Source organism: Micropterus salmoides, unplaced genomic scaffold (genome assembly GCF_014851395.1).
Source record: "Micropterus salmoides isolate LMB-PRFRI ecotype aquatic unplaced genomic scaffold, ASM1485139v1 Ms_hic_scaffold_1, whole genome shotgun sequence".
Lineage (NCBI taxonomy): Eukaryota > Metazoa > Chordata > Actinopteri > Centrarchiformes > Centrarchidae > Micropterus > Micropterus salmoides.
In genome coordinates, this window is record NW_024040040.1 from 64,231,085 (window position 1) to 64,303,173 (window position 72,089).

General features: G+C 43.4%; 1 protein-coding gene and 1 long non-coding RNA gene across 5 annotated transcripts; one reads left to right on the forward strand and one right to left on the reverse strand.

The window, feature by feature from the left end:
* Nucleotides 1–11,457: 11,457 nt before the first annotated feature.
* LOC119898670 (butyrophilin-like protein 2) lies at nucleotides 11,458–40,956 on the reverse strand. 4 transcript variants are annotated; one of them, XM_038712875.1, is made up of 5 exons: nucleotides 21,850–22,175; nucleotides 19,729–20,067; nucleotides 13,374–13,469; nucleotides 12,926–13,030; nucleotides 11,458–12,464 (listed from the first exon to the last, which is right to left on the reverse strand). In XM_038712875.1, exons 2-5 carry the CDS (start codon nucleotides 20,051–20,053, stop codon nucleotides 12,397–12,399), a joined length of 594 nt encoding a protein of 197 aa, XP_038568803.1. In that variant the 5' UTR covers nucleotides 20,054–20,067; nucleotides 21,850–22,175; the 3' UTR covers nucleotides 11,458–12,396. The 4 variants fall into 4 exon arrangements, with proteins under 4 accessions (XP_038568803.1, XP_038568785.1, XP_038568777.1 ...); XM_038712857.1 differs by lacking the exons at nucleotides 11,458–12,464; nucleotides 12,926–13,030; nucleotides 13,374–13,469 and adding exons at nucleotides 18,253–18,935; nucleotides 19,054–19,167; nucleotides 19,547–19,642 and having other exon boundaries at nucleotides 21,975–22,154; XM_038712849.1 differs by lacking the exons at nucleotides 11,458–12,464; nucleotides 12,926–13,030; nucleotides 13,374–13,469 and adding exons at nucleotides 18,253–18,935; nucleotides 19,054–19,167; nucleotides 19,547–19,642 and having other exon boundaries at nucleotides 21,850–22,153.
* LOC119899225 lies at nucleotides 30,959–31,837 on the forward strand. Its single transcript, XR_005443754.1, has 3 exons — nucleotides 30,959–31,145; nucleotides 31,231–31,508; nucleotides 31,600–31,837. It is a non-coding gene; the product is annotated as an uncharacterized LOC119899225 (long non-coding RNA).
* Nucleotides 40,957–72,089: the final 31,133 nt, after the last annotated feature.

Sequence of the window (72,089 nt, forward strand, 5' to 3'; positions counted from 1 at the left end):
GAAACAGATGTGTTCATGTTCAGAATTGCTGCACAACCACGAGCATACACCAGACACGGCATCTTTTCCGTGGTTGGCTCTGTATACGACCCTTTAGGATTCCTAGCTCCGTTTATTCTGCCAGCCAAACTGATAATTTTCATCCCATCCAAGAAAAACCTTGGATGGGATGAAAACATACCCCAAACTGTTTCTCAGCAGTGGACAGGATGGCTAGCAGATCTGAACAAGATGAGAGAGTTTAAAGTGGACCATTGCATGAAGCCAACAAGCTTTGGTCAAATCAGAAATGCACAGTTACCCCACTTTTCAGACGCCAGCGAGAGTGGATATGGTACGGTTTAATATCTTAGACTGGAAAACAACGACAAGGAGGTGCACATTGCTTTCATGATAGGGAAAGCAAGCGTATCACCATTAAAGCAAGTAACGATTACCAGATTGGAGCTCACAGCTGCAGTTCTAGCCGTCAAAGTTGACATAATGCTTCGGAAGGAATTACAGCTTCAACTGGAAAAATCCATCTTCTGGACTGATAGCACAACAGTACTGAAATATATTGAAACCAAACGTCCCGAACATTTGTAGCAAACAGGATCTCCTTTGTAAGGGATGCTACTGATGTGTCACAATGGAGATATGTTAGCACAAAGGAAAATCCAGCAGATGAAGCCTCTAGGGGGCTAGCAGCAAACCGCTTCTTAAGCTGCAACAGATGGATCAAGGGACCAGAGTTTCTCTGTCAACCAGACAGAGAATAGCAGAAACCTCATTTGGAAACTGCAATCTCTGCCAATGATCCAGAAGTCAAGCAAGACATCACAAGCAACCTCATTGTTAAAGGTCCATTGAAACCTACCAGCTCTCTGATAAGCTACATCACTTCAGGGCGAAGTCTGACAGCTGAAGCTTGGCTATTTAAGGTAAAAACAACTATCTTACTGCTGACTAGAAAAAGAAAGGAGATTCAGACTGCTGCGAGTAGCTTTAAAGATGAGTCCAGCCAACTAAAGGAGATCTTAGTCTTTAAAGCAACACTCCAAAGACAGTGTTTACATCCTGAGGGTCTGGTGCAAGGCAGAACGTGCAGTCATCTCTTTCAGCCAAAGACAAAGCTTCGAAGAAGAACTATCTACGCTAGAAGCTGGTAAAAATGGTGTTAAAGGGTTAAAAGAAGCAGTCATCTGTATGAACTGGACCCGGTGTTGGATGATGGACTTCTGAGAGTAGGTGGTCGCCTGAGTAGACTAGCGATGCCCGAAGAGGCCAAGCACCCAGTTATTCTCTCGAAAGACCTGCACATATCCACACTATTGCTACGACATATCCATGAAAGCGGAGGAAGAAATCATATGCTTTCTTGACTCCGTCAAAATACTGGATTATCAAAGCTAACTCGGCGGCAAGAGGGATCATAACAGACTGTGTTGTGTGCAAACGACAGCGGCGAAGAGTTGGAGAACAGAAAATGGCAGACTTATCCCTGAAAAGGATTCTACCAGACAAGCCTCCATTTACAGATGTAGGAGTAGACTACTTCAGTCCTACAGAGATCAAGAGAGGACGAAGTCTTGTTAAGGATATGGCGTAATCTTCACCTGCATGGCAAGCAGGGCAGTACATTTTCAAGTTGCATATACTCTTGACACAGACTCATGCATCCATGCATTACGAAGATTTATTTGTCGACGAGGTCAAGTGTTGTCTTTAAGATCAGACAATGGCACAAATTTTATTGGAGCTGAAAGAGAATTGAGAGAAGCACTCAATGCCTTGAATCGGGACAAAATCCAGACTGCTATGCTTCAGAAGGGAATAAAGTGGTACTTTAACCCACCAGCAGGATCTCATCACGGAGGTGCATGGGAACGTTTGATCCGTGCTGCACTCTGTTCTTAGCCAACAAGTTCTGGATGAAGGATTGCAAACTTTAATTTGTGAAGTTGAAGCAATTTTAAATGATCGACCCATTACAAAGCTTTCTGAAGACCTAATGGACCTAGAAGCACTCACCCCAAACCACCTTCTTCTTTTGAAAACCAAGCCAATACTACCGCCTGGACAAGTGCAATACATGGCAGATCTCTTCTGGAAAAGGTGGACACAGGAGTACTTACCTTTAATCCAAGAACGACAGCGGTGGTCAAAGGTGACGTAGTTGTGGTGGTTGACTCCACTGCACCACGAGGCTCCTGGTTAATGCGCAGAATACTGGAGACGAAAGCAGATGCACAAGGCCTTGTGCGTACCATTCGACTTCAGACAAAAAACAATGTACTAGAAAGACCAATAACAAAGATATGTCTGATTAAAGAGACTGAGATTTAGATACAACAAGGACTGGTGGTACATACCAGATCCCAACAGGTGGCATGTTCTGGAACCTCTGGCCCTAAAAATGACTATTTTGAAAAAAGAAGACCCCAGAATCACTAAAGAAGATTAATTGCCAACACATTCCTTTTTTTTCCTCTCCGGGAACCATCACCTTATTGTGGTGGAGAGGTTTGTGTGCCCCGGTGAACCTGGAGGCTGTGTTGTCGGGAGCCTAATGCTCCTGGTAGGGTCTCTCAAGGCAAAGTGGTTCCAGGTGAGGGGCCAGACTGACTCTCCATTCTTTGGACCCACCATCCATCGGAAGATCCGCAGGGGTCGGGTGTGCTGCCACATGGGTGGCATTGAAGGTCAGGGACCTCGACGGACCAGACCCGGGCGGCAGAGGCTGGCTCTGGGGATGTGGAACGTCACCTCTCTGTGGGGGAAGGAGCCGGAACTTGTGCGGGAGATGGAGCGCTACCAATTAGATCTGGTGGGGCTGACCTCCACGCACAGTCTCGGTTCTGGAACCGTACTCCTTGATAGGGGATGGACACTATTCTTCTCTGGAGTTGCTCAAGGTGTGAGGCGCAAGGCGGGTGTGGGGATACTCACAAGTCCCCGGCTGAGCACTGCTACGTTGGAGTTTACTCCGGTGAACGAGAGGGTCGCCTCCCTACGCCTTCGGGTACTGGGGGGGAAAACTCTGACTGTTGTTTGTGCATATGCACCAAATAGCAGTTTAGAGTATTCGGCCTTCTTGGAGACCCTGAATGGAGTTCTGTATGGGGCTCCAGTAGGAGACTCCATAGTTCTGCTGGGAGACTTCAAAGCGCATGTGGGCAATGATGGAGATACCTGGAAAGGCGTGATTGGGAGGAACAGCCCCCGTGATCTGAACCCGAGTGGGTGTTTGTTGTTAGACTTCTGTGCTAGTCATGGATTGTCTATAAAGAACACCATGTTCGAGCATAAGGATGCTCATAAGTGTACATGGTATCAGAGCACCCTAGGCCGAAGATCAATGATCGATTTTGTAATTGTTTCATCTGATTTGAGGCCGCATGTTTCGGACATTCGGGTGAAGAGAGGGGCAAAGCTGTCAACTGATCACCATCTGGTGGTGAGTTGGGTCAGGGGGTGGGGGAAGACTCTGGACAGACCGGGTAAGCCCAAACGGGTAGTGCGGGTGAACTGAGAACGTCTGGAGGAGGCCCCTGTCCGTGAGATCTTCAACTCAAACCTCCGGCGGAGCTTTTCTGGCATCCCTGTGGAGGTTGCGGACATTGAACAGGAGTGGGCGATGTTCAAAACCTCTATTGGTGAAGCTGCAGCAGAAAGCTGTGGTCTCAAGGTCTTAGGTGCCTCAAAGAGGCGGTAACCCTCGAACACCGTGGTGGACACCGGTGGTCAGGGAAGCCGTCCGACTGAAGAAGGAGGCCTTCCGGGATTTGTTGTCTCGGAGGACTCTGGAGGCGGTTGCAAGGTACCGACGGGCCCGAAGGACTGCAGCCTCTGCTGTGGCAGATGGAAAGCAGCGGGTGTGGGAGAAGTTCGGAGAAGACATGGAGAAGGACTTTCGGTCGCACCAAAGTGTTTCTGGAGAACTGTCCGCCATCTCAGGAGGGGGAAGCGGGGAACCGTCCAAGCTGTGTACAGTAAGGATGGGACCCTGTTGACCTCAACTGGGGAGGTAATTGGGCGGTGGAAGGAACACTTTGAGGAACTCCTAAATCCGACTGACACGCCCTCTTTAGTAGAGGCAGAGCTCGAGGCTGATGGGGGATTCTCGTCAATTTCCCTGGTGGAAGTCACTGAGGTAGTCAAACAACTCCACAGTGGCAAAGCCCCAGGGATTGATGAGATCCGCCCAGAAATGCTAAAAGCTTTGCTTTGCCTGTTCAAAAAGGGGGGCCAGAGAGTGTGTGCCAATTACAGGGATATCACACTTATCAGCCTCCCCGGTAAAGTCTACTCCAGGGTACTGGAACGGAGGGTTCGGCCGATTGTCGAACCTCAGATTGAAGAGGAACAATGCGGTTTTCGTCCTGGAACAACTGACCAGCTCTTTACTCTCACAAGGATCCTGGAGTGGGCTTGGGAGTATGCCCATCCAGTCTACATGTGCTTTGTAGATCTGGAGAAGGCGTATGACCGGGTCCCCCGGGAGATACTGTGAGAGGTGCTGCGGGAGTATGGGGTGAGGGGGGCCCTTCTCAGGGCTATCCAATCCCTGTACATCCAAAGCAAGAGCTGTGTCCGAGTACTCGGCAGTAAGTCGGACTCTTTCCAGGTGAGGGTTGGCCTTCGCCAGGGCTGCGCTTTGTCACCTATCATGTTTGTGATATTCACGGACAGGATATCGAGGCGTAGTCGTGGCTGCAGTTCGGGTTGCTTGGGATCTCGTCACTGCTTTTTGTGGATGATGTGGTCCTGATGGCATCATCGGTCCATGACCTTCAGCTCTCACTGGATCGGTTCGCAGCCGAGTGCGAAGCGGTTGGGATCCCCCTCGGGATCCCCAGTCAGAGCTGGTTAATGTGGCTCGGGAAAGAGAAGTTTGGGGTTCCCTGCTGGAGCTGCTCCCCCCGCGACCCGATCCCGGATAAGCAGATGAAGATGGATGGATGGACATTCCTTTTTTTTGTTACTTAAAAAAAACAAAAAAAACAGGTGTAATGTATATAGCTCCTTTAATTATTTTTTGGTAATTGATGTATAAGACAATTAGGGGCCAGTGTGTAGGAGCCATTTATGTTTATTATTGCCATGATATTTATATTTGTGTTTTGGACACTGGGTGGCAGTACTTAGATGCACATGGTTGTATATAGAGGGTATAGGTGACAGGAAGTGGCAGGCACAGGTAGGGGGAGCACAAACACTTCTCAACAGACCACAGAGCCAGAATACATGCAAACAACTGGAAACAAGATAAGAAATCAACCGGTATGTTCATCTGTTTGTACTATTTACTATTGCAATAAACCTCAACTGCAATAATCTGTCTAGAACATCATCCCGTGTGTTCTACCTGTGCATGATGGCAAAGAGACTGGAAAACAAAGCTAAAGGTAAAGCGAGGAAAAATTGCCAATACACCTGGAGAAACACAAACATTTTGTTCAGTGGTGCAAAAAGTGCTAAAACAAAATGCGCTGCCTCCCCTCAGCCCTTTCCTCTTAAATATACCTAAATATTCAGTTTACTAAATCAGAACACACAGAAAACCAGTAAGAACCCACATTTCTGAAGCTGAAAATGTTGGCATTTAAATTAACTTGTTTTCAGCTCTTGACTAGAGAGAGTTTATTTCTTTATTCCTTGACTCGTGTGTAAATGTTTGATACAGATCAAAGTTAAAAGAATACTAAATTAAATCCGCTGCCAAAGCAAAGTGCAGATGAGGAGAAAACAAGTCCATGCCTGGTGCGGCCTATCTGACCAAAAGCTGACTGATTTTGTGAGAAGACGTGGTCTCAGGTTTTTCTGAGCTTATCCTCGACCTTTAGCATAAACCTTTTAAAAGTCGTTTAAAGTGTAAACAGAGCTAAACAAAGCCAGATTAGTCTCATGTCATTATTATATAATAAGTACTAATGTAGATGAAGCAGTGTCCAAACAGTAATGGCGTATTAACGTTGACCAGTTTTAATTTTCCTTTTTTTTTTTTTTTACCGGAGTCGATGTTTAAACTTACCGGAAGCAAACGGTGAAACTATCAGCGCCAGTAAACAATAAGTTTCCAGAGTCACGTCCATTATTAAACTAACGTGGAGAGTAAAAGCAGATAAAGTTCCTGCGGTCCTTAAACACGGACTGGATTAATGAAAATGATTTTCCTGCAGGTTAAATTCCCTGCGACATGGCGCTACTGTAAGCCAATCAGAAGGGAGGAAGAGGGCGACTACAAATTTAATTTATATTCTTCCCTTAAAAATACAATATATTAGGCTAATTATTTAATTATGGGCGACATATATGTATTATTAGAGAGCGCATTTTGACTTGGTGGATTCACTATCACACCCCTATCAGAATGGTGCAGTCGGACAAAAACTCTTAGGCTACTGTTGGAAAATACTGAAAATAAACTCCCATTATTGCTCTAATTTTACTTGTTTTATTCTACCTTTATACAAAACAGGAATAGATAATAATAGATTTTGCTTCGTATAATGTTATAGTATGTGCTATGTAAATACTACAGTTTATTACATCCACCTAGCTCATCTAGTAACTGGTAGAGTTACATGAGCAGAAAACCTGCTGAAACACAGGAACTATTAGTCCAGGTGTTTATAGGCCTAACTAAATTCAAATGAATTAATTTATCATTGAGGTGAAAAGGTGACACATTTAAAGAGGTTACTTCCCCACAAAAAAAGACTCGAAAGAGGAGAGAAGTCTAATGTGCTGCTGACTCAGCAGGGATTTTATTATATTAGAGAAGTTGATCTAAAGGAGAAATTTCAAATCTCGCTCAGGGCTCCAACTCGGTCAGGACAGGCCCTGATGTGGCTTGGTATCAATATCAATTCAGTTGTGATGTCCTACAGTCAATATTAAATATTCAGAAGTGGTCTGTCAGTATTTTGTTGTTCCTCCAATTCAGCAGCTGTTTGCTGCAAAACGTAAGCACTCAATGCAAAATGTTTTAAGACTCTCAGCATTGAAACTGAAATGCAACGAAATGATAAAGTCAGCTGAGTTGTAAAAATTTGATATAAAAAAATATTGCTAGTATTTTTATCACCACAGCTTATAACAGCCCATCACTACTGAACATATAGTTCCACCTACATATAATAATATGTAAAATAATCACATGAACCCTCCTTTGGAACAACCTGATATAAAACTGCTCCACATTTAATCTAATAAAATAATAAACAGACACTCAGAAATGAAGTTCGATATTTACCTGGTCTGAAACTCGGGGAGCTCTGCACATGCTGAAGGTTGACAGTTTCTTGCAGAGGATGTCTCTCGCGCTCCTCCCCCTTCATCTAAACCCCGCGCTGCTCGGGGCTCCGGAGGATCTCATTGGCTGAGAGGGGCCGCGGGAGTTTTTTGGTGCGCTAACACACATATTTTGTGTTTACCACACAGCTCTGTCCACATTCCCTGACATTGACGCCACTAGAGGCGTTTCAGCTAGTCAGCAACAAACCGGTTTTCACTGCAAAAGCACCAAAAATGGAAACTAAAACACAGGATGGAAAATATAAATAAGCAAAAAAAAACTGACATCCCACTGTGACAGTGTTATATATTTTCAACAGGCATTTTTTCAACCCAAGACCAATCGATAGGCTACAGGTTTTCAGTGGAGAGCAGGGATGGCTGATGGATGATATATAATGCCAACATCAATACATAATTTCCATTTATTTGACTACACTTTTAGCTCAGTTTAATACATTTCTCTTTTAATTGTACTGTTTTTATCATGTTTTTTTTATATCAGTTGTTTTTAAATTTATTTTTCTGAAGTAATTTTGTATTTGTATCTTTGTGTCTGTAAAGCACTTTGAATGGCTGCAGTGGAAGGTGATACATAATCTTGCCTTGCGAACATTTACAAAACATTACATTTACTAATTTATCTGACGCTTTGATCCAAAACAACTTACAATAGCTACATACAGTGAGGAAAATAAGTATTTGAACACCCTGCTATTTTGCAAGTTCTCCCACTTAGAAATCATGGAGGGGTCTGAAATTGTCATCGTAGGTGCATGACCACTGTGAGAGACATAATCTAAAAAATAAAATCCAGAAATCACAATGTATGATTTTCTAACTATTTATTTGTATGATACAGCTGCAAATAAGTATTTGAACACCTGAGAAAATCAATGTTAATATTTGGTACAGTAGCCTTTGTTTGCAATTACAGAGGTCAAACGTTTCCTGTAGTTTTTCAGCAGGTTTGCACACACTGCAGGAGGGATTTTGGCCCACTCCTCCACACAGATCTTCTCTAGATCAGTCAGGTTTCTGGGCTGTCACTGAGAAACACGGAGTTTGAGCTCCCTCCAAAGATTCTCTATTGGGTTTAGGTCTGGAGACCGGCTAGGCCACGCCAGAACCTTGATATGCTTCTTACAGAGCCACTCCTTGGTTATCCTGGCTGTGTGCTTCGGGTCATTGTCATGTTGGAAGATCCAGCCTCGACCCATCTTCAATGCTCTAACTGAGGGAAGGAGGTTGTTCCCCAAAATCTCGCAATACATGGCCCCGGTCATCCTCTCCTTAATACAGTGCAGTCGCCCTGTCCCATGTGCAGAAAAACACCCCCAAAGCCTGATGCTACCACCCCCATGCTTCACAGTAGGGATGGTGTTCTTGGGATGGTACTCATCATTCTTCTTCCTCCAAACACGGTTAGTGGAATTATGACCAAAAAGTTCTATTCTGGTCTCATCTGACCACATGACTTTCTCCCATGACTCCTCTGGATCATCCAAATGGTCATTGGCAAACTGAAGACGGGCCTTGACATGTGCTGGTTTAAGCAGGGGAACCTTCCGTGCCATGCGTGATTTCAAACCATGACGTCTTAGTGTATTACCAACAGTAACCTTGGAAACGGTGGTCCCAGCTCTTTTCAGGTCATTGACCAGCTCCTCCCGTGTAGTTCTGGGCTGATTTCTCACTTTTCTTAGGATCATTGAGACCCCACGAGGTGAGATCTTGCATGGAGCCCCAGTCCGAGGGAGATTGACAGTCATGTTTAGCTTCTTCCATTTTCTAATGATTGCTCCAAAAGTGGACCTTTTTTCACCAAGCTGCTAGGCAATTTCCCCGTAGCCCTTTCCAGCCTTGTGGAGGTGGACAATTTTGTCTCTAGTGTCTTTGGACAGCTCTTTGGTCTTGGCCATGTTAGTAGTCGGATTCTTACTGATTGTATGGGGTGGACAGGTGTCTTTATGCAGCTAACGACCTCAAACAGGTGCATCTAATTTAGGATAATAAATGGAGTGGAGGTGGACATTTTGAAGGCAGACTAACAGGTCTTTGAGAGTCAGAATTCTAGCTGATAGACAGGTGTTCAAATACTTATTTGCAGCTGTATCATACAAATAGTTAAAAAATCATACATTGTGATTTCTGGATTTTTTTTTTAGATTATGTCTCTCACAGTGGACATGCACCTACGATGACAATTTCAGACCCCTCCATGATTTCTAAGTGGGAGAACTTGCAAAATAGCAGGGTGTTCAAATACTTATTTTCCTCACTGTATGTCAAAGGTCGCTTACCTCTGGAGCATTTAGTGGCTAAGTGTCTTGCTCAGTGGGAATTGAACCTGGGTCTCTCATACAAAAGGGTCTTATCCACTGCCCCATCGCCACTCTACAAGTCACCTGCAACAGTTTCCCCTATTAATAAAGGAATAACTTATTTTATCTTATACATGTTATCTAAGCCAGTAATGTGTTGTTTCAGATGGAAGTTTTATAAATCAATAAAATAGAGACACACATTGGCTTCTGTTGGATTTCAGAGCACTTTGTTCAGATGCATTATTCTCTACAGTATATAACTATATATATATTTAACACAGCCAGTATTGCTGTTAGATTATATCTGCTGTCATTTAGGAGAGATGTGTTAACTTTTAGTAAAGATGATGGTGATTTAGGACATTTAGGGCCCCAGCTAACTTTTTCACCATCTTTCCAAAACTCACAAGTGGGGGCGCTCTCTTCGTTCACCAGCAGCTCACTGACAAGACTGCTGCAGATGTGTCCGCAGACACTTTCTGTTTGTCAGCCTTTTGAGCACAGGTAAGGCCTATTATCTCAAAAATGCCAGATGTCGGCCTGATTAATCAGCCGAACGATTAATTGCTTTATCACTACCCAAAACATTGAGACACTGCTCATCAATAATGTATTGATGTAATACATTACATTGATGTAATTACTCCAGACTTCTTGTGCATCATTTAAAAATTTTAGCTTAACATTTGGATCTTGAATGGAATTTGTGGGTTGGAACAACATTACTTTGTAAATATATTATATGCTATCTATTATTATATGTATGTATTTTGTCTTTTTCTCTTTGCATTTTTATTGTCTATAAGTGTTTATATGTTTTTATAGTTATTACCCGTAATTGGCATCTACAGGTTTGCCCCAAACAACAATTCTCTGTACTTATACTTTAGAAAAAGAGATATCTATCTATATATCTAAATATGGACCTGCAGATATAACAAACACATTCACATGTATTAACAGTCATTAAATACATTTAAAGCAGCACACACAGGCTGAAAATACGTGATTTAAATTGAGTTTTTTTGCTTAAATATTTTTAAATTAGCTTAAACGATCTATGTAAGTATTCATGTCTTGTTGACTTGCTCCTCTGTGTTTTAGATTCACCTTCTGGGCTGCATTTTACACAGTTGTTGTGACACAACAATAACTTCTCTAAACATTTACACAGTGTTACCTCACATTCCCACATTTAACACTATCTTTTAAAATGACTTGTCTAAAGAAAATAATATTTAATCATCATCCCCAAATCGATGATCCTCCTCATAAACTGTATTCTGTGTCCTCGGTATGTGTCTAGTTAGTACCACATACCGATAGAGGAGCAGACTACATCTAGAGAGCAGCAGCGTTTAGACTCCACTTTGGAGAGCTCATGAGGACTATTTTAAAGAAGGTAGAGGGCCTGGGTTTAGATGCAGCTTTGTTTTTAACAGACTGTTTTTAAATGTTTGTATGACTTGCCACATCCCTATAAAGGAATACAGCATCACTGTTTGGGCCCTTGGAGGAGTCTTTAATCTATGTGGGCCCCTGCCTGACCCTCAGGACGACAGCGAACCTGGTCTCATCTGCAGGTTTCGCTCAGCTGGAACCTTTAAACTAAAGCACATAGTGGATGCTGCAGGACAGAGGCTTCACGACACGAAGGCAGTGACTTCAGTACAGTGGTTGTTTAAAGCCAGCAGGTATTTTAATTAAATTACAAGGAAGTTTAATTGTCCTGTTTCCCTTTTATATATATATATATATATATATATATGTATATATATATATATATATATATATATATATATATATATATATACATATACACACATACACACATACACTACATACAAGTGATTACACAATATAACAGTTCTCACTTTAAATAAAAGGTCTACATTAAAAATCACACTGAAGGCACAAAAAACATCATCACTGACATCCTCTTCACAAATCTCTGATAAAAATCAGTGCAAGTCTAATATAAAATTATAAAAACATCTTCATACAGAAGTTAATCTGCACTGATTGAGCAGTGTTATAAATGAGCAGGAGACTTTATGGATTTTGTTGTTTGGGTAATCAACAGAGAGATTTACAGCAGTCAGATCAGTTTCTCAGAACCAGCCTGAGATTTAAATCTTCGTACTTTTCATGATTTTAAAGTGATTGAAAGCTCTCATTATGTTGCTGATGTGACCAAGAGCACAACGTTATTAGGAATATTAGAACAGAATAAGAATAATCTAGTAAATAAATATACCCTGTTGCGTCTTTGGCACTGCTCTGGAGCGAGAGGGCTTATACACTCAGCTGGCAGTTTATTACAGCTAAACCTAATACACTCTAATACAACAGTCCTCCTTCATCAAGTTTATAATGTTTAGTTTTTGGCCCAATTGATTAAAAGGCCCATGAGGGACAGTGACAATTGCCACGTGGATCATGATCAGATGCTGTCATCCATTCATTCATACTATGTTGAAAGAGTTGCTGTGCTTTTCTTGATCACTTTTTGTGATCTGTTGTTATTGATACTGTGTCAGCTGCTTTTTGTTGATTTGATATTCAGAGACTGTGGTGGTTTGAGTCTGATTTTGCCTTCAATTGTGTGGCATCCGTTGTGTGTCTGTGTGTATACTAATGTGCTTTTTGGAGCGGGGGGGACACAAGAAATTATTTGCACCAGGACAAATCAGAATAATATTACGCTGCTGTCGTCCTCTCAGACGAGCCGTTTCCTGCAGACCCCTCCAGGTCCTCGTCTGCTGCTCGGTTGTTCAGCATTTCTCCTTCAGATCTGTTCAGACACCGTCTCTGGTTTTTGCTCTTTCCATCCTCCGAGCCTTTTCATGCACTTCTCTGAGAGACAGAAAAGTAGTTTGTGACAATAGTTAAAAGAAGAAGGTGTTTGTTGTTTTTTTACCTGCTGAGGAAATAGGTAAAGAACAAATTCATGTCTCACATTTCAGCCTGAGTAAATGGTTTTAATCTGCATTTGTTTGTAGCCTATTTGCTCTGGTTTTCTTAAAAGCAAAAAGCCACTGAGATGACGGTTACATTTAGTGGTGTTTCATTTACACTAACCTTTTGTCAAACATTGATACTCCCGTAATGGAGTAAACTTACTGTTTTTATGAATGGAGTCTGGTGGCTTTGACAAGAGCGATTTAGTGATTTAGTTTCTAGTTAAACAAAGAGGATCTCCGTTTCTCTGAAGGGATCCTTTCCATAGTGTTGACACTTGTAATAAACAAGCTGTCACTGGCAAAAACAAGCACTTTAAATTCGCCCTAGATTTTAAATGTTGTTTTGTAACTTACGGATTGTTCCGTGCATCTTCAGAAGCAGAACAACGATAACGAGGCAGAGAATGATGAAGACAGAGGAAATGATCCCAGCACGGCCAGCGTTCCTGTTTCCACCACCTGAAAATATATCAGAGAGGATGCTGAGTTTAGAAGAAGGGCAGGTTCAAGGTCGTGCATGTGGCATAACATTATCACAGCAGTGGTTTCATTTTCTCAGGGGCCGAAATGTCCTTCACCTTGATACACTGAAAATTTATTTTATTTGTGGTGCTCACAGTATTAACAAAATTGATTAAAAAAAAATCACATAAAATCAAAACTGTCCAAAACTTGATGTGTTAACTGTGTAAAAATGCTCACATTAAATGTTCAGACCTGCTGCACATTTCCACACAGCAGATCATCTTGCACTCAGAGAGAATAAAGTTGGACAAAGAAAGAAATATTCCAAGACATTTACCACGACCGTCTGGCTCGGTCTCTTCTTCCTCTGGAGGTCCAGTTGTGCTGGAATAATCTCTCTTTGTCTCGTTCTGCTGGTCTTTTCCCACCGTTTCTAATGAGAGAGGTCTAATTTAGGAACAACGTTATATACACTTTGAATTAAATGAACCTGAACAGTATTAAACTCAGCATGCTCACCAACAATGAGGTCAACAACACAGCTGGTCTCAGCTTTGGGACAAAGCCTTTGTAAAGTCCTCTGTCAGACAGCTTCACTGAGGAGATGTGCAGAGTCAGGACTCCTCTGATCAGGTCTTCATGGAGGAGAGTCGTCCTGCCTCGGTATTGATCCGTCTGTGGATCAGGATCGTCCTGTTGATGTCGATAGACGTGGACGATATCCTTGTTGTCAAGTCTCGTCCAGTCCACGGTGAAAGCAGACAGGCTGACCGGAGGATCCAGACGACACTGAAGAGTCACATCATCACCTTCTGCTGCCTTTATCAGCTGAGTCTGGTACATGGCAGGAGGCTCTCCTGAGGAAACAAACATTCTATTTAGACAGTTTGAAAGCCTCTGAAGAACAGCCATCTTTGCAGCATTTAAAATGATCGGGGGTTTAAACTCAGTGATCTCTGCCTCATCAGAACAGCACAGTTTGAGCTTGTGTGTCCACGCTGTTGTGTTATGTTATATTATTTAATTCCAAAGTCGACCTGGACAGGTCACCAGTCCATCGCAGTGTGGCAGGCAGGGCCACACATAAACAAACAACCACTCATGCTCACACCTAAGGACAATTTTAGGGTCACCAATTAATCTAGTCCTTGGATGGTGGGAGTACCTGGAGCACCCACGGGGAGAACATGCAAACTCCACACAGAAAGGGGCAACCGGGGGTTTGAACCCACAAGCTTCTTGCTGTGAGGTGACAGTGCTAACCACTGCACCACCATGCCGCACTATAGAGAATAATATAATATAATAATAGGCTATAACATACAATGTAGTGCGTGTTTGAGACTAATGTTCAGATTTACAGTAGCCTACAGTAACGTGTAAATAACCGGACCATCTTGGACAAACTTTTCTTTTCATTCATTCATATAATAGTTCAAAACTGCTTCTTGTCAAATAAGCCAATAAATACATCTCATATAGCCTATTCATTCAAAATATAAATAAAAATAAATATCAGCCACAAATATAAAATACTAAAAGAAAAGAAAAGAATATCAAATCAGTAAGAAAAGAACAATAAACAGTGACAGTTACTGCAGTAAACAGTAAAATACGACCAGGTTGAATATTACCTTTGACATTTCACTGAGCTGTTTTATCATTATATAACATATCTGATCCATTCCTGGTGCTGACAGCCTGGTTTTCTGAAGAGCGTGTTTTAGTTATGTCTTTACAAATGGTTTGTTTAGTAGGTCATTAGGCTTTTCTTCTTGCTGTAATAACTCTTCACCTTACTGTAGCTTCCCTCCCTCCTTTTCCCTTTTCACTAATATTATTTGATCTATGAATTGCAACAATTTTTTTATCCAGCATCTCTGCTTTCTCCTCATCTCTCACTGCTATTGTTTCTCCATCATTGAAGACAGGGTACCCATATCTCTTTTTATCCCATTCATTCTTTTTATCATCCTGAAACTGTCTCCCGTCCCACTGAGCAACATTTTCTCCAGTATTCTTTCTTTGCACTTTTTATGATTCTTCTGACATTTGCTTGTAACTTTTTATATTCAACAAGATTCTGAAAACAGTGATTCCTTTTGAACACTTTAAAAGCTTTATTACTAAATTTAATCGCTATTTTACATTCTTTTGTCCACCATACTATCTTATTTTTACGCTTTCCTGCCTTCTTCTTTATTGACTTCTCTGCAGTCTCTAGAACAACTTTACAAAATGAAAGATTTAAATGATCAACATCTTTATTTCTGTCAATTTATTCCATTTCTTGATCACTAATATTCCTAAATTTATCCCATTCAGCACTACTGAATGACCATTTCTGAAATCCTACTGTTTCATATTCCTCCAGACTCAATTCTACTAGTATTACAATAGGATAGTGGTCACTTCCTACTGTCTTCTATTTTTTTCAATTCAAAAACTTCAACATACAGACAGACAGTATAAGTACAGAGCGGTGAACTTGCCAGGGAAATAAAAACACAGCAAGGAAAATTTAGGGAATACATAAAAAGAAATAAATACAAACAAAATTAAAGGAGCAGGAAGCTATAAATCTACAAATACATTGTGTAAAGTACACAAATTCACCGTTTTAATACCTTTCTTGTTTTGGGATGAGTTTATTATTCCTATATTTAGATATAGTCTTCTAACTACTTCCCATGTGCAAATGCCAATGAATCTGTTAAATACAACATCCGGTTCCAGCCTCAAAATAAAAGCACTGCTGGACCTCCTCATCTGGTTACCCCAACTAACTTCACATATTAGACTGACATTGTATAGCCTAGAGAATAATATAATATAATATTACAATACTACATACACTGTAGTGCGTCAAGTGTTTCAGACCAATGTTCAGATCTGCTGTGCAGTCACATGTAATAACTGGACTCAAGTAAGAGACAAAGTAGTGGTGATGGAGCAGTGGATAAGGCGCATGCGTTTGGTGTGAGCGTTCAATTCCCCACTGTGACACATCCCCCATTGTGTCCCTGAGCAAGACACTTACCTCCTAGATGCTCTGACATGTAGCAATTGTAAGTCGCTTTGGATAAAAGCGTCAGCTAAATGTAAATGCAATGTAGTTCCGTGTCTTGACAAACTCAGACTGAAACTGTGTAAAACTCGCTCATGTTTAACTTTTTCATTCATGCAATATTTCAGAATGGGATCTCGGCAAATAAACTGACAGATAGGCCTATATCTCATCCAAGATTAAAAATCTGTCATAAACCTAAAACATGGAGCCAACAGAACGCATAATAATATTAAATCAGTAAAGAGAGATCATAAACTTACCCGTGACAGTTACCGCAAAGAGTAAAATAATTAGCAGCTTCAGTATTCCTTCCATTTGGAAGTTTTTACACAGTAAATGCACCAGCTTTCTCTGCAACACCGACCGACTAACCCGCGGCACAGCCCACTTGACAGGAACCACTTCGAAAACGACAGTCAAGCCAGCCTTCGCGCTGTCTGCGATGCGTGTTTTTTCTAGGCATCTAGGCACGATGTTACCGTAATGCCTAGAAAAAACACGCATCGCAAGACAGCGCGAGGGCTGGCTTGACTGTCGTTTTCGAAGTGGAGCCTGGCTTGATTTCGGCGTAGGTCTGTATATTCACTCTCTCTGCGTCTGATCATTGGTCAACAGTTGCAGCAGTCTGATGGCGTAACAGCGTGACTACAAAATAAAAGTCGGCCACACCTGTGAACTGAGAGGTTTTACCATAGGGTTTTACTTGTGACAGTAATGCCGCATTCAGACCAATTAATGAAGTGCGTCTAGAGAGCAGCAGCGTTCAGACTCACTGTGGAGACCTCATGAGGACCAGGGGAGAGCCGCGACGATTGAAACACTTTTCACTATACGTCATTTTGAAATATAACTTTACAAACACAAATCATTTGTTGTTGTCATCAACAACTCTACCCTACTGACTAATCTGTCATGTGATCATGACGATGGCACAAGAAACACAACTCGTCATTGAAAAAAATTGATCGCTTGAGTGAATTTACTTTCCATGATTGAAAACAGCTTCTTTCGTATTACTCCGTGAAAGTGTGACGTATCCACCTGATTTGTCCCGGTTCTGTTAAGCACTGTGGACTGTATGTGCTGATGAGGTAGTTTGGCATATCAGACTTGTATGGGCTCCGAGAAAATCGCTGTGTTTCATTCGTCCTCCTCTATTTTGAGCTTTAACCATATATTCTATATATTAAATGCTGAACTGCAGAAAAACGTATGGTTAATACACAGAAGCTCCCTGCTGTAAATTGACCCTGTCACTTCTGCTACACAACAATAATTTTCACCAACGTCCACCGTTACAGTGAGAATAGGTTGTAGTCGGTTTTGTCCAATAGATGGCGCCATTGGATAAATGATTGTTGGGATTACAAGCAAAGTTGCAGAGAGGCAGTTTGAAGATGTAGCCTACTCAGATCCAAAGTATCAATATCATAATGTAAAAATACTTTAGTTTAAATGCTAAAATAATCCATCAAGAATAAATAAGAAACGTGATAAAGAAAGTGAAGAAAACTGATAAATTACTTGAGAGGGGGGAGCTGTGAAAACATGCAACTGTTTTCACACCCGTTTAAAGCTGGTATCTAAATTCTTACCAACCAGTCAACACATGTGTTTTCATGCTACATCTTTTTTAGTTTGATTTACAGAGGAACCTTTTGAAACACAAAGACAATGACATCGTTTTTATTTTTAGCCCAACTTCTCAGCAAACATAACTTTCATAATTAATACTCTAGGTAAATAGGCTTATTAAATACATAAAATGACATGGCTTAAAGATTACCCTCCTTTTATATTTTTCAAACTTCACTTAACTTTGTGCAATATTTCAAAACAACTTCTGCAGATAAATTCATCTCGTAAAAGAAATGAGGCGTCAGTCAGAAACATATATGAGCGCCTTACAGAATATTAAATCAGTGGCCTAATAAAAAGGACTTAGTAAACAAAAAAGTCAGTAAAACAGTAAAATAATGAGGAGCTTTTACTGATCCAGATGACCCACAAGAGGCTGTGACACACAAGAAATTAAATTTGTATCAAGGTGGAGGCAGAAATCTCAAACAAAACCATCTGAATGATTCGATGTCCTCGAACAAACTGAGAAAATGTTTGGTAATGAGAAAAACAACAGTAGGCTAATGTTGGTGAAAGTAAAAATAGCAATTTAATATCAGTGGACAGTGATAAGAGAAACAGAGCAAGTGCTTTACAGTACAGAGGATACAATAAAATGTAAAGTTCAACATGAGAGAAAAAGATTGTAAAAATACAATAAAAACACATTCAAATACTTAATTTGACCAAAATGACACAAACCAATCAAACTAATGTCAGTTCTCAGAGTTTCCCTGGAAGTTTGTTTCAGAGAACAGGACCAAAGCTAAAACGGAGAGTTGGAATAGTTTAAGGCGTCAGATCACAAGAGCCTGGACCAGAACCTGAGCTGAGTCCTGGGTGAGGAACAGACGTATCCTCCTGATTGTGTGGAGGAGGAAGCTGCAGGAGCAGGTTGGCCCTGCGATGTTGGCAGAGAAGCACAGATGGTCGTCCAGTGTCACATCCAGGTTCCTTGTAGCCCGAGCCGGGGACCCACAGAGTTCTCAACGGGCCCCATGAGGAGGTTTAATGGCTGTTTCCTCAGTAAAAACTTTGGTAAAACTGGTGAGGTCAGTGTGCTTTTTGATCGTTGAGGTGATGAACGGCAGCCATCGTCCTCTCAGACCATGTTTCTCAAACAGCTTCCTGCAGGCCCCTCCAGGTCCTCGTCCGCTGCTTGGGTGTTCACCTTTTTCATTTCAGATCCGTTTGGCGTCGTTAAAATGTCTGTGCACATAAAGCAACATATGTTAAACATTTAAAACCATAGAAAATAAATCAGTATCACTGGTAATCTTCTTTTTTCAGAGTCCTCCTGGACTTCACATGTTGTTTTCTAACTTACGGATCGTTCCGTTCATCCTCAGAAGCAGAACAACAACAACAACAACAACAACGCAGAGAATAACAAAGACAGAGGAAATGATCCCAGCCCGGCCAGCGTTCCTGTTTCCACCACCTGAAAAGATTTAAGAGAAGATGCTGAGTTTAGAAGAAGGGCAGGTTCAAGGTCGTGCTCTGCTCTAACATTGATGCATCAGAATTAACAAGCTAATAATGTCAGACAGACATCAGTCACAGGGGACATTTTACAGCACAACCAGTACTTTTGATACTTTAAGTACATTTTGCTGATGATACTTTTGTGCTTAAACACAGGACTTTTAATTGTAATAGGGTAATTTTCACTGTCATACATTTGCACTTCCACCACTCTGAGTGACGTTTAGAAATGCTCACATTAAATGTTCAGACCTGCTGCACATTTCCACACAGCAGATCATCTTGCACTCAGAGGATAAAGTTGAACAAAGGAAGAAATATTCAAAGACATTTACCACGACCGTCTGGCTCGGTCTCGTCTTCCTCTGGAGGTCCAGTTGTGCTGGAATAATCTCTCTTTGTCTCGTTCTGCTGGTCTTTTCCCACCGTTTCTAATAATAGAGGTCTAATTTAGGAACAACGTTATATACACTTTGAATTAAATGAATCTGAACAGTATTAAACTCAGCATGCTCACCAACAATGAGGTCAACAACACAGCTGGTCTCCAGCTTTGGGACAAAGCCTTTGTAAAGTCCTCTGTCAGACAGCTTCACTGAGGAGATGTGCAGAGTCAGGACTCCTCTGATCAGGTCTTCATGGAGGAGAGTCGTCCTGCCTCTGTATTGATCCGTCTGTGGACCAGGATCGTCCTGTTGATGTCGATAGACGTGGACGATATCCTTGTTCTCAAGTCTCGTCCAGTCCACAGTGAAAGCAGACAGGCTGACCGGAGGATCCAGACGACACTGAAGAGTCACATCATCACCTTCTGCTGCCTTTATCAGCTGAGCCTGGTACATGGCAGGAGGCTCTCCTGAGGAAACAAACATTATATTTAGACAGTTTGAAAGCCTCTGAAGAACAGCCTGGTGTCTGCAAAAGCCACAAACCTACTTGCCCTCATAGTTTAAATGAAGTGGGGATGCCACCAAAGCATTGGTGTAGTTTAGTTTTTCTAGTGAGTATATTGTGATTTTTCCCTCCCAGCCTCATACTCGTCCCAGAGCGACGTCCCATAAGCATCACTACACTCACTAATACATACAGTATGCATGTACATAGAGAGCATTCTGAAGGACTGCTTAGGCTGTGTGTTATCAACACTGCAAAGACTTTAACAGCCGATGAAGGTTACAGGTGGGAAAGGGCGTCACTTTGAGTTGAACAGTGGTGGGGACATTAAAGGGCTCAGATTACAGTTGTGACAAAACACTTAGCATAGAGACGTGACAATCCAGAATATTGGGGTCAAGAGAACAAGACTAGAATATATTTTAATGCTATTTAAAGACATATTCAGTGATGAAAATACATAAAGATTATGAGTATTAAACACTTAATTTCCTGCATTTTGGAGACATTTCTCTGCACCAAATTATGGTGGAAATGTATTCATTTATTCAAAGCGAACACCAAATTCAGGTAGCAGGTGACAATATAATTTAATATAATGCAGTAATCAGTAAATTGTTTTGTTTTTTTAGCTAAAGTAGTTTTTTGGCATAATGCAGATCTGATTTCTCTATATTTACATTGCATTGCATGTTTTCTTATGCCAAAAAAACTTTCTCATAACACTTACATTTGTTATTTAACATTTCTTGTTGCAAGCTATTTTTCAGAACATTTTTAACAAATGCCTCAAATCTCAGTTCTGTGTTTCGCAACACAGACGGGGTGAATTTATGAATGAACGTGTGAAAGTTCTGTCACAAAACGATGTTGTTACGTATCATCCCGCTATTTTAAGCGGGTCTACGGAAATCTTTGACCGTTCTTATAGGCTGCGTATCACGTACACTACACCACTGCATCAATGACCAACCCACAAACTGCTCAACCCACTCCCGGTAGCTGGCCTCCAGGGTGTATGAGAACATTTCCACCTGCTGCTACCAAGTGATCACATAAGCACATATAAACACAGCTGATTTAATGAATATCACGCGTTAATCACATTTGCGACTCATGATGAAATGCTGCATAAAAAACATGACGTTAAAACACACGAGTCCAACTACTCCAATAAGGTTTATTATTTATGTCCGCAAAAATATTTGTAACATGTAACATGTTACAAAAGCCTCTACATGCAGAACTTGCTGAAGAGGTATTGGATTTAATAACAACATGCAGGTTTCCAGGGGTTTCATACCGAACCTTTGCTCAATAGTAAAACCACTGCTGACAGCAGAAACATATTAGTGGAGCTCCCACATATACGGCCTCACCCTGTAACATAATCTAACTAAGACCTTTCCCACAACCGAATAACTTTCCTCCTTCTCTCCTTGTCGGAATCTTTTCAGTCTTCTTCAACACTCTGAAACTCTGCTTCCACTGACAGTGATACACCACCTAACGTTATCGCTCCTTTTAAATTTCTGACCCGAATGGGAAGCAGTTCATAAAGCTATAATCTCCATATTCTTTATTCCTCAGTGCTTTATCTCTATCTTGACCGACTGCACATCTACAAACCAACTTATCACAAGATATTTTAAAACCGTTCAATCTTGTGTAGCTAGTAGGATAATCTCAAAAACAGATAAATAGCCTAATTATTTCAAGTTTTGCATATTTTCAGGTTACTTACCACTGCAGACAGTGAACCTCGGGTGTATCCTTCCGCACTTTCACCATATAGGCTATCTCCTGAATCACATTAACTTTAGGCTCGAACTATTGGTCTAAATTATTGAGTAGCCAACAACATCCTACCAATTTTCCAATCCCTGGTTCTGGTTTGTGTTGACAAACGATGTGTAGAGCTTCAATCCCAACTAACACAACACGGTCCACGCAAGCACTTCCTCGTCTTTGTCGAGCTCGGTCGCCGTTCTGTAGCTGGATCCTCCGCCTCCACTCAGGCCTGAACTCCCGATGACTGAAATCAAAGTTGTCGCCATGGTCGACTTCTTACAATATACAATGTTTAAAGACCAGTCTGTGAACGCGCTCCCGGCTGGATTGACGTCACATAAAAGAGGCGGTGTTAGCAGCAGATGACCAATCACAGACACGAACAAGTCCACTGTCAGAGGAGCGTCATATTTTATGAACGAGGATTAAACTGTAACACTACAGAAATACGACAGTAGCACGCCTGCAGCTGACACATGCAGGGAGACAGAAATGAACAGTAGTCTATAATATTGCGTTGACTTTTATGAGCTGTGGCCTAGCCTGTGAAAATATCAGCCTTATTCTTTCAACTCTGCTGTGTCGGCGTTTCCACATTAAAAGGGTCGTTCCACCTCACTTTAAAAATGAGATTAATTTATTTAACACACTCAAAAGTGTTTCAAACATTGTTCTAAATTAACTTCATAAAGCAATGAAACGAAGCTCCATTCATGCCATGAAATGTGCTCAAATAGCGGCTGAAAGACTGAATCTCAACATTTATGCTGCTGAAAACTCAGGTGGGGAGGAACATGACTACAGTCTCTGTGGTAGGCCTTTGAAAGCTATACTAGCCTAAATAGATAGCCCACGTTCATATTAAAATTTAGTATTTCAATATCCCTACCAAACTGCTCATAATATTCAGCCTCACATAAGAAAAATAAAACCTAGGCCTATTTATTTTAACGGCTGCGTCAGGGTATGTGAAACGAACTGGGAGCAAATATTAAACACATTTCAAAGCAGTCAATAGGCTCAGCCTACTGTAAAAACCTGTAGGCAATATAGCCTAAGGCTTTCAATCAGTCTCTGTAGGATGATATCGGTATAGCCAAGAGTTTCTCCAAATCACCGCTGCAAACATAAAGCAGCTTGTTGGCTGAAAGAGTCTGTGGGATTTTCCGACAGATGGTGATGTCATTTTCCAAGAGAGCTGATTAGTCAGTAGGCGGCCTTTTCATAGAGTTGATCTCTTATCTGGAACATAACCTCCGGAGCAGGTTAGCCCTTCAGCATAAGTTACCATGGTGATCTACGCCAGTAAGAAGTCAACCACCGTCGTGATGCTGAAAACCCAGGATTAACCCGGAGTTACCTGGATAAGCTCAAATCCTACTTCGTGGTACAGACCCCAGACCTGTTAAATTTTAAAAAGTTACAACAAACTTAATGTACTGTTCCTTCATACGTAAAACTGCAGGTTTTTAGGGCAGACAATTGCAGAATGTTAATTAAACCATTGTTTTTTGAAATCATTATTGCGAACATGCAAGTGAAAGTAGGCTGTATAAAAAACAACAATAAAAAAAAACAATGTTAAAAAACATAGGAGAATAAAACAACAGATGACAGATAACACATTGTTCATATCCTAATTGGGTGACGAAGACGTAACCAAACGACCATTGGCTATGGTCCTGAGCCATTTGGAGGAAAAAGGACCGGAACATACCCGTAGGATATTAACAACATATTTTGATACAATCGGGACTGTCAGCTTTGAATCAGTGAGTCAAAGCAACTTCCCGGTCTACTGCTGTGCGGCAGTAGGCTATTTGGTGACTGGAAACTTCAGATCTTTACAGAGAAGCTTCTTCAGTCCACTGCAGTGTTTTTGTTTGTTCTGTAATGTTATCTCTGTATTCACTAATTTTTTAATTAAATATTTTTGTTAATTTTCATTGGACCGAGCCTCTCCTTGATCAAAATCCGTTAGGCTATTTGCAACAGATCCAACTTTATCTGCATGAGCTGCTCCTCTCAGTAGACTATAACTTCAGAGGGAAAAAGTCTACCGCTCAAATAAGCCTAAATAGTAGCCTATATTTAAAAAGCAATGTGGTGCATTAAGTGTTTGAGACCAATGATCAGAAACAGGCTCAAGACAGTCGGACTGAACATAAAATGTCTGGGCTGTAGAGCAACTACAATCATAGATTCCGGTTTTCACAAACGCATTAGACTGAAGCTCACTTCACATCGTTGCAATGCAATGATGCATGCAATATTTCAGGATGAATTCTCGGCAAATAAGCCGATAAACACATCTCATACAAGATTATAGGCCTAATTCTGACATCAGCTCTAAACATGGAGCCTACAGTAAACATAAATAATATTAAATCAGTAAGGAGAGAACAAGAACGTACCTGTGACAGTTACTGCAAACAGTAAAATACTTAGGCCCAGCGATCCAGGAACTTCCATTAGGCTTTATGTTGAGGCGTCTGTTCTCACAGTTACAGTCTATGCTTTCTTTTTCTTCTTTCTATGCCCTTTTATCCTCCCCCCTGGGAGGAGTAGGCTACGATGAGGCCGTGGGACACACTGTGGGAAAACGTGTAAACTCACTTTGCTTGAGTTATTGCGCAATACAAGCAAGAACGCATCGCCTCAAACTGTCAGCAACGTGTTGCTGGTGGCAAGTCTTTCTTCCGAGTGCACAAGTCCGCTCAGGTGTGGCTGCTCAGGTGTGGCGCCAACTGAGCAAGTTCATTCTTCAGAGGACTAGCTACTGTCACCTGTGAATTGTCACATGCAGGAATGTTAAAAAAAAAAACATGCGCATTATGATGTTAAGTGTCAGATAAGTCGGCTTGCTGCAGTTAAATATCTAAGAAAGAGACGTCCTCTGTCCCTGAAGAAACCTCTAGGACGCAAGTTAATTAGTATGATGACCTTGTGGTGAACCTATAAACCAGTTAAATTTAAACAATTGTTGCTTTGTGTTGTTGGCCACAAATAATGACAGAGAAAAGAAAAACAACAAGTAGCCATTAGTACAAAAAGTCATGGCAATTTGGTAACATCACAGTCTACATGCTATAATAGTAGGCTAATGAGACTCCACTATGTGTACACACACGAGCACAATTTTGGCTGTATAGGCTGTTTGTGTCCCCTTCAAAAATTGCTCTTGAAAAATATTATGTTTATTTTACCCCTCTCTCGTTGGATGAAATTCACGCGCATGGCCGAAAATCAGATTATTTACTGCTTAATTAACATTTGATCAGCTCTCCCTATTTATACAGTTTGATATAACGTGCGTAAGGTCGAATTCAGCCGACAAAACGTAGCAACACGCTGAACGCCCTGTTTGTACGAGAGCGCACTGCAATGCATTTCCTTTTCACTATGGCATAACTCCTTTTAAGTGAAACGTCTGATAATAGTTGATACCGCTGTGTTTACATACTAGTCGCAGCTGATTGGGTACCCCCTCTCAATTTGTTCAGATTAGAGTTTCAGCTTCTGGTTGAGCACACATGAAAACATAAAATAAAGTTGTCTCCACTCACCAGAAATGAAAACAAAGTAAAATATTTCAATCTAATCAACGTAACATGGTTATGCTAATACAACAGCACATTAGCATACTGGAAACTGGGAGGGAGTGGTGAAAAAGGTGGAGGGGAGGTTAACTAAATGGAGATGTTGCTGCCATAAAATATAGACTATTTTAAATAAAGACTAGACTTTGGATGTCTCCCTTTTTCAATTGCAGGGTCACTGAGTCTGTACTTGGTAAGAAGCTGCCTCTGCTTGGTATCTCTGACAGTCATTTCATAATCTCTGTTTATGGCCAGATAACAATCTTGTGTTGGTTTTTTGTCTCTTCCTCCCAATGTTCCAAAATAAGTGGAAGTAAAATAATTTGTAATTTGTAAAGCAAGGTTTGAGAAAGGTGTGGCATGTTGCAGAATGTTTCTCCCACGCTCTCTCTGTCTCTCTCTCTCTCGCGCGCACACACACACACACACACACTCTCAAATCAATTGTCACGTTTAAGTTTAAACATGTTACCAAAGCAGAAAGTAATATCACTCTCTTTCTCTCCAGCTCCACACACACTACATTTCCCTGAAGCTGTATTAAATGGCATTGAAAGTAACTCAAGCGTAGAGTAAAGCATTAAAATTCAGAGACAGCAATATTGTAATATTACTGATACACTCTCAAATGACTAACTATAATGTATTACATTTTGGATGTAACTTGTCAAACACTGCCGGGGTCTTTACAAGTGTTCCTTCCATGATCACGTCAATCAGTCGTAAAAGCAGAGTGTCGGTGATCACAAATAGATTGAGGGGAGGTTAACCAAGTGGAGATGTTGTTGCCAAAAATATTTGAGTTTTAACCATCAATAGTGACCTCTATCTTCTGGCATAAGTCATGTTGGCTTCTGTCATGTTTGGAAGCCCCCACCGGATTGTGACAAAAAGTACCGTCTATTCTGTTGATTTGTTTTTGGGACGACCTGCACTGGGTACCACAGACCTACAGAAAGAGTCTGTCTACAGAGCAGCAGCGGTTAGACTCATGAGGACTGTTTTAAAGTTTCACCCACGATTCTGGAGCATTAAATGCTGAACTTCAGACAAACATTCAAGGTTAATTCACAACAGTCCCCTGCTGTACATTTACATTAGTGTCCCTGTTGCACCACTAGGTGGTGCTCTTTACCAAGGCTATGTTTCAAGAGAAGAGCAGGCGATGTGAATTGTATAGCTACAAAAGGTCATATTGCTGCAGCCGACTAGTGTTCTGAAATATTATTGGTGTTTGTTTATCATTTGTAAAGGTTTAGTCCTTTGATTGTTGTTAACTGAGTATTGACTCACCTACTTTGTTCTGTTATGAATAGGAAACACATGCAGGCCACATAATGGGGAATATTCTGTGTCCTAAACTGTATTATTTATTTCTGTAGTATTTCTGCAGAACAAACAGAAATTCACCAATCTGATCTAAAGTCTGTTTAAGTGTCCCGTGTTCTGCTGTGAACACTTGGGTCCTGTCAACTGCATTCTGACAGATGTACCAGAGTGAATGATCAACACAAGAGTCAGCCAGTGTAGTGCTCCATTTTAAAGGGGGGAAAGTCTGCCGCTCAAACGCTTCTTAGCTTGTGCTAACAACAACTTCCTACGATGGAAAACTCGGGCAAAGTGGAGCTCCTTAGGCAGGAAGATAAGGACGTGGTAGCTATTAACGAAAAATGTAACATAAGAGAGATTCACTGCTACGCTTGTCAAGCCTAAAATGATGAAGAATGCGCTTCTTCTCAGAACACGCCAGTGAAACGACCAACTAAAAAGACTAAAGGTAACCAAAAAGAAAACACACTCCTGCAAGGCGTTGACGTTAAACGAGAAGCCAACACTCACTGAGCTACAAAACACCATAATTACAGCCGTCTTTGGGAAGATAAACGAAAGAGCTGACCAAACTGATAAGGCTGTCCACTAGGCTACAATATAGTTCAGACAGACGGTCTTAAAAAGTCGCTGGACTTTTGCCATAAGGAAATAGTGGATTTGAAAAAAACAGAACATTGCTCTCAGAGACAAATGTGAGCAACTCCAGAAAAAAAGTCACAGAGATGGAACTTAAAGTCAATGAAGTCGATCGTTACAGCCGACGTTATAACTACCGCCTTCACGGCGTTCCTGAAAAAGAAGAAGATAACATCACGAGTCCAAGACATCTGTCGGGCCGTGCTACCTGTCTCCGAGTCCGAGAAGATAGTAACTGCAATAGATGTGGTCCATAGAATCGGCAGACCCAAAGATGGAGGATCCAACCAGTCGGTGCGACCAGTAATTATCAGGTTCCTGTCACCAGAGATGTGTTGTGGAGAGGATCTAAGAACAACAACTACCTGAAGAACAACCGACTCCACTTCAAGGAGGACCTGACTTCAGATGACAGAAACACTCGCGGTCGTTTATGGCCAGCTGTGGAGGCAGCAAGAAAGAGAGGAGAAAAGGCATTCTTCGTGGGAAATAAGGCATTCATAAACGGGAAGGAAATTAAAATGGACTGAAAGAAAACCACTCAAAGATACTAAGCAAAGTGGATAAATATTAATGTGCTCTGGGTAAGGTGTATCATTATAAAATTTATGCCTCCAATAACTTAATAATAATAATAATAATAATAACTTTAATAAGAACTACTGAAAATTTAATAAAACACTATTAGAAAATAAGGATTTTAAAAATGAAGCCCAAAAATAATTGACAAATATTGGAGCGAAGCAAATTTATTGAACGAGTTAGGAAAATGCTGGGAATAAATGAAATACATTCATTCAGTCATTTGGGAAACGGTTTGCTAAAGCAAATAAAGAAAGATCTCCGGATAATTACAAATATGATAAGATTATTAGAGAAAGTACATTTATCAGCAGTTACCCACCCAAAACCCTACGCAGAGTCGCAGTCTAACACACTTCTCTGCCCTTCTTTTTCAGTAGTTACCCACCCACATCCATTGGCTTCTCTCAGAGTGTTCATGAACCGACTCACTGTTTTAACCACACCCTCGACCTTTTTCTGGTATTGAAATTTAATAGTGTTCTCACAGAATCCCTCTTTATCTGACCGCTGTTTGATAACTTTTGAGTTTGTATTGCTGAACTAAACACCATTGGGCAAAATTTTTTATACAAGATGTCTGTCTGATAGTGCCATAGCTAAATTTAAGGATGCGATTCCATCAGCTCTAAATACATTATCTAGTCACAAAGTAACAGAGGACTCCTATGCAAATTTCAGTCCCTCCCAAATCGATCATCTTGTTGATAGTGCTGCAGGCTCGCTGCGAATGACACTCGACTCTGTAGCCCCTCTAAAAAAGAAAATACTAAAACAAAGACGGTTAGCTCCATGGTATAATACTGAAACTCGCAAATTAAAGCAAATATCACGGAAACTTGAGAGGAATTGGCGTTCCACCAAAGTGGAAAATTCTCGTTTAATTTGGCAAGATAGTCTTAAAACTTATAGGAAGGCCCTCCGTAATGCCAGAGCAGCGTACTACTCGTCATTAATAGAGGAAAATAGGAACAACCCCAGGTTTCTTTTCAGCACTGTAGCCAGGCTGACAGAGAGTCACAGCTCTATTGAGCCAAGTATTCCCATAGCTCTCAGTAGTTACGACTTCATGAGCTTCTTTAATGATAAAATTCTAGCTATTAGAGACAAAATTCACCAAGACCTGCCCTCAACTGGCACCGACTTATCTCTTAACTCAGGAACCTTAGAAACAGCTGTAGAACCAGATACATGTTTAGACTGTTTTGCTTCCCTCAATCTTTACCAACTAACTTCAATAATTTCTTCATCTAAACCATCAACCTGCCTCTTAGATCCCATCCCGACTAGGCTGCTTAAAGATGTTTTACCCTTAGTCAGCACCTCTATACTAGATATGATCAATCTATCTCTATCAACAGGCTATGTACCACAGTACTTTAAAGTAGCTGTAATTAAACCTCTTCTGAAAAAGCCCAAACTTGATCTGGATGTTTTAGCCAACTATAGACCTATATCTAACCTTCCATTTCTCTCTAAGGTCCTGGAGAAAGCAGTTGCTAAACAGCTGTGTGACTTTCTACAGAGCAATAGTTTATTTGAGGATTTTCAGTCAGGATTTAGAGCTCATCATAGCACAGAGACAGCACTGGTGAAAATTACTAATGACCTCCTTATTGCATCAGACAAAGGACTTGTCTCTGTACTGGTTTTATCGATCAAACCAGATGAAACTCATCAGTTAGCTAAACTTCAAATGTGCCTTCAGGATGTTAAAACCTGGATGACCTGTAATTTTCTCATGTTAAACTCAGATAAAACTGAAGTTATTGCTCTGGGGCCTAAGCACCTCCGTGACGCATTATCTAAAGATATAGTTTCCCTGGATGGCATCGCCTTGGCCTCCAGCACCACTGTGACGAATCTTGGAGTTATCTTTGATCAGGACATGTCATTTAAGTCTCACATTAAGCAAATTTCAAGGACCGCCTTTTTTCACCTACGTAATATTGTGAAAATCAGGAACATCCTGTCTAAAAATGATGCAGAAAAACTAGTCCATGCATTTGTTACTTCTAGGCTGGATTATTGCAATTCCTTATTATCAGGCTGCTCGAAAAAGTCCGTTCGACTCTTCAGCTGATCCAGAATGATGCAGCACGTGTTCTGACAGGAACCAGGAAAAGAGATCACATTTCTCCTGTTTTAGCTTCTTTGCATTGGCTTCCAGTAAAATCCAGAATAGAATTTAAAATCATTCTTCTTACCTACAAAGCTCTTAATGGTCAGGCACCATCTTATCTTAAAGAGCTCATAGTACCTTACTACCCCACCAGAGCACTGCGCTCCCAGAATGCAGGGTTACTTGTGGTTCCTAGAGTCTCCAAAAGTAGACTAGGAGCCAGAGCGTTCAGCTAACAAGCTCCTCTCCTGTGGAACCAGGTTCCAGTTTGGGTTCAGGAGGCAGACACCATCTCCACATTTACAGTTTTTTCTGAATGCTTAAGCGCTAATCGTGATTCTTGTAGCACAATTTCTAAAACTATTAATACGTATAGCAAAACCACTCACTGAGTTTGCAAAACTAAAAGCACAAACACTGCTTTGCACTCAGTTTGCAATTTTGTAACACACACTTTGCAAAACTGTAGGCACAACTCACTGCTTACACTCAATTAACAAATTTCCAACACACTCCTAGCAAAATTATACTCATGTATGGCTATTATTAACACTATTTTGCCAACTGTCTGGCACACTTTCACATGTGAAAACTGTTTTAGATAATTAGTTCACTTTGCAATCAGCCTAAGCACTATAAATAAGCCACAGGTAAGCTGTCTGTGTGGAGTACAATGGAACGAGTAGTAAGAGTGAGAAGAGTGAGAATCAGAGGACGTGGAGGTGAAGAAGTTGGAGGAAGAGGACGTGGAGGTGAAGAAGCGAGAGGGTTAGAGGAAGTTAGAGGAAGAGGACGAGGAGGGGAAAGAGGAAGGGTAAGAAGAGTAAGAAATAGAATAACTGATGACATCAGAGCTACAATAGTGGACCATGTCATCAACCATGGGATGACCCTGAGGGAAGCTGGCCAACGAGTTCAGCCTAATTTGAGCCGCTACACTGTGGCAAGCATCATTAGGACATTTCGAAATGAGAATCGGTAAGTACTTTGTAGCACTGCCATACTCTAATGAGAAACACAACAGTACCATACATGCAAAAATACTGAAATTGTTACTTTACAGAATTGCTAGATGTCCACATGTTGGGGGCAGAGGAAGAATGTTCACTCCAGAGCAAGAGACCCATATAGTGAACATGGTGATTGCCAATAATGCAATAAGACTGCACGAAATACAGCAGCACATAATTGATAATGACACCATCTTTCAACTATACACAGTGTAAGCATTTCTGCACTAAGTCGTGTACTTGCGCGCCACAGAATAAGAATGAAGCAAATTTAGTTCCTTTCGAGAGAAACACAGAACGTGTAAAGCAGCTGCGATATGACTATGTGCAGGTAAGCTATAGTGTCATTGGTTCTGAATTTGGAAGTGCATACTGTAGTGCTACGCATGGGCCTGATATGTCATCATATGGGACAATGTTAGTTTCCATAGGGCTGCTTTGGTCCGCAACTGGTTTACAGACCACCCATTCTTCATGGCACTCAACCTCCCTCCATACTCTCCATTCTTAAATCCCATCGAGGAGTTCTTCTCTGCCTGGCGCTGGAAAGTGTACGACCGTCATCCTCATCAACAGGTAGCCCTTTTACAGGCAATGGAGGAGGCATGTGGAGATACTGACCAGGCATCATGTCAGGCCTGGATACGGCATTCAAGGAGATATTTTCCCCAGTGCCTTGGACTGGAGGATATCACATGCGATGTGGACGAAATTTTGTGGCCGGACCCAGAAAGACGACATGATGTAGGCTGATTGTTTTTTTTTGTTTTGTTTTTGTGAAATTACTATTTTGTGTTCTGACTTTGTCTTGGTTTTGATGAGTGTGAATAAACACCAATACTTGAAGTTTGGATCCTTGTATGTTTACATGACACTATGACAAAAGTATGACCTCAAATTGACATCTGTACACAGAGAAACCAAAAGCCAGATGTTTTGTATTCATACCATCAGTGTGTAGTTGGCACATTGTGTGCTTAGTAGATGATGGCTTGTGTTTACTGTTTGATACGAAAACACCATTTTTACGAAGGTGTGAAGTTAATCAAGCTGTGTTCGCTTTTGCAAGAGAACTACAATGTTTTGATAATTGGGTGAAAGGTTTTCTATTTGTGTGTAGAGTTTTGCAAAAATAGCCAATAGTTACAAAAAATGTGCTTAAGCAATCAGAAAAAACTGCAAGAGTAGGCTTAAGACTTTCCTCTTTGATAAAGCTTATAGTTAGGGCTGGCTCAGGTGAGTCCTGAACCATCCCTTAGTTATGCTGCTATAGGCCTAGACTGCCGGGGGATTTCCCATGATGCACTGAGCTCCCCTCTCCTCTACTTCCTCTCCCTCTGTATGCAACCTTATCCCATTATTGCATGTTACTAACACAACTTCTCCCCTTTCTGGTAGTCTTGTGCTTTCTCTCCTCTCTCCTATCACTTCCTGCAGGTTTTCTGGCTCTGGAGCTGTGGAGTCTGGATCTGTGGTTGCGGGTCACCTGCTGCCCCTGTGTTCCTGCTCGACACCCTCTGCTGCAAATATTGTTACTAGTCTTATTGTTATTATTGTTATTATAATCATTAACATTATGATTGTTACATTAACACTACCATAAATATCTGTACCATTTTTCATTTAGTTTATAGCAACATCACCTTTACTGTCTGTACCTCTGTGTGTATATTGTGTAGGCTGCCTCCCTCCCCTCTCTCTCTCTCTCTCTTGCTCTCAATTCAATTCAATTCAAATTAGCTTTATTGGCATGAATGTAATAACAACATTGCCAAAGCATCATATATACACAACAAGCACTCTCTCCCTCTCTCTCTCTCTCTCTCTCCTTCACCCCAACCGGTCGAGGCAGATGGCCGCCCACCCTGAGCCATGGTTCTGCTCGAGGTTTCTGCCTCTGAAAAGGACGTTTTCCTTGCCTCTGTCTCCTAGTGCTGCTCTTGGTGGGAACTGTTGGGCTTCTGTAAATAGCATCATAGAGTACGGTCTAGACCTGCTCTTTTATGAAAAGTGCTGTGAGATAACTGTTGTGCTGATTTGGTGCTATATAAATAGAATAGAATTGAATTGAATTGAACTGAATTGAAGAACTGCAAGAACTGTCATCTCTACAACTTGAATTGAACACAAAATATGAAGAAAAGGCCAGAGGTGCCTTTGTCAGATCCAGAAGAAAGTCGCTAGAACAAGTTGAAAAATGCACAAAATACTTTTTTACAATGATCACTTTGTAAATTTGAATCAATAACATAGAATGTGAAGATGAAAGAACAATTTTGCACTATGTAGCCAATTTCTATCAGACGTTATATGCTACCGATTCTGAAAATGAAGGCAATATAGATATGTTTCTTAAAGACATAGAAAAAAGCATTAAGGGTATTGATGGCAGTTTTAAATCAGTCTGTGACCAGAAAATTAGTTTAACAGAGATACAAAAATGTATTGACTCTCTTAAAGAAAATAAATCTTCTTGTAATGATGGGTTGATAAATTTTATAAATTCTTTATTAAGAGCGTAGCCCCATTTTTAGTGTCTGTATTTGAAGAAGCCATAGATAAAGGAGAGCTACCACCTACCCTGTGTCAAGGTCTTATGAAATTGATCTCCAAACCAAAAAAAGAAAATAAATATTGAGAATTGAAGGCCAATTCCTCTATTAAATAATGATGCCAGAATATTTGCTTTGATCTTTGCAAAAAGATTAAAATCAGGATTGGATAATCTAATTGATGAAGAACAATCTGGATTCATGCCTGGAAGGAATATATGCAACAACATACAGTTAATTCTGGACATGATTGATTATAATGAATATATAGTGGACAATAGTTTTATTTTGTTTGTTGACTTTTATAAAGCATTTGACACAATAAGCCATCAATTTATGTTTAAAGTCAGTGAATGCTTTGGATTTGGAAACCAATTTTTAAGTGCTGCCAAAACACTTTATAAAGGGTGCAACAGCTCAGTTAAGTTAGCACATGGCACGACCCCTAGATTTGCTATTGGTCGTGGGATAAGACCTAGGTGTAGTTATAGATAGGTATGAGAAACTCCGTAGTAATCAAAACTTCAACCCTGTAATTGAACAAATAAAGAGAAGGTTCAACATGTTGATCAGAGATCTTTCATTGAACGGTAGAGTTCTAAAGCTGAGGGAATATCCAGATCTGTCTGTCTCCTTATCATTGGAAATGCCTAGTGTAATATACAAAAAATTAGATACAATCTTATTTAATTTCATATGGAGGAATAAATGTCATTATTTAAAGAAAGATATCTTATGTAACACAAAAAGACATGGAGGGCTGGAGGTCTTAAGTTTTAAAACTTTAAACAATACATTCAAAATTAAATGGCTAATGAAGTTAATTACAGAATAAGATAATATTTGGAACACCTTCCCTAAAAATATATTTCATTTAATGGGTGGAATTGAATTTGTATTAAAATGTGACTATAAAATTGATACATTTCCTGTAAAGTTATCAAATTTTCATAAACAAGCTCTGCTGGCTTGGAAGTTAATTTACAAGCATAATTTTTCACCAACTAATTACTACATTTGGAACAACAAGAATATTCAACATAAATATAAATCACTATATTATGAAACATGGGTTGCCAATGGTGTTGTATTAGTTAAACAGCTTGTCAATGCTAATGGGCAGTTACTAACTTATGAGGAATTCCTTCTGAATTCAGTTTACCAGTTATGCCAAAAGAATTTGCAGTGGTTTTTGATGCTGTGCCAAGGAGTGTGCTGTAACTTCTTAGAGGTTCGGCTATTGAGGTCTCAATGATCCAACCAATTAATAGTAGTATATTCCTTGGAGAAATTTACATTACTAAACATAAATGTTCAAATAAATATATCAGGAACTGCATACAATGTATAATTCTTCTGGACTTCACTTTATGGAGAAATTAATTGGCAGAAAATGTGGCTTATTGTAGACAAATTCTGTCTTAGCAACAGTAAAAGAGGTTTCCTTTAAGATATTACATCGTATATATCTGGTAAAAAAAGATGTTTGAGAGATTTAGATTGAGTATTCTTGCACTTTCTGTCAATTCCATGAAGAATCAATTTGTCTATGTATATACTGTAGAATGTTTTGGTGGGATGTTGAACTTTATATGAAAAGGAAAACTGGACAAACGTTTCAACTTCAGGAAAATGACATTCTCCATATGTTTTGAAAGAAACGAGAAGGAAAAAGAAGTAATTTATTTGTACAGTTGGTAATAGTATTGGGGAAATCCACATCCACAAGAAAAAATTGTCTGACTCCAAACCACACTTTGGACACTTTCTCTAAGAACTGCATCAGTATAGCACCACAATTAAAAACGTTAAGAACAAGAAGGCAATCCAAACTAACTGTGTGTTTGACAAAGTTCTTTTGGACAGATGATATATTACTTTGACTTTTATTTATGTTTTATTACGCTATGTCCTTCCTGTGTTATTATTTATGTATGTTCTCTTCTTATACAGCAGCCTCCGACTGTTTTGTGTTTTAAATTTCAATAAAAAAGGTTTTTGGGACAACCTGCACTGGGTACCACAGACCTACAGAGAGAGGGAGGAGGCTTAGTGCGTCTAGAGAGCAGCAGCGTTCAGACTCCACTGTGGAGACCTCATGAGGACTATTTAAAGATTTCACCCACGATTCTATATATTAAATGCTGAACTGCAGACAAACGTACATATTAATTACACAGAAGCCCCCTGCTGTAAATTGACCCTGTCACTTCTGCTACACAACAATTATTTACACAAACGTCCACCATCATAGTGAGAATTGGTTGTAGTCGGTTTTGTCCAATAGATGGCGCCATTTGTTCAATGATTGTTGGGATTACAAGCAAAGTTGGAGAGGCAGTTTGAAGATGTAGCCTACTCCGTACAGGATCGCAGGGGGGCTGGAGCCAATCCCAGCTGCCATTGGGCGAAAGGCAGCCTTTAAGGAGTTTCTGTTTAAGAAAGCTAATATGGAATTTCTTACCAACCATTCAACACATGCCTGTTTTGTGATTGTGAGGAGGAAACTATTGCACATAGTTTGATTTACAGAGGAAACAAAGACATCGTACTAACAAAGATTTACTTTTTTTTATCCCAACTTCTCAGCAAACATAACTTTCATAATTAAGTTGATCAATACCCTATAGGCCTATTAAAACCATAAAAATATATGACTTAAAGATTACCCTCCTTTTATATTCTTCACACTTCACTTAATTCACGTAACCCCTCCAGGTCCTCCTCTGCTGCTTGGGTGTTCACCTTTTTCATTTCAGATCCGTTTGGCGTCGTTAAAATGTCTGTGCACATAAAGCAACATATGTTAAACATTTAAAACCATAGAAAATAAATCAGTATCACTGGTATCTTCCTTTTTCAGAGTCCTCCTGGACTTCACATGTTGTTTTCTAACTTACGGATCGTTCCGTTCATCCTCAGAAGCACAACAACAACAACAACGCAGAGAATAACAAAGACAGAGGAAATGATCCCAGCCCACAGTTCTTTCCATCTTTTAGTGACTGCTGTTTAATCTCATAGTTGTTTTCAAAAGTTTTGGTAGCCAACGCTACTGTACTTTAGCCTAGCAGCTAGCAATGGCTTCTCCTTCTCCCTCTCCTACTTTCTCCTGCTTGGCGTGTCAGATGTTCAGTTACTCCTCTGCCTCCTTTAGCAGTAGTGGTACGTGTAACAAGTGTAGTTTATTTGTAGACATGGAGGCGAGGCTCAGTGATTTAGAAGTCCAGCTCCGCACCTTGGTATATAAGTTTTTAGCTACTGTAGCTAGTCAGTCCCCGGTAGTCGGTGCGGAACAGCCTGAGATAGCCTGTGGTTACACCAATCGGAGGTCACTAAGATTAATGTTGAGTCGCTGTGTACATATGCAAAAACAATGTCGGACACCGTAGTTTTCTCTGGACCCCTGCCAAATCTGACCAGTGATGACATGTATGTCGTTATTCTGCCGCAAGAAGGTGGGTTCTCTCTGGGTGCTCCGGCTTCCTCCCACCATCCAAAGACATGCAGGCTACGTTAATTGGTGTCTCTAAAAATTGTCCTTAGGTGTGAGTGGTTGTTCATCTATGTGTGGCCCTGCGATGGACTGGCGACCTGTCCAGGGTGTACCCAGCCTTTCGCCCGATGTCAGCTGGGATTTGCTCTAGGATGTTGAGAGTGACAGCTTCAGTACTGTGTTTATTTTTTTTTAGATTCCATTGGCTTCTCTCAGAGTGTTCATGAACTGACTCACTGTTTTAACCACACCCTCGACCTGTTTCTGGTATTGAAATTTAATAGTGTTCTCACAGAATTCCTCTTTATCTGACCGCTGTTTGATAACTTTTGAGTTTGTATTGCTGAACTAAACACCATTGGGCAAATTTTTTTTATGCAAGATGTCTGTCTGATAGTGCTGTAGCTAAATTTAAGGATGCGATTCCATCAGCTCTAAATTCATTATCAAGTTCCACCAAACTGGAAAATTCTCGTTTAATTTGGCAAGATAGTCTTAAAACTTATAGGAAGGCCCTCCGTAATGCCAGAGCAGCGTACTACTCGTCATTAATAGAGGAATAGGAACAACCCCAGGTTTCTTTTCAGCACTGTCAGCCAGGCTGACAGAGAGTCACAGCTCTATTGAGCCAAGTATTCCCATAGCTCTCAATAGTTACGACCACGGGGGCCGCCAGGAATTTTGGGCCCCATGACAAAAAAATCTAATTGGACCCCCTCTGCGCGGCTGTTGTCACCAAATCTCTATTACTTAACAGTTCCATCAAAAGCTTTACATAACTCTAATTAAAGGCTTGCAAGTGACTGGCTTCTTGTAGTTCAGTATTAATACTAGCACAAGAGGATTCAGTTCACTATTTGCTTCTCAACTAAATTGCCCTTCATGATGGGAATAATAAAGTCTGTATGAATACATCACTAACGGCCATAATTCAGTCTAAATGAACGTATCAAACTGAATTATTTTAATATAGTCTGTAACTTACATGCAGGCTGAGGTAAGCTGCTGTCCAGCATCCAGTGCAGACAGGAAGGTGTTTTTATTTTATTTATTTCATAATGATAATTATGTGAGAAAATAATTTGTGTTTGAATTCTGTCATTAATAAATTTCATTTTCTTTTTTGTTATGGTAAAAAGAGAGACAGAGAAATCCCCACAGACTCCCTGAATGATGCTAACTGGCCTGTCATGAACACAGTGTTGCTCACTTTCTTCACTGGGACAGGGAGGCTACAGAGACTCATCTGTTGTTAGTCTGCTAAAAGGGGCAGGGACAATGATTTAATATGAATATCTTGCTAATCGTTTTGTTGTCTTTCCTTTTTTGAATACCAGACTTTGGTTTACTAGGCAACATTGTGATCACTGTATTTCTGGCTCATCTACTGACTGCATCCAAACACCGTCACTGATGTGTGTGCTATGGCAGGCTAGGTTGCTTAAAGATGTTTTACCCTTAGTCAGCACCTCTATACTAGATATGATCAATCTATTTTTATCAACAGGCTATGTACTACAGTACTTTAAAGTAGCTGTAATAAACCTCTTCTGAAAAAGCCCAACCTTGATCCAGATGTTTTAGCCAACTAGACCTATATCTAACCTTCCATTTCTCTCTAAGCTCCTGGAGAAAGCAGTTGCTAAACAGCTGTGTGACTTTCTACAGAGCAACAGTTTATTTGAGGATTTTCAGTCAGGATTTAGAGCTCGACTCTACTCAGCCCTGCTCCGTTTTCCATTGCAGATAGTACCCAGAGATAGTACGTAGCTTGTCGTCATAGCGACGCCACACACAACTACCGCGGCGTAATGTTCAACACACACACCAGAGATCCACACAGCTTTCTCTTTTTTAAGTTAAAACATTTCAACATTCCTCAGAATGTAAAGACAGATAAGCGGTATGAAAACCTTCCAGCTGTGTTTTCCTCTGCAGTTGTTGCTGCAGCGGTCTGTGTGACGGCGGGAGCAGAGGGCTCTGTGAGCGGGCGGCTGGCCAGCCTCACGCGCTCCTCCCGCGGGTCACAGCAGGCTTCCCCCGCAGCCACTTGCGGAGCTCCTCAACTCCGAAAATATTCAAGCACTTTTTTGTTCCGCCATCACTTCTCGTAAAACTGTCAATATTTGAAATCTACACAACTGATTTCACCTCAACTTCTCAGAAGTGGATTTAGTGATGAAATTCCATACGAAAACTGTAAAATATAAAACTTTCTGTTGCTGGCCTCTGTCTGGCGCAGCAATGATGATGCAGTGAATAGTGACGAGTCTCTCTGACCAATCAGCAGTCTGTCGTGTTTTCACGTTACATTTTAGTATCCCTCAACTGGCTTGGAACCTCGACGGAGGTGAGGTGATACGAAAAAAGTACCTGGAAGCAGGTACAGGTACAACATTTCTACAACGGAAAACCAAACAAAGGCGAGTCGAGCCAAAGGGCCTCCGCTCAGACTAGCTTGTTTGAGGGCGTGCCTGACCCGCTAGCTGCTTGGCAAGCTTTATGACGCGTTTTCATTGTGATGTCACAAGTAAAGGAAGTGAAGGGCTGGACTACAAACGAGCTGTTTTCAAGCGGTTCTGAGCAGAGCTTTCTGTGGGAGATGGGAACTCCCTTTGGGCTAGACTTTGGGCTTTTTCACTTTGCAAACCTGTTACATGCACAAAAAAGAGATATAACTCAAAAAAGGAGAGGGGAAAAGCCACAAAGCATAATACAACCTTTTTAAAAGGAAGTTTTTCCTTGTCTCTGTCGCCTAGTGCTGCTCTTGGTGGGAATTGTTGGGCTTCTGTAAATAACATCATAGAGTACAGTCTAGACTTGCTCTTTTATGAAAAGCACTGAGATAACTGTTGTTGTAATTTGGCGCTATATAAATAAAATTGAATTGAATTGATTAACATTGATGCATCAGAATTAACAAGCTAATAATGTCAGACAGACATCAGTCACAGGGGACATTTTACAGCACAACCAGTACTTTTGATACTTTAAGTACATTTTGCTGATGATACTTTTGTGCTTAAATGCAGGACTTTTAATTGTAATAGGGTAATTTTCACTGTCATACATTTGCACTTCCACCACTCTGAGTGACGTTTAGAAATGCTCACATTAAATGTTCAGACCTGCTGCACATTTCCACACAGCAGATCATCTTGCACTCAGAGAGGATAAAGTTGGACAAAGAAAGAAATATTACAAGACATTTACCACGACCGTCTGGCTCGGTCTCTTCTTCCTCTGGAGGTCCAGTTGTGCTGGAATAATCTCTCTTTGTCTCGTTCTGCTGGTCTTTTCCCACCGTTTCTAATGAGAGAGGTCTAATTTAGGAACAACGTTATATACACTTTGAATTAAATGAACCTGAACAGTATTAAACTCAGCATGCTCACCAACAATGAGGTCAACAACACAGCTGGTCTTCAGCTTTGGGACAAAGCCTTTGTAAAGTCCTCTGTCAGACAGCTTCACTGAGGAGATGTGCAGAGTCAGGACTCCTCTGATCAGGTCTTCATGGAGGAGAGTCGTCCTGCCTCTGTATTGATCCGTCTGTGGATCAGGATCGTCCTGTTGATGTCGATAGACGTGGACGATATCCTTGTTCTCAAGTCTCGTCCAGTCCACGGTGAAAGCAGACAGGTTGACCGGAGGATCCAGACGACACTGAAGAGTCACATCACCACCTTCTGCTGCCTTTATCAGCTGAGCCTGGTACATGGCAGGAGGCTCTCCTGAGGAAACAAACATTATATTTAGACAGTTTGAAAGCCTCTGAAGAACAGCCTGGTTTCTGCAAAATCCACAACACTGGCCCTCCCAAAGCTTATTTCACTAGCAAGGACCACAATCAACAGATACAATTAAATGATTTATTGATAAAGAAACAGAAGATGTATGATGCTTGCAGTAGCTGAATAGACATTTTAAAGCGTTGTGGGGAAGCTACGAAAGGGAAATCCGCTGTAGCGCCCGGGCACGACGGACCTCCATATAACCCTATATGTAGATGAAGGAGATGAGGAGACCGGACCGAGAAAGGGGTGGGTGGGATGGTTGTGGAATGCGAAAGCGAAGAAGAGGGAATGCGTTGTGTGGGTATTTATGGAAAGCCGGAAGTGACGTCATTGATGTGTGGTACTGCTCCTAAAACTCTGCTGGTAGCCCCACTTCAAAGATTCATTCAGACTTTAGGGTTTTGCAGTTAAAGTGACTAAGTGATAGTGATCTATAATGGAATAGAAATATAAAGACACAAAAGTAAGCATGAGAACGTTTCCACCTTTTGCTACCAAGTAATGACATGATAAAATCAATAGGCTAATTTAATGAATATCACTCTCCAATCACATCTGTGACTCAGGAAATGCATAGAAAACAACTTGACATTTAAACACATCAGCCCACTTAAATACTCCATGGTGACATATTTTATGTCAACAAAATATAATTTTACTGTAACATGTTGCACAATAACATCTACAAATAATACAGAACTTAGAGAAGAAGTATTGTATTTAACAATAACATGCAGGTTTCAGATATGTAACCCATAATTTCCTGCATTCTGGTGTTTTTCTGCACCAATTTCTGCCTTTTCTGCATCAATTATTATGGCAATTGTAGTGAACAACGGTGTGGATTTGTGCATTTTACATTGAATAAATTTGGAGCTACCCTAAATTCCTTTCTCCTCCCCAGAGAAGATGGGGGGGGGTCAAAGTTGCTTTCTCTAAGTGCTTTCCCGACCATAAAACTGGCACCTTTTTGATTCCGAAGATGATAACGCGGGGCCTGACTGTTAAACTGACAAAGGGACACGAGCCAGCCATTGGCATCTCCCTGAACAGCCTATCAAAACTGGCCCCCCCACACACGTTTCCATGGCAACTGACCTTATTCTTTGTTTTATTACCACATCAAAGGGATACTCCTTGTCTCACCTAGGTGTGACAGTGTCCAGACACTGAACTGGACTGCAATCTCCAAAAGACTCAAAGCATCTAATTAAGTTTAATTAAATCTTTAGTTACCTGATTTCGTTTGCCTCTATTTGAGTAGTTAGGTTAACTGTTGTTGCTATCTGTTGTTGATATTAGTGCTGAAAAGAAGTTACTTGTGCAATGTTTTTATTTTCAGCAAGACACTCCTTCATCTAATGTAATCAGTGCTTGTTCATAATACTTTCTTACAAAATCCCTTTAGAAATGATGACAAAGAAATGTTTTACTATACTCTTAATCGCCAGCTTGAATTTAAGGATGAATCAACAATATCCCCGGTTCCTAAGGAGAGACGATCTTTGATTTAATCCAAGCTTTCCTCATGTAACCTGAGCTCCCCCAAGTGGACGAAATAAGTATTACATGCCCTCATCGGAAATGCCGTTAAATGTATAAATATCCTGACCAATAATGTGACAATTGTTTCCTGTTACCAAATGCCTAGAACAGTACAACCGTTCAACCATTGAGGTTCGATTGTGGAAAATATTCGATTATAATACGTGAAAATAGATTTCTTTTCTTTAGACATTTAGAAAGGCAGTCCCATAGGAAACCTGAGACACCCCCTGGGGAACCACGCCCCAGACAACAAAAGAGCGACACGCGACCTCGCGCGCTCTCTCTTCGCTTCGCTGTTGGCTCTCTTCCACCCTGCAGCGTACCTCGCCAGGCAACGCCCTCAGTCGACCAGCGAAACAAACAGGCCCTTTTGTTCTCTTGAAGCAACACAAGTGAAGTGCCGAGACATCAATCTGCCTTCAGTTTGTTTTATTTTCTTTATTTCTTTTGTTTGTTAAAGTTATCAGTCCGTTAAGTTACACAGGACTAATTCAGGAACGACCAAGTTCCATTTTAAGCCTTTTTCGTCGAAGCCAACTTCACCGAGGTCAGACCAAGCCACGTGGTCTCGCCAGCTACAACGAAGGAAACCTGAAAACAGCCGAATTGCCAGACGGAGGAGGCGTTTTCAATCAGACACGGAGAACCCTGGAGAATCCCTAGCAAAAAGCCAGGATCGGCAGCTAGCGTGGGACCCGTGCAACAGGCCAAAAGCAGGCTGTCGACAAGCAGTAAGACTTAACACACGTTCTGTGATCAGATGTCCATTTTAACTCCTAGAATCATAGCATTAGTTTACTTTCATTAGTTCTTCTCTGCCGTATGAGTCAAATGCTTCCCACAGTCGAACCTCCAGGCTCATTGTTCAGCAAATGTTTATGTTCCCTGTATCCAACCATCTTTTATCACCTTAGTTAGAGAATAAATTCACTGTAATATAACCAAGAGCTGTGTGTGTTGCCTATTTATAGTTCCTGCCAAGAGAATTGACCCTTTAGATATGAGACTGACTGATTTAAGATAATTGAGCGATTATTAACTAACTGATCACTAGTAATAATTGTATAATTATTCAAAACTACCTAGAGGTCCGGAGACTCTAGGATTATAACAACTCCGGTGGTGCCCTTAACGAGGAAAAATGATTTTATGAATCTTAAAATTCATAATTGGGTATCAATTCTCATAAATTTATTAAAATGGATAACTAATAAATTTAGGTCTACTACATAATGGAGCCTGCCGTGTGAGGCCTTGTGGCATACTATAATAGACTATACACACAGTCCTGATGCAGAGAAGTTATTATTGAGTCCCAGAAAATTTTTCCCTCCAAAATTTTGCCACTGAAATAATTATCGCCCAGTAAGTTGCTCCCTAGAAACTCTCCTGTCTTCCCTCTTAACGTTAGTGATGAAAGTGTGTGTGAGTTTTGACCATGTTCTTTGTTGTGAAATGAAATGCTTTGTGCAACTTGTTTAGCCGCCGCGTCATTGTTCTTTGTTGTTCAGTACAGAGCTGTAGTGAGCTGAGCTATGAGGACCGAGCTAATGTTAAACTGAATGCATTCCTGTAACGTTACCATTTGAGAAATCTGAGCTAAAGCTACATACAATCCCCGCATACAAGTGGATGAAATGCCCTTTTGGTTGAGAGAAAACTTAACCGATATTGATAATTTTAAGGCCTAATAAGAGGCAGACAGATTACAGTTACGCTGTGCCAATGTGATTTGTTTGCGGCTATAAATAACAGTCTGACACGCTGAGCCGTGGATTGTTATGTTATATGCAAAACTCCGGTATCCTGTTGAAATTAGCTACTTCAACAAATACAGCTGCCCGGCAGTGGAGTCACAGAGTTTAGCCTGTAGCGTTGTACCCACCGAGCTAAGTTAACGCTAAATCGAAGCTTGAAAGCAAGCTGAGTCATTGAAACAAAGGAGCGAGTCCTTCCCCCATTTTGAGCGGGACTGGTGTCCGTCAGTGTTCTGATTTACTGCCGTTGCTGCAACGACGGTTTGCTAACTGCGTTAGCCTGAAGCTAACAGCTGTTGGGTCCGAGGACCAGAGAGGAAGCCGCTTCTTCTTCTACATTGAGAAATAGGCCGCGCCCTAGGCGGAGCCACAGCTCCCCTACTGGCTGGCGGAATAAATTGCATGCTCTGCATTAAATCAACTTCAGCGTCATCAGTGACAGAGATGAGCGTTTGAATCGAGTGAATTAAACCAGACTTTGGTGATAGATCTTGTTAACTTGAGACACAAAAAACCATTGTGTCAACACTCAGATTAAATTAATAAGGAGTGTTACTCCTTAAGTGTAGGATAGAGCACAGGCTCTCCTTTTTTCCTTGAATAACTGCTAACTTTTAAAGATCTATTGGGTGTTTGCTTGTAACAAGGTACTGAGCCAATTTAGTACCCTAACCTAGGATTACACTGAGTAGTTCTGTTAATTTTGATGCAATCTTTTATTCAAAGATTCGCTTTTCTAATTTTGATCCAGCTGTATTTGAATAAAAAGCTTTATTCTCATTACCGCTGCAATATCCCTGATTTTGACTTTGTCATTTTGAAGCCTTTTTCTGTAGTGCTATTTTTGATCCTTGCAGGAATAAGAAATACAGAATAACATCTTGATTTGAATTTTTGTTAACCTTTTGTTGTTTGGACTGACTGGAATTCTGAAACCTACATTAAGCTTGATAAGTTGAATTGATAGCTTTCCAACTAGGCTTTCTTTAATCCTTGTTCATTATAAATGTAATTTGGACTCTGACTTTTATAGCAATTGGAATTTTGATAACTTGATAATTACCAAAGGGTAATTAAAAACCTTCAGTTTAATCAGCTTTGATTTTTTTATTTAATCCACTTTAATCAGCCTGGGATTTTTGTTAATGTAACTTTGAACTTTGAGTTTATTCTCATTGCCTTTGAACTTTGATTTTAGAAATTTAATAATTTTAATCTCAAAATTTTAATTTTTCCGATTTTGAACTTTGATCCAAAATTTAAATTTTCTCAAACAATTTTTTCCTGACTTTGATCATTAAGGACTTTGAGCTTTGATTGTCAAGCTAGTTGTAACATGAACTTTGATTTGATCTATAGCATTTAACTTTAATCCCAAGTGTGATTTAATTTCATTTTCCCATTTTTGCCTTCACCCTAAATTTGAATTTTCAGTTTGGTCATTTAAGTCTGACTTGAAAGTCAGCTTTCCCCAACCAGACATTCCCTTTTTCTCAACTAGTTAACACACTAGCTGAAACTCTGTTTAACTGACTGGCTCAGGTCTGCTGTACCAGCTAACACCTGTAGTCCACTTCTGATTTTGTTAAAGCAAATTGTATAACTGAGTCCATAGATTTGATTTTGATCCTTCTTTTCTTCAGATTCCAACCTTCTAAATTAACTTAAAGGAACACATCAACAGCTCCAGGAAGCTATAGAAGCAACACCCATTTATTTTTGTATTTTTAGGCATATCCTCTGAGTTGACACACTCGTTTGTTGTCTGATTTGGACTCACACCAAAGTCCTTAACCAAACCACTTGAGTACCTGCCTTTGAACATGGCAGACCCACGCTTAGTGGCAGCCAGTGGGGGCGACCCACTGGAACACTTTGACTCCATCTTGGCCCACATGACAGAGACCATGGTACCTGGCTACTCAAGCCAAATACAAGGCACCGATGCGGTGAACCTTGAAACAATTTTTGCAGAGCTGGTAACAGCTGCTCTAGCTGAAGCTACTGGAAGACGTTTCGTCCCTTATCCAAAGGACTTCTTCAGTTCAGAACTGAAGAAGTCCTTTGGATAAGGGACGAAACGTCTTCCAGTAGCTTCAACCAAGTCCAGTTGCCCTTCATTTTAACCCTCGTTGGATAACTATGACCTGGATGACTGAGAATCTTCATAGACAACTGCTCTAGCCACTTCCTCAAAGGACAAAGCCTTGTCCCAGATGCTAGGAAAACTAGCTATTGTAATGTCTGCCCAGTCTAAGCACACGCACCAGCTTAAACAGCAGCTGGAAAACACCAGGCAGTCACTAAGTGAAGCGGAAGAACGCATCACTGACCTACAGGCTCCTTGCCACCTCCCACAGGAGAGTGGAGTCGATGAGGAGAAAATTGAGCTGCAGGAAAAGACCAATCAGCTTGAACACTCACTCTTTCAGCAAGAACAGGAGTTACAGTGGACCAAAAGTAAACTTAAAGACACAACTGAATCTTTTGACCAATCAGAAACCCTCCTTAGACAAGCAGTGGGGGAAATTAAAGAGCTAAAATTACAAGTCAAGGTTTATAGCAAACTTAGAGAAGCTGACCAAAAACGCATGCAAGAAATGCGAAGACAGCTAGAGGATAGGGACAGAGTAACCCAGTCCCCGCTACAGCAGGAAAACAAGGAGGAGGATTTGGCTGATACCAGAAGAGAGTTCCAGCTCTCATGTGAGACGGCCCAACACACTCCCTCCTACAAAACACTCCCACCAGAGAGAGACAAGGCTTGCTCCCCTTTGCCAGCCTCAGGAGGATGGTCTCCACGACCACTCCCACAACTGATCCCACAGGATCATATGACAGAGCGCCAGAGAAATAGCCCTCCACCTACTCAGGTGAAGACGGCTTACTCCCCTCGGCTTCCGCCGCCAACAGCTGACCATGACTTAAGCCCCTCTGACAGGGACTTAGACAAAATCGCTCGCCACATAACATGCTTCGAGCCTGAGTCTACAGGCTCAAATGAGACCAGTATCTATCTAAAAGATATTGAATACTACTTGCGGAAATTCCCTGCTGCCACCACTGACGACAAGATTTACCTGATCAAGGTGACATCTAGTCGAGAGGTCAGCAGCTTTATTGAACGCCAGCAAAGGTATGTCAGACAAGATTCTGACTCGCTCTGCCAGGCACTGGTAGAGGAATATTCTGACTTGACAGCACAATCAGGTCTAACAGCTGCACTTGCTGTTAAGCAAGGGAGGCCAGAACCTCCTCAGCAGTACTACAACCGCCTCAGACAAGCGTACTTTGGTACCAAAAATGAGCCCGATATGGAGGAAGAGTTAAACTTCAAATATCTTTTTATCCAAAACCTCCACCCCACTACCAGTCATCATCTGGGTGTGGCAGCCTGCCCACGCACCCAAACCAGTCGACAGCTACGGGAGTTAGCTACAAAAGGATTTGAAAAGCAGAGACTCACCATGACGAAGCATTCTGAGCCCCATGGTGTCCTCACTCTCAGCATCAATTCCCTACAGGTGGAGCCAAAACGAGCTCCTGGTCTTGAAACACCTGCGTCAACCTGCATCACCTCCCAGAATTATAGACCAAGCCAGAAGCAGAGGTGCAGCCTGCCTCAGCAAAATGAGCATGGTCGACGTAACTCAGAGCCATCTTGGTCTGAGAAGAGCCAAAATCTGAGGCCTGAAACCCATCGGCCCAGGTACACGCCCAACTGCTGTGAAACCCACCTCTTTTCACGGAAGGGGGGACACAAGCAGCACAAATCCCAAAACAATTGGGACAGGCGATCTCAGAGAGCTACACACCAGAGATCCCATTATAGAGACACAAATACCGATGACACTGAAAGTGAGTCTGACACACCCACTTTTAGTAAGGAGGAAATTACAGCGCTTAAGCGCCTGCTCCAAACCCTGTCCAAACAGGAAGACAAGAAGGCAGAGCACTTGGCCGCAGCTGCTGCAAAGCCAAAGTCCCCTTCTCCTGACACTTTGTCAAAACGACTGACACGCTCACACAGATGGACTGAGAGAACCGCTCCCTCCAGGACACTCCTGCTGGTACAGTCCGACTCAAGAGAGACTCCTCTCACAGAGTCCAAAGCCATTCAGGGCAGTCCGCCCTCCCAACAGTTCTTGTGTCACCTTACTGAAAGGGGAGTTTCACGGAAATTCTACCTGCCTGTAACACTCTGGTGCAGGAAGCACTTCTTGATTCAGCTGCAGACATCACTGTAATGTCATCAGCCCTCTTCAGGCAGCTACAGGCTGTGACCCGCTCCCACAAAGACCTGAAACTACAGACTTGTGACCTTGAGGTCCAGCCACTCGGCCCTGAAAACCTCAATCTGACAGCCATGACATTAGTCCACATGTCTATCAGTCCCATGGACCTCATCCACCCGGTGTATGTCTCACCATTTGACGCCATTCCTCTACTCATTGGCAAAGACTTCCTTAACCGCTTTGAGCCACTGCTTGACTTTCAGAACTTGTCGATCTGGGCACAGGTGAAACGACCCCTGCCTATCTCACTGAATACATCACAGAACGAGAAACCCGCCTCTGTGCTTTAGTTACCACTTCAAATGACGCACTGATCCCCAAAACCACTCCACTGGATTGGCCGATCAGCACCGACACTCATGACTGTGAGCTCAGGACTCCAGAGATGGGGCACATGCCTTCTTCCTTGCCTCCTAACCTCTCTATTAACGAAGTGATTCACACTGAGCCTTCAAAGGCTACTGTCAGCCTTTCCTCTTTGCCGCTTACCAGCGACTCTGTTCCTACAGGCAACATGACCAATGACAGACAGATGGGTGCACAAACTGTCACCGCCTTCCCTGTCAACACTTCACCAGAGCAATCCTCCATGACTTTACATAAAGGCATGAGAGGGGGGTCAGACACCACATATAGTCATCCTACAGCTGAACTTGACACCAAGTTTACAGCACTAGGCAAACAGGGTGCTGTTAAAGACACACCCCAGCACTCCCAAGCGGATTTGCTCCCCACCCATCCCACCCTTATGACTTGCGATGCCACCAGAGCCCAGGCAGCAGGCTTGTCTGTGACAGCCGCCCCTGCGCCACAAATCTCAGTCCCTGACTCTCTTGGTGACTCTGACCTAATTCGGCTTCAAACTCTTGATCCCGCCATTAGCAAAATGCTCCTCTGCCTTTCTGACGCAGAGCCTGTCTCCAACACTGAGCTTGATTCCATCCCTGGCTTGAAACACCTTTACCTGGTGCGCTCTTCTTTGCGTGTCGTCACGGGCATTCTCTCGTATGTCTCAGACGCCCGCACTTCACCTGCGTTCGTGGTGCCTCAGAGTCACAGGGGGGTGATGCTCATGCACGCCCATGACTCACCTTACAAAAGCCACAAAGGGTTCAGTGCAACACACAATGCACTAAAACAAGTAGCATATTGGCCAAACATGCAAAAAGATGTAGCAGACTACATCAAAACCTGTAAGGTTTGCTGCCAGTCTCAACCAGCAAAACCGTCCCACAGAGCCTCCTTACAACGGAGAGGCATTTCTTTTCCCTTGTCAAAGACACAATTTGACAGGAGAGAACCCCTAACTGAACCAGCCAGAGGAAATAAACATTTCCTCACAGGCCAAAATAATTTGGACAGCACACAAAGATGCAAAGTCTATAACGACCAAAATGCATCTCACAACAAGCTCCGAAGGGGGGACAGAGTTTGTCATCATATCTCTGCTCCACTAAGGAAACAGGACGGCCAGAGAACAGGAAGACTTGCACACAAGTTCTCTCCCCCACTTGTCGGGAACGATAACGTCCTAATAAATTAATAATTAACAGAAATCCTCAATTAGGGACGATAGCTGCTAGTGGTTAAAAGGTCATTAGAGTTCGCGTGCGTGCCTTGTAAAACAGAACTTGGAAGCCACGGAAGGTATCTTTTTACTTCGGTCCGCCACCCACAGCTCTAGCCACTATTCTGTGTCTCCCTGTTGCAATTTAAACCTACCACTAAATTACCAGTGGAGGTCTTTAACCAATTAAATTGAATTTCCAAAAAATTTCCACCCACCAGGTGGAGCCGCTCTCAACCTGAACACTTAGTCACAAGTGGGGGTTACTGTCTAAATTTATTGTTCCTTAAACCAATTAAGAGTACCTGCTCCAGAGCAGACCTCTTGCAGCAACTGCAGAAATAGAATACCACTCAGGTCAGTTCCTCTCAGGACTAAAAGCCGCTTCTTTTATAAAATTTGTTTTGAAAGGGCTAAGACCCTCAGACTAGACTGTTTAGCCTAAACAACCTTCAAGCTCACTGCAGGTTATGGTTCAGAATATCAATGAATTTCTGAGAAAAATAATGTTGGTCATGCTCACACACGACTTGTCATTTTGTTAAGATATTTGTTTTGCTTCCCAAATTAATTTTCCGCTTTACTTTGTTTCAGGTGATTAAGTAACACAGCAGGCACCTGCTACTTTAAGACTAGCTAATTGGGGTTACCCTAAGTGACTAGCAGAATTAGTAGCCTTAGAAGGACATCAACCTGATCACAGATGTTGTGTTTTGCTACCCTGCTCTGCTCTGCTTGACTCCTTCCACCTGACCAACACATCATCAGCTCCTGACAAAGTGGACCTGCACCTGACAAACCACACATGTTGTTTCTCATTGCGTCCAAAACGTTACCTATCGGAGGGAACATTTTGGCCGAAGGGGGGACTGTAGTGAACAACGGTGTGGATTTGTGCATTTTACATTGAATAAATTTGGAGCTACCCTAAATTCCTTTCTCCTCCCAAGATGGGGAGGGGTCAAAGTTGCTTTCTCTAAGTGCTTTCCCGACCATAAAACTGGCACCTTTTTGATTCCGAAGCTGATAACGCGGGGCCTGACTGTTAAACTGACAAAGGGACACGCACCAGCCATTGGCATCTCCCTGAACAGCCTATCAAAACTGGCCCCCCCACACACGTTTCCGTGGCAACTGACCTTATTCTTTGTTTTATTACCACATCAAAGGGATACTCCTTGTCTCACCTAGGTGTGACATGGTCCAGACACTGAACTGGACTGCAATCTCCAAAGACTCAAAGTTTAATTAAATCTTTAGTTACCTGATTACATTTGCCTCTATTTGAGTAGTTATGTTAACTGTTGTTGCTATCTGTTGTTTATTAGTGCTGAAAATAAGTTACTTGTGCAATGTTTTTATTTTCAGCAAGACACTCCTTCATCTAATGTAATCCAAGCTTTCCTCATGTAACCTGAGCTCCCCCAAGTGGACGAAATAAGTATTACATGCCCTCGTCGGAAATGCCGTTAAATGTATAAATATCCTGAACAATAATGTGACAATTGTTTCCTGTTACCAAATGCCTAGAACAGTACAACCGTTCAACCATTGAGGTTCGATTGTGGAAAATGTTTGATTATAATACGTGCAAATAGATTTCTTTTCTTTAGACGTTAAGTTTAGAAAGGCAGTCCCTTGGGGAAACCTGAGACGCCCCCTGGGGAACCACGCCCCAGACAACAAAAGAGCGACACGCGACCTCGCTCTCGCTCTCTCCTCTTCGCTGTTGGCTCTCTTCCACTCTGTTCTGCTCTCTGGACGCTTCGGCACGCGCCGGCGTGCCTCGCCAGGCAACGCCCAGACTCGGCCAGCGAAACAAACAGGCCCTTTGTTCGCCTGAAGCTACTCACCTGAAGTGCCGCGACATCGATCTGCCTTCAGTTTGTTTTATTTTCTTTATTTCTTTTGTTTGTTAAAGTTATCAGTCCGTTAAGTTACACTGTTCTAATTCAGGAACGACCAAGTCCCATTTTAAGCCTTTTTCGTCGAGCCAACTTCACCGAGGTCAGACCAAGCCACGTGGACTCGCCAGCTACAACGAAGGAAACCTGAAAACAGCCGAATTGCCAGACGGAGGAGGCGTTTTCAATCAGACACGGAGAACCCCGGAGAATCCCTAGCAAAAAGCCAGGATCGGCAGCTAGCGTGGAACCAGCAACAGGCCAAAAGCAGGCTGTCGACAAGCAGTAAGACTTAACACACGTTCTGTGATCAGATGTCCGTTTTAACTCCTAGAATCATAGCATTAGTTTACTTTCATTAGCTCTTCTATGCCGTATTAGTCAAATGCTTCCCACAATCGAACCTCCAGGCTCATTGTTCAGCAAATGTTTATGTTCCCTGTATCCAACCACCTTTTTATCACCTTAGTTAGAGAATAAATTCACTGTAATATAATCAAGAGCTGTGTGTGTTGCCTATTTATAGTTCCTGCCAAGAGAATTGACCCTTTAGATATGAGACTGACTGACTGATTTAAGATAATTGAGCGATTATTAACTAACTGATCACTAGTAATATATATATATATATATATGTATAATTATTCAAAACTACCTAGAGGTCCGGAGACTCTAGGATTATAACAACTCCGGTGGTGCCCTTAACGAGGAAATTTTGATTTTATGAATTTTAATTCATAATTGGGTATCAATTCTCATAAATTTATTAAAATGCATAACTAATAAATTTAGGTCTACTACATATTATTTTTATTGTTTTTTTTGTTTGTGTTTGTTTGTTGTTGTTTTTCTCCTCCCCAAGCCCCCTCTCTGTTCTATTGCAGGTTTCGTTGCTTTCTGCAATTGGTGTTTCCCACAGCTTTTCCCTGTTGTCCCCACCTTCCATCCCCTTCTCTTGCAGGTGTTGTCCTTTCTCTGTGCTGTTTGTTTGTGCCCCCCCATCCCCGTGTCTGCCCCCCTGTCCGGCCCGGTGACAAATCAATACATAATTAAATAAATAATAAAACAGACAAAGGAGTATTTTAATACTCTCTTGTTAAAGTAAAATCTGTCTGGCACAATATGGTATCCAGGTCATTATACTCTATACCAGGCTGCTGGGCAGGACAGGTTTAAAAAAAAAAAAAAAAAAAAAGGCATAATAGCTTTGTCCCATGATTGCATAAAGTTTCCATACACGGCGGGTGAACAGGCAAACAAGAAAGCTCAATTTGCAGCCATGTACGGTTTCCCAAATGTAATCAGTGCTATTGACTGCACTCATGTTGCCATAAGGGCATCGAATGTTAATGAAAATGCTTTCATTAATCGAAAGCATTTCCATTCAATCAATGCCCAAATTATTTGTGATGCAGACATGTTGCTCACTAATGTGGTAGCTCGTTGGCCTGGGTCAACCCATGTCTCATTCATTTTAAGACACAGCAGTGTTGGGCGCAGACTCGAGGCTGGTGCTGTGCGTGATGGCTGGCTGGCGCTATAGTGGAGCGCACCATCGGCCTGTTTAAGGGCAGATGGCGCTGCCTCGGCTGCACTGGAGGGAGGTTATAGTATACTTCTGGAAAGGTGTGCCAAATCGTGCTGGCATGTGCTGTACTACACAATGTGGCACAGCTTCAAAACGTGCCTCTACCCCCTGACGCTGATGGCTGTGTTGGCCCCGACCCTGACCCCCATCCCCAGGCATTTGAGCCAAATGCTGCTGCTGTGCGCCAGCGTTTGGCAGTGATGTGTCGCTTGTGAAGAACAACAAAAGCTGTGGAACCATTATATTGTTTATTCAAGAATCCCCTCATTGTGCAGTTTATTTCAGTTCGCCCAACTCCTTGGCCACCTCTCTAATTGAGTTAATGACTTCCCTCTGCATTTTGAAGACTGCGTCGCTGAGGACACGGCCGCTGCTGGAGGGTTGAGAGCCGCGTGCCGTGGAGACGCTGGGCCCAGACAGCTGCTCAACTGCAGCATCGGAACCACTGGCCCCGCTGAAACACACCTCTAATACAGAGGCAAAATAACATCACAGCTCTTCTTGCTCAACAAAATCTCTCTTCTACTTTACCACCAAGAGACATTCCTCTTTCTGATGGTGAATGGCACTTGAGAGAGCAGTGGAAAGAAAGACAGACAACTACAGTGACGGCCTGCATTTCCTAGAGCAATACACCAGAGGGCATCCAAAAGATTTAGTCCACAGCTGCCAACATTTGCCTCCAGGTGAGGGCTATAAAAGAGCAAAGGATCTACTTAAAGAACATTTTGGTAATGAACATAAGATTGCCACAGCATACATGGACAAAGCATTTGCCTGGCCAGCGATCAAGCCAGACGATGTGAAAGCATTGCAAGTGTTTTCATTATCCCTTAGAGGTTGTTGCAATGCAATGGAACAGCTCACCTATACGGAGGAGATTAATGTTGCTTTCAGTATGAAGACCATTCTTCTGAAACTGCCTTACAAGCTCAGAGACAACTGGAGGAATAGGGCATGTCAGCTTCAGGAACAACATGGATGCCGAGCTAGTTTCTCTGATCTAGTAGACTTCATGGAGAGACAAGTGAAGATATTTTCGGATCCACTTTTTGAAAACATCCAGGATGCTAAGACAACTACATCTGTCAAAGGCTCCACCTTTGCTAAAGCAAGAGAAAAGTTGAGACCAAGAGGAAGCAGTTTTGCAACAACTGTAACACCTGTAGAAACACCAAAACAGGAAACAATTGTATCTGCCACTAATTCTCCAAATTCCTGTTTGTTCTGTGATAGAGGTGGTCACACATTGGTGCGGTGTCCACAAATCAGGAAGAAGATGCACAGGGAAGAAATAGACTTCTTAAAGGAAAAGGGAGTGTGTTTTGGATGTTTGAAGGTAGGGCAATAGTCGTTTGATTTGTGACGTGTGCAATAAAAATCATCCTGAAATACTTCACATTGAACAAAAGGACATGGGAAAGAAAACAGAACGGAATGAGAAATCAATTGGGAGCAATGCTGTTCTCTCACCTCATACATGTGGGCATATCGGGGCCGGTGAAGAAGCCTGTCTGCACGGAAAGCTTGATGAGAAGACTGAATATAACAGGAAAAAGAAACAATATTCTTCTGCGTACAATGAACCAAGTGAAACTTGTGACCAGTCACATCTCAGGTTTGGAAATATCAAGTCTGGACAAAAATGATTTCATTCAACTGTCCAATGTATTCACACATAACACAATGCCTGTTTCCAAGCTCAACATTCCGAGACGAGGAGACCTGATACAATGGCCTTACTTGAAGGATGTCAAGATTCATGAAATAGACTCTGGCATTGACCTGCTCATTGGCACAAATGCTTGAACCTTGGGAAGTGGTCAATAGCCAAGGGGATGGACCATACGCTGTGAGGACCCTATTGGGGTGGGTCATCATTGGCCCCTTGAGAGGAGACAACGACGTCGGGGATGAGAATGGCTGCCCTGTTGCTGCTGTCAATCAAATGTCTATTGTGAATCTAGAGGAGCTACTGGTTAAACAATACAATCATGACTTCAATGAAGGAACCAGCAAGGAAACAGAGGAAATGTCCAGAGAAGAGATAAAATTCTTGGATATGATGAATCACTCAACAAAAATGACAGATGGTCACTACTGCCCAGACTTACCTTTCAAGCAAGAAAATCCCAGCATGCCAAATAACCATTGCATAGCAGAGCAGCGCAGCGCATCCAAAGCATGAAATGCAAGTTTGGTAAAAATGAGATGTTTCACAATGAATATACAACTTTTCTCAAAGAAATGATATGCTGAAATGATACCAGTAGATCAACTGAATCGCAAAGATGGGGAACTCTGGTACATCCCACATCACGGGGTGTATCATTCAAGGAAAGGAACCTTAAGAGTGGTCTTCGAGTGCGGTGCTGGGTTCAAGGGAACATCGCTCAATAAACAACTGTTACAGGGAGTACTCATCAGATTCAGACAAGAGCCGGTTGCTTTGATGGCTGACATCAAAGCAATGTTTCACCAGGTCAAAGTGTCAGAAAAACATATTGACTATCTGCAGTTCCTATGGTGGCCTGATGGTGATGTGCAGCAGGATCTCATCGAATACCGGATGAAGGTACACCTCTTTGGAGCAGTGTCATCACAGAGTTGTGCAAACTTTGCACGAAGAAAGACAGTTGAAGACAACAATGCTCACTTTCCAGCAGAGGTTATAGACACCGTAAAGAACAACTTTTACGTAGATGATTGTTTGAAATCCATGTCCTCAGAACAGGACGCAGTTCTTATGGTAAGAGACCTGACTGCTCTCTGCCATGAGGGAGGGTTCATACTGGATCAGCTACAGCCGTAAAGTATTGGCATCCATTCCACAAGAAAACAGAACCAAAGAGACAAAGGAGTTGGACTTGGACAGGGACAACCTGCCGAGGGAAAGAGCACTAGGATTGCACTGGTGCGATGAAACAGATGTGTTCATGTTCAGAATTGCTGCACAACCACGAGCATACACCAGACACGGCATCTTTTCCGTGGTTGGCTCTGTATACGACCCTTTAGGATTCCTAGCTCCGTTTATTCTGCCAGCCAAACTGATTATTTTCATCCCATCCAAGGTTTTTCTTGGATGGGATGAAAACATACCCCAAACTGTTTCTCAGCAGTGGACAGGATGGCTAGCAGATCTGAACAAGATGAGAGAGTTTAAAGTGGACCGTTGCATGAAGCCCACAAGCTTTGGTCAAATCAGAAATGCACAGTTACCCCACTTTTCAGACGCCAGCGAGAGTGGATATGGTACGGTTTCATATCTTAGACTGGAAAACAACGACAAGGAGGTGCACATTGCTTTCATGATAGGGAAAGCAAGCGTATCACCATTAAAGCAAGTAACGATTACCAGATTGGAGCTCACAGCTGCAGTTCTAGCCGTCAAAGTTGACATAATGCTTCGGAAGGAATTATAGCTTCAACTGGAAAAATCCATCTTCTGGACTGATAGCACAACAGTACTGAAATATATTGAAACCAAACGTCCCGAACATTTGTAGCAAACAGGATCTCCTTTGTAAGGGATGCTACTGATGTGTCACAATGGAGATATGTTAGCACAAAGGAAAATCCAGCCGATGAAGCCTCTAGGGGGCTAGCAGCAAACCGCTTCTTAAGCTGCAAGAGATGGATCAAGGGACCAGAGTTTCTCTGTCAACCAGACAGAGAATAGCAGAAACCTCATTTGGAAACTGCAATCTCTGCCAATGATCCAGAAGTCAAGCAAGACATCACAAGCAACCTCATTGTTAAAGGTCCATTGAACCCTACCAGCTCTCTGATAAGCTATTTCTCTTCATGGAGAAGTCTGACAGCTGAAGCTTGGCTATTTAAGGTAAAAACAACTATCTTACTGCTGACTAGAAAAAGAAAGGAGATTCAGACTGCTGCGAGTAGCTTTAAAGATGAGTCCAGCCAACTAAAGGAGATCTTAGTCTTTAAAGCAACACTCCAAAGACAGTGTTTACATCCTGAGGGTCTGGTGCAAACAGAACGTGCAGTCATCTCTTTCAGCCAAAGACAAAGCTTCGAAGAAGAACTATCTACGCTAGAAGCTGGTAAAAATGGTGTTAAAGGGTTAAAAGAAGCAGTCATCTGTATAAACTGGACCCGGTGTTGGATGATGGACTTCTGAGAGTAGGTGGTCGCCTGAGTAGACTAGCGATGCCCGAAGAGGCCAAGCACCCAGTTATTCTCTCGAAAGACCTGCACATATCCACACGATTGCTAGGACATATCCATGAAAATCTTGGCCACGGAGGAAGAAATCATATGCTTTCTTGACTCCGTCAAAATACTGGATTATCAAAGCTAACTCGGCGGCAAGAGGGATCATAACAGACTGTGTTGTGTGCAAACGACAGCGGGGAAGAGTTGGAGAACAGAAAATGACAGACTTACCCCTGAAAAGGATTCTACCAGACAAGCCTCCATTTACAGATGTAGGAGTAGACTACTTCAGTCCTACAGAGATCAAGAGAGGACAAAGTCTTGTTAAGGATATGCCGTAATCTTCACCTGCATGGCAAGCAGGGCAGTACATCTTGAAGTTGCATATACTCTTGACACAAGCTCCTGCATCCATGCATTACGAAGATTTATCTGTCGACGAGGTCAAGTGTTGTCTTTAAGATCAGACAATGGCACAAATTTTATTGGAGCTGAAAGAGAATTGAGAGAAGCACTCAATGCCTTGAATCGGGACAAAATCCAGACTGCTATGCTTCAGAAGGGAATAAAGTGGTACTTTAACCCACCAGCAGGATCTCATCACGGAGGTGCATGGGAACGTTTGATCCGTGCTGCGCTCTGTTCTTAGCCAACAAGTTCTGGATGAAGGATTGCAAACTTTAATTTGTGAAGTTGAAGCAATTTTAAATGATCGACCCATTACAAAGCTTTCTGAAGACCTAATGGACCTAGAAGCACTCACCCCAAACCACCTTCTTCTTTTGAAAACCAAGCCAGTACTACCGCCTGGACAAGTGCAATACATGGAAGATCTCTTCTGGAAAAGGTGGACACAGGAGTACTTACCTTTAATCCAAGAACGACAGCGGTGGTCAAAGGTGACGTAGTTGTGGTGGTTGACTCCACTGCACCACGAGGCTCCTGGTTAATGCGCAGAATACTGGAGACGAAAGCAGATGCACAAGGCCTTGTGCGTACCATTCGACTTCAGACAAAAAACTATGTACTAGAAAGACCAATAACAAAGATATGTCTGATTAAAGAGACTGAGATTTAGATAAAGTAAGGACTGGTGGTACATACCAGATCCCAACAGGTGCCATGTTCTGGAACCTCTGGCCCTAAAAATGACTATTTTGAAAAAAGAAGACCCAAGAATCACTAAAGGAGATTAATTGCCAACACATTCCTTTTTTTTCCTCTCCGGGAACCATCACCTTATCGTGGTGGAGAGGTTTGTGTGCCCCGGTGAACCTGGAGGCTGTGTTGTTGGGAGCCTAATGCTCCTGGTAGGGTCTCCCAAGGCAAAGTGGTTCCAGGTGAGGGGCCAGACTGACTCTCCATTCTTTGGACCCACCATCCACCATGGCTCTGGGGACGTGGAACGTCACCTCTCTGTGGGGGAAGGAGCCAGAACTTGTGTGGGAGATGGAGCGCTACCAATTAGATCTGGTGGGGCTGACCTCCACGCATAGTCTCGGTTCTGGAACCGTACTCCTTGATAGGGGATGGACACTAATCTTCTCTGGAGTTGCTCAAGGTGTGAGGCGCAAGGCGGGTGTGGGGATACTCACAAGTCCCCGGCTGAGCACCGCTACGTTGGAGTTTACTCCGGTGAACGAGAGGGTTGCCTCCCTACGCCTTCGGGTACTGGGGGGGAAAACTCTGACTGTTGTTTGTGCATATGCACCAAATAGCAGTTTAGAGTATTCGGCCTTCTTGGAGACCCTGAATGGAGTTCTGTATGGGGCTCCAGTAGGAGACTCCATAGTTCTGCTGGGAGACTTCAAAGCGCATGTGGGCAATGATGGAGATACCTGGAAAGGCGTGATTGGGAGGAACAGCCCCCGTGATCTGAACCCGAGTGGGTGTTTGTTGTTAGACTTCTGTGCTAGTCATGGATTGTCTATAAAGAACACCATGTTCGAGCATAAGGATGCTCATAAGTGTACATGGTATCAGAGCACCCTAGGCCGAAGATCAATGATCAATTTTGTAATCGTTTCATCTGATTTGAGGCCGCATGTTTCGGACACTCGGGTGAAGAGAGGGGCAGAGCTGTCAACTGATCACCATCTGGTGGTGAGTTGGATCAGGGGGTGGGGGAAGACTCTGGACAGACCGGGTAAGCCCAAATGGGTAGTGCGGGTGAACTGGGAACGTCTGGAGGAGGCCCCTGTCCGTGAGATCTTCAACTCAAACCTCCAGCGGAGCTTTTCTGGCATCCCTGTGGAGGTTGCGGACATTGAACAGGAGTGGACAATGTTCAAAACCTCTATTGGTGAAGCTGCAGCAGAAAGCTGTGGTCTCAAGGTCTTAGGTGCCTCAAAGAGGCGGTAACCCTCGAACACCGTGGTGGACACCGGTGGTCAGGGAAGCCGTCCGACTGAAGAAGGAGGACTTCCGGGATTTGTTGTCTCGGAGGACTCTGGAGGCGGTTGCAAGGTACCGACGGGCCCGAAGGACTGCAGCCTCTGCTGTGGCAGATGGAAAGCAGCGGGTGTGGGAGAAGTTCGGAGAAGTCATGGAGAAGGACTTTCGGTCGGCACCAAAGTGTTTCTGGAGAACTGTCTGCCATCTCAGGAGGGGGAAGCGGGGAACCGTCCAAGCTGTGTACAGTAAGGATGGGACAATGTTGACCTCAACTGGGGAGGTAATTGGGCGGTGGAAGGAACACTTTGAGGAACTCCTAAATCCGACTGACACGCCCTCTTTAGTAGAGGCAGAGCTCGAGGCTGATGGGGGATTCTCGTCAATTTCCCTGGTGGAAGTCACTGAGGTAGTCAAACAACTCCACAGTGGCAAAGCCCCAGGGATTGATGAGATCCGCCCAGAAATGCTAAAAGCTTTGGGTGTGGAGAGGCTGTCTTGGATGACACGTCTCTTTAACATTGCGAGGAAGTCGTGTACAGTGCCCAAGGAGTGGCAGACTGGGGTGGTGGTTCCCCTGTTCAAAAAGGGGGGCCAGAGAGCGTGTGCCAATTACAGGGGTATCACACTTCTCAGCCTCCCCGGTAAAGTCTACTCCAGGGTACTGGAACGGAGGGTTCGGCCGATTGTCGAACCTCAGATTGAAGAGGAACAATGCGGTTTTCGTCCCGGTCATGGAACAACTGACCAGCTCTTTACTCTCACAAGGATCCTGGAGTGGGCTTGGGAGTATGCCCATCCAGTCTACATGTGCTTTGTAGATCTGGAGAAGGCGTATGACCGGGTCCCCCAGGAGATACTGTGAGAGGTGCTGCGGGAGTATGGGGTGAGGGGGGCCCTTCTCAGGGCTATCCAATCCCTGTACATCCAAAGCAAGAGCTGTGTCCGAGTACTCGGCAGTAAGTCGGACTCTTTCCAGGTGAGGGTTGGCCTTCGCCAGGGTTGCGCTTTGTCACCTATCCTGTTTGTGATATTCACGGACAGGATATCGAGACGTAGTCGTGGCTGCAGTTCGGGTTGCTTGGGATCTCGTCACTGCTTTTTGCGGATGATGTGGTCCTGATGGCATCATCGGTCCGTGACCTTCAGCTCTCACTGGATCGGTTCGCAGCCGAGTGCGAAGCGGTTGGGATCCCCCTCGGGATCCCCAGTCAGAGCTGGTTAATGTGGCTCGGGAAAGAGAAGTTTGGGGTTCCCTGCTGGAGCTGCTCCCCCCGCGACCTGATCCCGGATAAGCAAATGAAGATGGATGGATGGACATTCCTTTTTTTTGTTGCTTAAAAAAAACAAAAAAACAGGTGTAATGCATATAGCTCCTTTAATTATTTTTTGGTAATTGATGTATAAGACAATTAGGGGCCATTTATGTTTATTATTGCCATGATATTTATATTTGTGTTTTGGACACTGGGTGGCAGTACTTAGATGCACATGGTTGTATATAGAGGGTATAGGTGACAGGAAGTGGCAGGCACAGGTAGGGGGAGCACAAACACTTCTCACCAGACCACAGAGCCAGAATACATGCAAACAACTGGAAACAAGATAAGAAACCAACCGGTATGTTCATCTGTTTGTACTATTTACTATTGCAATAAACCTCAACTGCAATAATCTGTCTAGAAAATCATCTTGTGTGTTCTACCTGTGCATGATGGCAAAGAGACTGGAAAACAAAGCTAAAGGTAAAGCGAGGAAAAATTGCCAATACACCTGGAGAAACACAAACATTTTGTTCAGTGGTGCAAAAAGTGCTAAAACAAAATGCGCTGCCTCCCCTCAGCCCTTTCCTCTTAAATATACCTAAATATTCAGTTTACTAAATCAGAACACACAGAAAACCAGTAAGAACCCACATTTCTGAAGCTGAAAATGTTGGCATTTAAATTAACTTGTGTTTTCAGCTCTTGACTAGAGAGAGTTTATTTCTTTATTCCTTGACTCGTGTTGAACGGATGTAAATGTTTGATACAGATCAAAGTTAAAAGAATACTAAATTAAATCCGCTGCCAAAGCAAAGTGCAGATGAGGAGAAAACAAGTCCATGCCTGGTGCGGCCTATCTGACCAAAAGCTGACTGATTTTGTGAGAAGACGTGGTCTCAGGTTTTTCTGAGCTTATCCTCGACCTTTAGTATAAACCTTTTAAAAGTCGTTTAAAGTGTAAACAGAGCTAAACAAAGCCAGATTAGTCTCATGTCATCATATAATAAGTACTAATGTAGATGAAGCAGTGTCCAAACAGTAATGGCTTTTTAACGTTGACCAGTTTTAATTTTCCTTTTTTTTGACCGGAGTCGATGTTTAAACTTACCGGAAGCAAACGGTGAAACTATCAGCGCCAGTAAACAATAAGTTTCCAGAGTCACGTCCATTATTAAACTAACGTGGAGAGTAAAAGCAGATAAAGTTCCGGCGGTCCTTAAACACGGACTGGATTAATGAAAATGATTTTCCTGCAGGTTAAATTCCCCGCGACATGGCGCTACTGTAAGCCAATCAGAAGGGAGGAAGAGGGCGACTACAAATTTAATTTATATTCTTCCCTTAAAAATACAATATATTAGGCTAATTATTTAATTATGGGCGACATATATGTATTATGAGAGAGCGCATTTTGACTTGGTGGATTCACTATCACACCCCTATCAGAATGGTGCAGTCGGACAAAAACTCTTAGGCTACTGTTGGAAAATACTGAAAATAAACTCCCATTATTGCTCTAATTTTACTTGTTTTATTCTACCTTTATACAAAACAGGAATAGATAATAATAGATTTTACTTCGTATAATGTTATAGTATGTGCTATGTAAATACTACAGTTTATTACATCCACCTAGCTCATCTAGTAACTGGTAGAGTTTTGTAATATACACATCTAAAATCAGAGGTCTGTTTGGGACTGTAAATTGCACTTTATCGAAGCTGCTGAAGTCAACATGTGTGTGTGTGTGGCTTTCTGCCTGATCACAAGTGTTTTCGATTGGTTTCGGTTTCACATGCAGCATGCAATCCCAAACATAGGCCTACAGGTTATGACGAGTTTTGCATGCCTGCCGAGAACTACATGCACCTCCAAAATCCTGCTTTTAAACGCTATAATATTCGTTGTGGGGTTCATCAATGGTGATAAATTATTCTAAGTATATGTTTTATGAACGTTTAGAGTCGTTAATAATTTATAAAACTCAGTAAAAGTAGCATTCCTTGAGATTCAGCGAAATTATGTGGTGATAACCGCTTTTGATCAGTGTGCACAACAAAGTGTCTGAAAAGGACCTTAAGAAGTGGATGCATAATTCGGCAGAACAGATGATGTAGGCTACCTGCCGAGATTTGCACCCACCTCTTTTCTCAGCATAAATGAGCGTTACCACCCGCGAGGTGCAGGCACTTCTCGGCAGGCATGCAGAATTCGGCACAACACCTGTCACACAGTCTAAAGGGGATAGCCTATATACACCAGCGGAGTAATAACGTAATGCACAGCGGAGTCAGACTTAAATAATAAAACGACTTGTTTCTCGACATGTTAGAGAACACAGATATGTGGGAGGGATTCTGAATGTGCAGAAAGTTTTCAACATGAGCAGAAAACCTGCTGAAACACAGGAACTATTAGTCCAGGTGTTTATAGGCCTAACTAAATTCAAATGAATTAATTTATCATTGAGGTGAAAAGGTGACACATTTAAAGAGAAAAAAGACTCGAAAGAGGAGAGAAGTCTAATGTGCTGCTGACTCAGCAGGGATTTTATTATATTAGAGAAGTTGATCTAAAGGAGAAATTTCAAATCTCGCTCAGGGCTCCAACTCGGTCAGGACAGGCCCTGATGTGGCAATATCAATTCATAATATATCAATTCAGTTGTGATGTCCTACAGTCAACATTAAATATTCAGAAGTGGTCTGTCAGTATTTTGTTGTTCCTCCAATTCAGCAGCTGTTTGCTGCAAAACGTAGACACTCAATGCAAAATGTTTTAAGACTCTCAGCATTGAAACTGAAATGCAACGAAATGATAAAGTCAGCTGAGTTGTAAAAATTTTATATAAAAAAATATTGCTAGTATTTTTATCACCACAGCTCATAACAGCCCATCACATAATAATGAACATATAGTTCCACATGCACATATTAATATTTCCTATATAAAATAATCAGATGAACCCTCCTTTGGAACAACCTGATATAAAACTGCTCCACATTTAATTAAATAAAATAATAAACTGACAGCCTAAAATGAAGTTCGATATTTACCTGGTCTGAAACTCGGGGAGCTCTGCACATGCTGAAGGTTGACAGTTTCTTGCAGAGGATGTCTCTCGCGCTCCTCCCCCTTCATCTAAACCCCGCGCTGCTCGGGGCTCCGGAGGATCTCATTGGCTGAGAGGGGCCGCGGGAGTTTTTTGGCGCGCTAACACACATGTTTTGTGTTTACCACACAGCTCTGTCCACATTCCCTGACATTGACGCCACTAGAGGCGTTTCAGCTAGTCAGCAACAAACAGGTTTTCACTGCAAAAGCATCAAAAATGGAAACTAAAACACCGGATGGAAAATATAAATAAGCAAAAAAAACTGACATCCCACTGTGACAGTGTTATATATTTTCAACAGGCATTTTTTCAACCCAAGACCGATCCATAGGCTACAGGTTTTCAGTGGAGAGCAGGGATGGCTGATGGATGATATATAATGCCAACATCAATACATAATTTCCATTTATTTGACTACACTTTTAGCTCAGTTTAATACATTTCTCTTTTAATTGTACTGTTTTTATCATGTTTTTTTTATATCAGTTGTTTTTAAATTTATTTTTCTGAAGTAATTTTGTATTTGTATCTTTGTGTCTGTAAAGCACTTTGAATGGCTGCAGTGGAAGGTGATACATAATCTTGCCTTGCGAACATTTACAAAACATTACATTTACTAATTTATCTGACGCTTTGATCCAAAACAACTTACAATAGCTATATACAGTGAGGAAAATAAGTATTTGAACACCCTGCTATTTTGCAAGTTCTCCCACTTAGAAATCATGGAGGGGTCTGAAATTGTCATCGTAGGTGCATGTCCACTGTGAGAGACATAATCTAAAAAAAAAATAATCCAGAAATCACAATGTATGATTTTTTAACTTTTTATTTGTATGATACAGCTGCAAATAAGTATTTGAACACCTGAGAAAATCAATGTTAATATTTAGTGCAGTAGCCTTTGTTTGCAATTACAGAGGTCAAACGTTTCCTGTAGTTTTTCCCCAGGTTTGCACACACTGCAGGAGGGATTTTGGGCCACTCCTCCACAGATCTTCTCTATTCTATTTCGTATAGGCTTCGCCCTCTAAGAGCTGTCGCTATTGGGTTCATCCCCGCGCGCATGCGCAGTCCTGAAGATTTCTTTCGCGCCCATGTGCCGTGCACGGGCCTCTCTCAGGTCCGCAAATTAGGTATATAATACCTAGACCAGAGATCTGCTCCCCTTTTTTCTTCAGCGCTGCATAGCAGTCATTCGGAGAGCAGAGTAGCGTCTAAAGAGCAATTTTCCTGACTAAAGAGCTTTTCCTATGGCTACTCACCGCTCTACCGTTGAGGTCCGCCGCTCGGAAGGAGTCCGCCTCTGCCCGTCCTGCCACGCCGGCTACATCATGGGGTTTGATCTCCACGCCCGCTGCGAGACCTGCCTCGGTCCTCAGCACGCTGGCCTGGCTCTGACTCCCCGGGCCTCGTGCCCCTACTGCGCACAGCTGCCCATGGAGGAGAAGCGACGGCGGGTCGACGCCTTCGCAGCCCTGCAGGAGGAGGAGGACGACGAAGCTAGCTGGGCTAAGCCAGTTAGCTTCACGGCGGACCTCGCCGGCGGGACTGCTGGCGATGCAGGGCTCGAGTCCTCTGACTCTGCTCCCTCCATTGCTGGCTCCCCGCCAGGCTCTCCCCTCTTCCCGCTGGAAGACCTGGAGTTTGACTTGGATGAGAAGGCGGCGTCGCTGGCTCCTGCTCCACTTCCGCCTTCCAGCTTGCCGTCCTGCGGGGCTCTCTTCCGGGATCTCCCCGACATAATCAAGACGGCTGCTGAGCGCAAGGGCGTGCCGATACCTGCTGAGCCTCCTGCACCTGCTCCTAGCGCCATGCTCGGCGACATCTACCAGCCAGAGCAAGCCTCCAAACAGGTTCCTGTGTGGCCCCTTTTTCCACCGCTTCAGCCTTTTCTCTCCGAAGCGGGGGCCGAGCCTGGGAAGCTGAAGGCGCCGGTGGCGAGGTACGTCAACTTCACGAAGGTCGAGGGCCTCACTGACCGTGGTTTCCCTCTGTCCCACCTCTGGAGCCCAGCCTGGCAGCCATCCTGCTGCCTAAAGCCACCTTTTTCGGCAGGAGGAAGCCGACTCCGCCCTCCACCCGCGACCAGGTGACGGCTCGAGTCACGGACCGTCCCACCAGTGCGCCGCCCAGGTAACAGCCGCCATCAACAACATATCGCTGCTGGCCTCGTCCATGTCATCTGTCGCTGCTCAGCCCGACGCCCTTTCCCCCGAGCTCGCCAGCGAGTTTGGGAAAGCCGCGGCCGCCATTTTGACGCTCGCCACAGCGGCGGCGGTCGGCCAGTCCCGGATTATGGCGTGGATGACAGTGCTGCAACGCAACATGTGGCTGCACATGTCCGATCTGCCGGAGCAGATCAGGAAGGAGTTGCTGGACGGCCCCATCAGCCCCGATGGGCTGTTTGGGCCGCTCCTCCAGGATGCAATCACACACATGCAGCAAGCTTCGGACGAGGCAGACAAGGTGAAGCGGCACACAGCGTGGAGCAGAGCGCCACCTCAACACCCACGGCGCTCACAGGGCTCCCGGCGTGATCGCCGCGACTCCCGCCCCAGGCCGAGGCGCCCGCGGCCACTGCTGCGGCTGCGCCTCCGCCGGCCCAGCCGAGGCCCCCCGGGCTCCTCCGGCGGCCGCTGCTCCCTCTTCACAGCGCCGCCCTGCAGTCAAGAACAGGCGAGCGGCTTGCTCCTGGTCCAACCCCCCCGCCGAGCCTCCCCGCAAACAGCGGAGGTATTGACGGGACGCGGGGGACGTGTGTTTTCTTCCCGGAACAGCCGGACACAACGGCTCTTTTCAGAGCCAACCAAACGTCCATAAAGAGCATGTTCCTAACAGTCAGCCTGCCCCTCTCTCCTGAGCTTCCTGCAGCTGAAAACGCACGTCTCCCACACACAAGCAAGCTCCGCTGCGCACGCACACGCTGCGTCAGTTGTTGAGCCGCTGTTGTCCCTCTCTCATATTATCATGAGTGAAAAACATTCACATCAGATAAACACAACAGCCCACCCGCACTCCCTGCCTCTCTGCGGCCTCCCCACCTCTCACCCTTCAGTGTGTGTTAGTGGAGGTTTTTCACCGTGGCACGAGTCTGACACTGAGAATGAGCGGCCCGAGTGTTTCACACTATCGCCGCCGCAGCCCTTTCACTCAGCCCTCCCATGGGCCGTGTCGAGCGGCTCTGCAGCTCACACGGCGGCGGAGAGGGCTCTTCTCTGGCTGTCAGAAATGTCCACAGAGGCCCCCCAGATTTTTGCTCGCCCGCTTTCAGAGCGTTGCTGCGCGTGGCAAAATCTGCCCATGAACGAGTGGATGGCGAGATTAATAAAGAAGGGTTACACTCTCCAATTCGCCAGCCCCCCTCCTCCTTTCAGCGGGGTGCTGGAGACCGTCATGTCATCGCAGTCAGAGACATCTGCTCTGATGGCAGAAATAACAGAGCTCCTGAGCAAAGGAGCGATTTCAAAAGTCCCGCGGGGCGAGGAGAACGAGGGCTTTTACTCCCGTTACTTCCTGGTGCCCAAGAAAACGGGCGGAATGAGGCCGATCCTGGATCTCTCCTCCTTCAACAAATGCATAATGAGGAGGCCGTTCCACATGCTCTCAGTCAGGCACGTATTGGAATGTGTACGTCCAGGGATTGGTTCGCGTCCATCGACCTAAAGGACGCTTATTTCCATGTCCCCATCATCCCCAGACACAGGAAATTCCTGCGTTTCTCTTTCAGAGGAGCCCAGTTTCAATACAACCGCCTGCCTTTCGGCTATTCTCTGGCCCCGCGCACGTTCTCCAAATGTGTGGAGACAGCGCTGGAGCCGCTGCGCAGGTCGGGCGTCAGAGTGTTGTTTTACCTGGACGACTTGATTGTCATGGCATCGTCCAGGGAGAGCTGTGCGCTACACACGATGAAGCTCGTGAAACACCTGTCCCGCCTGGGTTTTGCCATAAACTGGCAGAAGAGCTCTCCTCTCCCCTCCCAGTCAATAATCTATCTGGGAGTGCATCTGGACTCAGCCCGCATGAGAGCCAATTATCTCCAGCCAGGCTGGAAGCTCTCAGCTCTCTGCTTTCACGCATCGCTCCGCACAAAGTGGTAACGGCTTTGTCTGTGATGCGTCTACTGGGCATGATGTCGGCCAGTCACGTGGTGGTCCCTCTGGGTCTCCTCCACATGAGGAAAATCCAGAGATGGTTCGGCCGTCTCCGCCTCGATCCCATAAAGCACAAAAGACGCCTGCTGTCCGTTCCCCCCTCAGTACAGTCAGACCTGACGTACTGGAAATCCCCTCACGTGCTTTCAGCGGGGTCCCCCCTCGGGAAAGTGACGTCACATGTCACAGTGTACACGGACGCGTCTCTCATTGGCTGGGGCGGGATGTGCCATTCTCACGTGGTGGGAGGGAAATGGCCACAGCCTCCATCTCTCCACATAAACTGCCTGGAGCTGTCCACAGTGCTGAAAGTGCTGAAACACTTTGCTCCACTCCTGAGAGACAAACATGTGCTGGTGAGAACAGACAACATGACAGCCGCGGCTTACATAAACCGTCAGGGCGGCGTCCGCTCGGCTCGGCTACTAGAGATAGCCAGGAGCCTGCTGCTGTGGGCCCACGCGAACCTGCGCTCTATCAGAGCCCTCCACATTCCCGGTGTTCAGAACCGAGCCGCGGACCTCATGTCACGCGGCGGTCCGTCTCAGAACGAGTGGAGACTGAATTCCACTCTTACTCAGGAACTGTGGGACAGATTCGGGGAGTCAGAGATAGATCTGTTCGCCTCACGAGAAAACGCACAGTGCGCACTGTGGTTCTCACTGAACGCACGGGACGAGCCGCCACTGGGCGTGGACGCCTTCTCACACAGCCCGTGGCCCAGAACGCTCCTTTATGCTTTCCCCCCGGTTCCTCTGATTCCCCGCCTCCTGGCGCGCATTCAGGAGGAGCTCCTAACAGTGATTCTGGTGGCACCAGAACGCACGAGCGCATCATGGTTTCCAGTGATGATTCAGCTGCTGTCGGGGAAACCGTGGCAGCTGCCGTGGCGCAGAGACGCGCTCTCACAGCTGGACGGAGCCATCCTACACTTCCCAGTGATAGGTCAGCGTTTGTGGGCTTGGCCCCTGAACGGGAGCGCCTTGAAAGATTAGGATTGCCCCCTAATGTGGTGCGCACCATCCAAGGCGCTAGGGCTCCCTCCACTACTGCTTCTTATAGAGCAAAGTGGTCCGCTTTTCAGCACTGGTGTGTGGAAAGAGACACGGACCCCGTCTCGTGTCCCTTATCTCTTGTTCTGTCCTTCCTCCAGCTGCTGGTGGACAGAAATCTGGCTTTATCCACAGTCAAATCGTACGTGGCGGCCATCTCTTCCTGCCACGAGGGCTTTGGAGAGAGATCGGTTTTTGCGCATCCGCTGGTTAAGCGTTTTTTAAGAGGAGTGAGAAGGCAGCGGCCTGTCACGCGCCCCTTGGCGCCACAGTGGGATTTACCGCTTGTGCTGCGCGCTCTGAGCAATCCCCCCTTTGAGCCACTGCCGCAAACTTCTCTCAGACTGCTGTCTCTGAAGACAGCCCTCCTTTTGGCACTGACCTCTGCTAAGAGGGTGAGCGATCTGTGCGCTCTCTCAGTCGCTCCATCCTGCCTCGCTATCAGAGCTGACGGGAGCTCCGCCACCTTGAGGCCGAACCCAGCGTTCATGCCCAAGGTTATAACTAGCTCCTTCAGGTCACGGATTATTTCCCTGGAAGGTTTTTTCCCTCCTCCTCATCGAAACGAGGCGGAGGAAGCATCTCATCGTCTCTGCCCGGTGCGCGCGTTGTCTCATTATGTAGAGCGCACGGCTGCCCTCAGAAAAACTCAACAGCTGTTTGTTCACTACAGAGAGCATTCACGAGGCAAGTCTCTGTCAAAACAACGGTTGGCTCATTGGCTGTGTGAGGCCATCACACAGGCGTACGTTACGGCTGGGGAGGACCCCCCACCCGGCATCCGTGCGCACTCGACAAGAGCCGTGTCCTCCTCCACAGCGCTGTTCAGCGGGATGGCTGTGGAGGATATTTGCACAGCGGCATCATGGGCTTCACCCTGCCCCTTTATCCGCTTCTATTTACGCGATGCATCGGGGTTTTCTCTAACGCACTCGGTACTGAATGTTCTGGAGACCAGGCGCGACGCTGCTGGCTCGGGACACGTTACGCACACATAGGCTTCCCTGTAAGGAGCCGGTAAGGCTCCTCTTGCCACGGGCTGTTGGGGCTCTTTCTGTCTTAGTTGCGCTCCAGTTGGACTGCCACAATGCGTAACAACCGTCCTTACTGTTCCCTCAACATAAGCCGCAGTGTGCGTCTGTGTGTGCCTGTACTCTGGGCGCTCTCGTGCGCACACACCCCCCGTTGCCGGGATGCGTGTGTGTTGTTCCATCCTCCCGCCTGCTCTGCTCGTTGTTGGGACTGGTTACAATGCGTAACTGTCGTTCCAATTTCCTCACAGCAGCAGGTGGGAGGCAGGGAGTGATGCGTTCAGCCATCCTGTTATCTGGTCTAATGCGGATGGTCGCATATCTCAGTTTCCGTAGCGTAATGGATCAGACACTCGCCTTCTATGACGAAGGTACCTGGTTCGAGACCAGACGGAAACACTGACCTACATTTTGGTCTCTATCATGCATTGTGTGATTAGGGTACTGTGAGCTGGTGTGTTAATGCTTATGACCGCTGGGGGTCCAGTGGGCATTGACTACATCTGGCTTCGCCCTTATCCCAATAGCGACAGCTCTTAGAGGGCGAAGCCTATACGAAATAGAACGTTGGTTACGTATTGTAACCCCAGATTCTATGAGTATAGGCGTAGCCCTCTAAGCTGCGGGCCCGACTGGTCCCACCAGCGTCGGCTGAAGAAAAAAAGCTGACCTCTTGGGAGCAGATCTCTGGTCTCGCCGGTATTATATACCTAAATTGCGGACCTGAGAGAGGCCCGTGCACGGCACATGGGCGCGAAAGAAATCTTCAGGACTGCGCATGCGCGCGGGGATGAACCCAATAGCGACAGCTCTTAGAGGGCTACGCCTATACTCATAGAATCTGGGGTTACAATACGTAACCAACGGTGTTACGGCTGCCATCGCCCCCACCTGTATTTGCCTGTGCTTTCAAGTGGACTATCTGTTATGCTGAGCAGGCTGTGCAAGCCCACGCGGAGGATTGGCTGCACAAGGAGAGAAGGCCCCGCCTACTTCCTGGGTTTCCAGTTACCATGTCCTCGATTGGTGCGGCATGCTCTACGGGCCAATCAGATGGAGACCGTGACGACCACCACCTGCTTAAAAGCCTGCCGGGTCTGCCATTCGAGGCTGAAATCTGACCTGAGTTGCTTGCCTTGGGAACGCCTGTCTTAGAGCTTATAGTAGTGTTTTGTAACCCGTGCTAGACGTTGTGTTTCACTGTGTGAAGGTAAGAGAGTG

Coding starts and splice junctions, on each gene's coding strand:
- LOC119898670 (XM_038712866.1), bottom strand. CDS start 40,945: ATGTACCAGGCTCAGCTGATAAAGGCAGCAGAAGGTGGTGATGTGACT. Junction 19,168..40,438: donor GACCGAGCCAGACGGTCGTG/GTAAATGTCTTG, acceptor AAATCTTTTCAG/GTGGTGGAAACAGGAACGCT. Junction 18,936..19,053: donor GAGGATGAACGGAACGATCC/GTAAGTTAGAAA, acceptor TTATGTGCACAG/ACATTTTAACGACGCCAAAC.